Source organism: Dermacentor variabilis, chromosome 8 (genome assembly GCF_050947875.1).
Source record: "Dermacentor variabilis isolate Ectoservices chromosome 8, ASM5094787v1, whole genome shotgun sequence".
NCBI classification, from domain to species: Eukaryota; Metazoa; Arthropoda; class Arachnida; order Ixodida; family Ixodidae; genus Dermacentor; species Dermacentor variabilis.
The window spans coordinates 10,087,115-10,147,351 of record NC_134575.1 but is presented as its reverse complement, the minus strand read 5'-3'; the positions used below and the strand labels follow the sequence as shown (position 1 = coordinate 10,147,351).

The 60,237-nt window shown below is 46.7% G+C and overlaps 1 protein-coding gene across 1 annotated transcript; it reads right to left on the bottom strand.

The window, feature by feature from the left end:
• Positions 1-28,022: 28,022 nt before the first annotated feature.
• On the bottom strand, positions 28,023-59,901 carry LOC142590864 (uncharacterized). The gene is made up of 10 exons (XM_075703262.1): positions 59,818-59,901; positions 58,263-58,449; positions 47,333-47,515; positions 46,776-46,998; positions 44,052-44,211; positions 40,040-40,155; positions 37,595-37,733; positions 34,615-34,788; positions 31,733-31,858; positions 28,023-28,332 (listed from the first exon to the last, which is right to left on the bottom strand). Exons 2-10 carry the CDS (start codon positions 58,432-58,434, stop codon positions 28,129-28,131), a joined length of 1,497 nt encoding a protein of 498 aa, XP_075559377.1. The 5' UTR covers positions 58,435-58,449; positions 59,818-59,901; the 3' UTR covers positions 28,023-28,128.
• Positions 59,902-60,237: the final 336 nt, after the last annotated feature.

Below are 60,237 nucleotides of genomic sequence, written 5' to 3'. Positions count from 1 at the left end.
GGAGGCGGCATTTAGCGGTGAACACGCTTCAATAGCAGATTTGGGTACACTACTTGCCCCTTCTTTAGACTGCGCAGAACTATGGCACCGTCTAGAGTTATAACAGCGAAACAAGGTAAGCACAGTTTTTTCGACTGTAGCAGACGCTTTCGCAGCAGCGGTGAGAGATAGCGCCACCGATTCGTTCCCAAAAGTTCGACACTGTCACTGTAAATAAATCTCAGAAAGCGTTCACTTTCCGAGCAGCCTGTAAGACTATTCAGCAAAACCGAACATCGCAATGTTGTTCACATATACTGGTAGAGGATGTAAATGCGAATACTAGGCCATGTTGTGAGGCTGCGCAGATATTCAGCTTTTTCTCAGTTCTCATGTGCCGTAAATTTTGTGAAGGACTGTACGCTTGGCTTACTCTCGCCAAGAAAGCCAAGTAACGCAACGCAATGTTGTATTAAAATGAACCTGCGGCAAGAATTACCACCTCTGAGGGAAATTTGAGTGCGAACGAGACAGCTCTTTGAGCGGAAGACTTGTCCATGCCTTTCACCATACTACTTACACAACATTCGCTAATTCGTCGTGTTTTTTTTTTCTCAATCACAGACAACACACTTGATTTGGTCGAAACGATCGGTCGATTACCTTTCGGAATAATTGATTATCTTGTTTTTCATCACAATTTGTTGGTACAATTACCAACCAAAATTAAGCGATCGTTCCATCCAGACGCAATCGCCAGCTGCTTCGCTAGCCTAACTGCGATGATGCTTACCAAAGTTGAGCTTTTGGCTAGTTGATGTTGCTCTGTCAAACTTTACAGCGCTCCAGAAAGGGAAAATGAACGCGCGCATGGTTGAAACAACTGAAACTTTGTTTTCCTAAAAATATTTCAAACTTTCCCTAATAACGCATCGTTTCACACAAGTAAGTAAGAATACTAGTCATGGGGTGGCGCTGACTCCTATGCATGGTTGTTAATAGGAGTCTATGGAAGACATCCAGAGTTATTCATTACTTGCAAATCGGGTTATTCACAACGTTAAATCTCAATGGCAAATAAGCTTGTACCAATAAGCTCTGCAGCTGACAACCTATCAAGGATGTGCTGTCACGCGAACACTAGCTTAGGTTCTAGACGAGGATGCCCTACTAACGCATAAAGACTAGTTGCTATGGTGTGCGGAAGGCGTCCTGTACAACGCACAATAATCGCGGAAGACAGACGGGTAATTATGTCAAACTGGCCAGTGCATAAATGAACATCGCAGTGCTTGTAGCTGGACTTGTTGGTGCATATTCATTGAATATATATTAGCGCAACCTGGAATACGAACGGAGAAAGAGGACGGGACTAGCGCTGTACTGTCATCAACTCACTCCCACAAGCCACCCAACTGATCACTCGGAAAGAATCGCCGCGTTTATTTAAAAAGAATGTCCTACAGCTCATGCAGGCCGACAAAGAATGTTGTTTTCTTGTAATACCGTCAGGCCTCTTCATTGAAAAGGTGGCCAAAACCGCGACGAAAACATTTAGGGCCGTCAAAACAAAAAAAAAAACACGCGTCTGAAAACAATGCAGTGCCACTGCGCAAAGAAGTGGAAGTGAACAAATTGGCTAACTCCATTAGCAAATGGGAACCGCATAGCCTGTATCCCTTTCTTGCGGCAAAAAAACACACAAAAGCAAAATACATTTTCATATTATTGTAAGCGATAGAGATGCGTGGCAATGGCAAATCAGTCAGTCCCTACTTCAGCACCTGAAGAAGCTGCACGTCAACGACCCGTTCGCTACTAAGAACTCGGCTGAGGTGATAGACTTCCTGCGTGATAACAGTACTATTGTAGGAGACTTTTCAATGGACGTAGGAGTTCTCTTTTTTTGTACCCTGTGCCCCATCATAAACGTTTTGTAGCCGTGCGTGAGTGGATTGATAGGAATGATTCCATAGCGTTTAAAAGCGCTACCGAGTTGATTGTGCACAACTTTAAGCAATTTTAATCATCAGCCTTATCTACGAGAACGAGGGTATGCTGAGTAGCTCTAATACTTTCTAATATCTTTTTATCACACGTTTACCGCTCGGCCAGGGAAGTTCTTGACTCAGACTGTGTAGTCCGTGTATTCAAATATGTAGACGACTACCTTGTGCTGCCTAAGAAAAGCAATCTAAGTTATCTAAGCGATCTAAGCAGTAGAAGATGGTTTAGGTACGTACGGTCGTAATGGCATTGGTCTCATTTTTACTCGTGAACTGCTCAGCAGTAATAATCAACTACAGTTTTTGGACGTCATCCTAACTTTTCGCCCTTCAAATGTTTGCCGAAGATACTGTCCACGCGGAAAGGGAGATTTGCTGCCGTATAATTCCAACCACTCTAAGAATGCCAAGAAGGCTATCGCGTCTCAGTACATTCAGTCTGCACTAACGAAGACCTGCCACCATGCCATGCAAGCAAGGTTTGCATCACAGGTGGCCGGTCTCCAAAAGGCAGGTTTTCCCACGTCGCTAGCACTCGGCGTGACGCAAACGCTGATGAAGAGGCTGAGGTTAGCGAGCGAACCGACAAGCAGCAGGGAGGAAGAAAACTTGCAAGGCCGGAGGCAATACAAAATGGGCATAATACCTCCCACAGCTCAAAGAAGGTAGCCAATAAGAACGGGGCATGCGTGGTTTTCTCGGTTCCCCGAAAGTTTATGAAATGCCGTGCACTCGCATGCGGCGAAGTTTACGTCGGACAGACGGGAGGATGCCTAAATGAGTGCCTAAGTGAGCATAAGTGCTTCTTAACAAAAAAAGGCACCCATGTTCTGGAGCACTGCCAGCTCTGCTCGAGGGAAGCACGTGCCGCATATGAGCCAAGATTAAATGAGTGCAAAGTGCTAGTGAAGAGTCGCGCTAACAGCTCGAGAGCCGGTAGAAGCATTTTATATCAAGAAAAAATTCACCGACGACTGCGATACTCCCTAATGGGAAAATTTGAACGCAGCTCTGTACTTGTTTTCATTTCGCGATATACTGCGGCAAGGAACTTGAGAGAGACACGCAGAAAAGTCGGCGATCGTCGAAAATCTGATCTGTGGGCCAAGTGTGTCGGCTTTTATACACGGCGATCAGTGGTGCCACGCGGCATCCAGTAAGTACTGCACAATTCGCGTCGCGCATGCAATCAGATTACGAAACAGTCGGAAACCATGACAATCGAACGAGACCAAACTAAGCAAACCAAACAAGCGCGAGCGAGAGCTGACACGGGCAGACAATAGTAGGAAACGAGCGGTCCCGCTGAGACCACATACGAGTACGCGTCGAGTGCGCGGCTGTTTCCGCATGAAACCAGTTTGCCTGGCACACCTCCGCTCTCATTGGTCTCCACCTTTCGCGGCCTGCGTCTTTCATCTCCTGCTCCGCGTTCGCTCTTTCATCTTTCGCTGTGCTGGTTGACTCGGTTACGCCGCCGGCCCGGACGCTCGCAGCAGGAGCGGGCGCATATATAACAGCAGCGTTCTAAAGAGGAGAAACGTGTGTCAGTGACACATCGGTGGTTCCACGTAGGAGTGAAATGTGAATTCTAGGTTCCCGTCTTTATGCACGTGTCCATTTCGGTGGATACCTGTGCGCATGGGTAAAGATGCATTTATATAAGCGGTTGCCACCACATAAATCTTGTCGACAGCACAGCGCTCCTCCCACCCTCCTTCTTTATCCGTGTTCCGGGGTGCGCTCCCATATATTTAAAGAATCTAAATGAACAGCCTAATCTGAAAATATAGGTAAGGTCGAAACCGTTGTTTGTGGTCATCTTGGTGCATGTTGTCGCGATTGTGGTAGCCGGCCGCAGTTCCACCAAGCGCGTGTAATAGTGAAAAGACAAGAGAGGCTCATCAGAGAGACCATCGCTGCACAAAAGATTGGAAACCTAGTTGTGCATCAGTGTGGCGTAGTTGTCCTTCTCTACGCTACTCACTCCTACCTTTTGACAGGAAGCGAACCTCCGACATGTACCAAATGTGGCAACAGGCTTACACTTATTCATGTTCTCATCCAACGCACTGAAATAGAAGCAGAAAGAAAAAAGTACTTTCCCTCCGCTTATCTCCAACACGTACCGTTACACCCAGCATTCTTTCTGAGCTAGAGCCCCTTTTTACTTTTCAATCAGTATTAAACTTTTTAACTGAAACTGACACCTTAAATGTGATTTGGCCAGGCTAATTGTAGCACGGCCTCCACCTGGAGGTCGAAGCTGCAATGAAACCATTTTCTACAGCGCGTGCCTCCCTGCCCTTGCTTTCAAGGCCTTGCTGAGGCACTAGTGCTACAGATACTACATATTTTACTAACCATCTAATGTCATCGCAGAAACGATCAATCACTGTCATATTTAATATGTATATACCTGTATTTTACGCACTTTAGAGCGAATAAATTTTAGGCCCTTTTACAGCCACATTGTACTATATGCATATTTTGCATATTTAGCGAATATTCTTAGGCCACTATGCAGGCGTGTTTCATATACTCCCCGCAATTAACACTCATATATCATTGAGAAGCACGGATCAATGACTTGGCGCTCTTTGGCCACATCTGGCCCTTGCACCAATAAACTCTACAAGTCAATCAATTAGTTGCCCTTCTCAAGCAAGGAGAGCAAATTCTTATCACAGAATAAGTGACACACGTGGCGGGAAGTTCGAAAAATTTGGAGTGCTGGATTGTGTTCCCTCACGAAAAATGTCACTGGCAGGCAGCTGTCGACTCAAACAGCAAGGTTTGTCTCTTCAGCATTTCTTGTCTACATAAATCTCCGGTTTCATCTGTTTCACCTTGCGTACCTAAATGCACAAATCCGATACACGAACAACTAATCATTGATTTGTTTTATTTATACGGGCTAAATGTTTTAATCGCCGCCCTGCCCCACCCTGCCTATACTGAGTCTTTTATTGCGAAGCAATACTACTTTAGGTCGCACTTCAGCCCGTTCCGTGGCGAGGCGGTGGTCGGCACCATTGACCTTTAGCGTTACCTCACTGCGTGACGTCACACCACGTGACCTAGAGCGGCGTCACACCAGCTGTGTAAAAACTGGGCCCCATCTCACGCCGCCGCGAGGCGAGGCGGTAGCCACCAACGGCGGCCTAACTCCCGCTCCTCTCACCAGGGGCGCTACGGTCACTATTGCTTCGCAATCACCAGGCTTAACCAAGCTAAGCCACGGCCGTTTTTTTTTTAAGAACAAGAAAGACACCTACCAGTTGGTAGCAGTAGTTTGCGAAACCGCAGCGGCACGTGCCAATAGGCCAGAGTTCCTGCGCATCGTTTCTGATATAGCGAGCCAGCACCGCGACCCTTCGGCGTCCAGTGCAGCATATCCCAGATCGACGTCAAGGAGATTAGGATTGTCATCGATACCCTTCGACAGTCGGAAAACAGAGGCCATAGAGCCCGCTTCAAATCCTCGTAGTCGAACGTCACTCGTGTTATGTTCCTGCTGCACCTGACCGTGTCAGCCAGACGGTATTTGGATGCGTAGTCCCTGCTGTCAGTAACAATTATGAGTTTTATGCGAAGCATATTACTAACGCTCAACCCAGCTCCTCAGGCGCGGCGGTGTCGCCTTCAATACCACGTCACACCGTGACGTCACGACAGAGGAGAAACGGGGCTCCAACTCGCGCCGTCGCTCGCGGCGTCGCCTTCAAGGCTGACCACGTGACACCGTGACGTCACGACAGAGGAGAAACGGGGCTCCAACTCGCGCCGTCGCTCGCGGCGTCGCGGCGGTATATAAGCAGCTGCGCTTGTTTCTAGGTGGCTTTGGCTCAACTCTTGCAAGATGGGCTGGGTGGGAATCGAACCAGGGTCTCCGGAGTGTGAGACGGAGACGCTACCACTGAGCCACGAGTACGATGCTTCAAAGCGGTACAAAAGCGCCTCTAGTGAATGCGGTGTTGCCTTAGAAACGAGCTGTTTCTAAGGCTCAGGCGTGCGTCGCTTGCTCAGGCGCACATTTCGTTGCCACGCCGAACGCTGCGTTGCTCGACGCTCACCGCGTCCAATGCGGAGCGCGTAGTCTCTGCGCCGTAGCCCATTGTCTTACACCCCTTGGCGGGTCGACGGGAACGCTGTCGCGTTCCACTCTTGAAGGCGAAGCAGAGTAACGCATGAGTTGTTTCTTCGTCTAGCCGAACCAAATATAGCCAAGCAACAGCAGTTCACCAGGCTAAACAGTGGTTCAACAACTAAAATAAAGGCTAGTATGCTTCGTATCCTGGGCTTAACCTTAGCTAAGCCACAGCCATATTTTTTCAATGCTCGTATTGAGGGAGATCGAATCCAAGAGAAGTTTCCAGCACGGGCTCAAGCCGCTTGCCGGGAGACCAAAGGCGTTCACGCACACCTGCAGTTGCCGAAGCACGGACGTTGCCCGGATGTAGTCCGCGAGTGAAGAGAAAAAAACAAAGATTAGACTCTGATGCTTCTAGCCATAGCGAAGTGAAGTGATTCAATGCAAAGCAGAAAGTGAGTTCCTCTCGCCCGCGCAAACTTGGATGCCCTTAAACGCCCTGAATTTCATGAGGTCTACTCTTAAGCCATGGTGATAAGTTCCGAAAGAAACTTCTCCGGATGACTTGCTTTCTTCAAATGCTTCGAGGACTGGCGAGAGGGTTTTATAGGTCGCTTTACACATAGGTGCTGAAACATGTAGCTTCTTTAGACGTTTATTTCTCGGCAGCAAGGTAATGCGTGCAATCCATACCTCCGGGTGCCATAACGTGTTAGGCAGACTCAGTTCTTCCGGTGTTTCGCTCACTGTCATGGCGTCTGTCCAGCGCTGGTAATTGGTCTCCGTCTTGTAGGGATGAGGCTTATACGTGGCGTGGATAGTCAGCTTCCTGAGGACGTGGCTCTCGCTGAGAATTCGTGCCACGAGATCTACGCTTTTTGCGTCGCCGAAAATGCGATCAATGTGCAGCGTCGACAGGCGCCCGACGGCTAGGATGACGTCGTCAACAAACACCCCGTTCTGAACACACTCGTAGTGAACACACAGGCTCGCGAGTGATCCATGATCTCTCACGCACTCAGAGAGATGGCGGTGCACATTCCGATCTATGCAGGCGAAACGCGAATCGAGAAACTTGAGCTTCGAGTTCACGGTGACTGCGTCGACGAATCTCTTCGCTGGCTGACCGACTAAATAATACCCGTACAGCTTGAGCGAAGCCAGGGTCCTCGTGGTCGACAGAAGCGTCACAGCCCTTCCAGCAATTTTTTCGTGTCCATACTGCAGCAACGGCACTCGATCTCTTCCAAACGCGTGAGGCGAGGCAGAACGGTTTTAACAGGTGTTTGCAGCGTGGCTGCAAGAAACTTCAGTATCTTCAGCGAGTGTTGCTGGCGCAGAATCTCAAAGATGGCTTCCCCGTGCCTCTTTCCGCCAGAATCGCCGAGGTCAAGACTGGCGATGCAAGCGTGAGGCCTGAGCAACCACTGGAGGAATGCAGTTCCCCGGTAAGATTCCAAGTCGAAAGGACTCTTCCGCCTGGGCCTGTCTTCGCTAATGCTCAACAAGGATAACAATCCGTTTGTTCCGGGTAGTTCGCGGAGCTGCAGGTAGACTTTGAAGAGAAGCTCGTTGCAGATCCGCAGGCATTTGTTAATCTGGCACGCTCGGTCGTCAGACGCTGTGCATGGTAGTAGGTAAGAATCTTCTCCTTCGTCACCGTAGCCGCTCGCGTTATGGGTCTGTGAGAATTCAATGAGACACACGTCTTCTTTATCCTTGTCAGTAGTTTCCATCGTGTTTAGCCGAAGAAACAGGAGTGACTGCGACACGATTCCTGTAGAAAATGAAGAATATACATACTATTATAATTTGTCTTAGGCGAGTGCTCAGGCTTCCATGTAGTAACTCCAGTTTCACAGTGATGCAGGATGGAAAGTGGGTTGATTGATGCAGGTATGCCAGAGTACAATGCTTCCTTTATCACCCGTACTTCTCGTGAGGTCACCGACGGGGGCTTCTATGAGTCTACCAGGCTACGCCAAGCCACGCGCGAACGTCAAGCCGTGGGCGAATCTATACACGCTGGCCAGTCAGTACACAAATGGGACACGGTTCGCGTGCATCAGGGGAATTTTGTTCTTGATGATGATGACAGTCATATAAAGAAAGAAAAGACGCTTGATTGGTTCGGCGTACCTCGTTCTCCGCCCATTCATTGAGGCTTCATCATCGTCATCGTTCTCCGCCCTGGTGTGCCCAAGTTGGAACTTCTTTGGTGGTTTGGCTGAGTTTTTGGTGGATTTGACCTAGTTATTTGACCTATATTATTTTTGTAGGACTCACCTAGTGATTGAAGCAGCGCTCATGTCTAAAAACTCTCCTTGGCAAGGGCCCAGCCCTTGGTCAGCCTCCCTTCCTCCTGATGATTGGCGTTTGCAATCTTTCTTACGCAGCGGTGTCAGCAGTATCCCTGTTGCGCTGGTGCCCTCGAACAGTGGATTCACCCGGCTGAAAAACCCACAAGCTGTTCAGGCCAAGCTCCAAGCCATGACGCGTCATTTACAGATGATAAGCGATGTCCGACAATTTGGAAGAGGTGGGATAGTTTGTAGGTCATCAGATTCGACCTTGTTGAAGACCTCCTCAAGTGTAAGACTTTCGCATTTGTCCCGGTGAGTGCCTTTATTCCTCCTCATCTAGCCTGCACTAAATCAATTGTCCGGGGCGTAGACTCTCGATTGAGCCCAACTGAGACTCTGGAGAAACTGTCTGATGCTGGCGTTGTATACCGATGTAACCGACTCGTAAAGGGGAGAAAGTTGCCACAGAATCGGTTATTGCTACGTTTGTTGACATGTCCTGCCCGTCTGAACTAAAAGTGTGGCCACTTATTTTTAGAGTGGAACCTCTCGCTTCGCGTCGACCATAGCTTTTTAAAAGTGCTACACTGGAACTGTCATTCTTTGTTTTCTGCTTCAACTAACTTAGATTGCTTAACAACTCATCTTAATCCTGACGTAATATTCTTACAAGAAACCTGGCTTACTTCTGACAAAAATTCTCATTTTAAAGATTTTCGATCGTTTCGATTAGATCGCCTTTCACTAGTAGGTGGCTTAATGATTTTGCTGTCAAGTTCTGCCATAATGCGAAAATAGCTTTCAAGTTATTGTCTCCGGAATGTGAAATTTTGGCACTGCACCTTAGCATTCCAGGCTACCGTTCATTTTCAATTACAAATGCTTATTTCCCTACGGGCGTACACAGTACATATAAATTGGATAGTGCGCTTGCCAGCTGCAAAAATGAAGTCATTCTTACTGTTGACTTCAACTCGCATGACGTGTCATGGGGATACGGAACAGATGCATGCGGGACACGTCTGTGGGACTATTAATATTATATTATATATATATATATATATATATAATATACCTAGCATGATTTGCGATAAAAGTAGCGAGCAAACGCTAAGTAGACGCCTTGCAGACGCTGTGGCGCAGGTGAACATTTATAAGGGAATTCGCGCTTACTGCTTGCTAAAGAGGCTGCAAGGTAACTGGAGGAAAGGCGTAAAGGTGAAGCGAAGCGCCGCTGTCGCATGCATATAAACGCAGTTAAGGTTACGGTGCCAAACATTTTCTGCGTTAATCCACCAACCATCGTGAAGTACGCAAAACCCCAGGATTTAATTTTTACTTTAGCGTTAACTCCAGCATCTTTTGGAGCGGAGCGTAACTGTGACGGGCGCAGGACTATTCTTACAGTCTGATTAGCTGCTTATCCAACGAGTCGACAGCATGCCAGAATAACCATCTATGTCGCATTCTTGCGCTTTCTGGATCACGAATTTCTCTTTTCCTATGACAGAAACATCCCCCATGGCACAACCTTTACGATGCGTTGTTCTTTGACGAAATGAGTGTCACAACGTGTCACTAGCACCGTTTCTACTACCCTCCACATCTCCAGTAGCCCTGTATTCCATGAAGGGCAACACGAAAAAACTGAAAATCTGTAAGGCACAATCACTATAATTTAGAGATGGGAGCTAGTTCAGAGCGACTGAAATGGGTGCATTCGTTAGTTTTTCACCTCAATTTGTAACAGCATTCTAATTCAGGTCCCAGAACGTAAATTACGAAAGTTACCAAGCTGATAAACCGTATACAAGATGCATTCAGGCCTCCCTCTAGTGTACTTACGTACGACAGGTCTTCATATCAGTTCTGGCTTTGTTTGCATTTCAATTATTACTAATTGTGCATCTAATTGATTAGGCGAATACACGCAGGTACACACACAGGTGCACAAGAGGCATTTCGTTCGCAAGTCATTATTATACATCATTAATTTATGTAGTCGGTGTTTTTCGCGCGCCTGAAGGTCTCAGCGCGGAATGCGATCCCCAATCACACGCCGTTCCATGCCTTTGAACCCGGAGTTCGGCGGTCCTTTCATCTTTCCGAAATCCCAAGTGTATTGGCATGTTTCACTCACCAATGGCTAGCAGCATATGTTGCAACACTGTCGCCTCGAAATGCGCGAGAAGCAGATGCTCGCAGAATATCCGTCCCAACGATCCATAGCATCGCCGGTGCTCGATATACTGCTCAACAAGTGTATGCTTAAGAGTGGGGTCCGGTGCACAAAGTGCTTCGCACGATTTCTTAGATGAGCTTCTTGAAGTGACATAGGCTTAGCGCTCCTGACAGATTTTGCAAGACCGATGGGGAAACTGTCTTGAGGGATTTGCGAAAGAACACGGCGACCTGAAATAATGTTTCTCACATAAACTGCCACTGAGACACGTGGCGCTACTATCGGTTAGTCAGTTAAATTGGATTTAGTGGCGCGACAGTGACTAGGACTATGCTGTTATGTGGTGCTATAATATCAAATTTAAAAACAGCAAAATCTGTGTTGCTTTATAGCTTGCGAAAAAACTGACACTCACTTAATATAGCATACACCAAAGAAGGTGAAGGCGAGAGCCTGCGCGCTGAAAAGGCACTCATTAAATTACTTAACATTCACATTCGAATGCGTTGTTACTCCTTATTACTTGTCTTCTCCCACCAAAGGTTGTGGGTTCGAGTGCCTTAAGTTCCTCCTAATTAACACCAAAGACCAGGGGTTCAGCTTCCATATAAGATCGAGGGTTGGAGTGCATGAATTAACTGTATCTTAATTAACTTTGCCTTTTTTGTATAATGAGCAGCATCGGAGGAAGCTGTTGAAGAAGATGACACCCGCCGTGGTTGCTCAGTGGCTATGGTGTTCGGCTGGTGAGCACGAGGTCGCGGATCGAATCCCAGCCACGGCGGCCGCATTTCGATGGGGGAGAAATGCGAAAACACCCGTGTACTTAGATTTGGGTGCATGTTAAAGAACCCCAGGTGGTCGAAATTTCCGGAGTCCTCCACTACGGTGTGCCTCATAATCAGAACTTGGTTTTGGCACGTAAAAGCCCATAATTTAAAAGAAAGAAGATGACGACGAACGCGCGAGCTGTGGCACGAGCGCGTGTCTGCGCGATGCGAGCTCACATGGCTTTCCGTGCCCCATTTCTAGACGACACCACCTTAAAAAAGCAGGTATGGTATTAAGAACTCTATTGGGTCCTGAAGGTCAACCCTAGGTTGACGCGGGCTGCTCCCATGTTTGGGACTGTCAGGCCAAGCCCTTCAGCCACATCGCGGGCCTTCTGGACTGTCCGTTTGGTTCAGAGAGTGATTCACTGTGTAGCATTTGCCGCCACCATTCTTGTTCCTTGTCAGAGTCTGTGAAGACCGCGGGGCACTGCCAAAGCATGTGGTCAAGAGTACTGATGCCATTGCACTTATTACAACTGGTTTGAGTTTCCCTCTCCGGATAGATCCTGTTAATCAAATCTGGACTTGGGTATGTTAATAATCGATCCCTGTGTCCCCGGGTGAAGTGTAAGTTGCTCGGTCTTGAAGAGCACGGCTAGAAAGACCTCGTGCTGCTTAATTTGCCACCTGATTGGGGTTTCTCCGAGTTCCGACCACCACCCCTAGATGTGCAGGAAACCAGCGGATTTCGATCCTCTCACTATTGACCTTCTCTGGTAACCTTGTTGCTATCTGTGTCACACATCTGTTAGTAAAGTTCTAGGCTGTTCTGGAGTCGCTGTAAATACGTGTCCACCGATTAGCCCGGATGGCTAAGGCGATTGCTACTTGTCCTGCTACTGTTGGGTCCTTTGTATAGACGGTGATGTCATCCCGTATGTTACCTTGAGCCGGTGTTGTCTAGAAATTTAAGCACGTCAGGTAATGACAGTTGTGGATCATCTCCTAAAACTAAAGCAGGGTGTAAAGGTATGTGCAATTTATATAAGTTGCGCCAATGTTTTTGTCTGTGTGTTTCAATGCATTTACACGTCAGTAAAATGGGCATCACTTTTAACGGTCCTGGTCGCTTCTCGCCTGTTGGTGGGTCTTCTTTTCTGAGAAAAAAACTGTGTGTTAGGTGTGTGGACCCAATTTGTAGTCTGCATAACACTATCTCAATAAATCGTTCCTGGTGACTAAGTCACTTCCACTCTCCAAGCGCGGGTTTAGTAAGATATAGCTTGCCGTTTGCGCAAGAGTCCGATTCGGGTTGCCATTTTGACGTCAAGACCTTCCGAAGCGCTTGGATACTATCTTTGCGTGGAAGCGTTGTGTTCGTTATGCCTTTGTACGCGGCCATGGATGCGCATCTATCTGCTTTTTCATTACCCGGTATCATGGCTTGGGACCCAGCAGAAGCAAATTGATCTCCCGTAATTGTTAAAAGCCGCCATGTTTAAAATATTTCCTAGCAGGGTTTCACACTCGGATTTCAGATGTACAGCCTTTAGTGTACTTGACGGATCAGTGTACATGACTATATTTTTGTACTTGTCAGTGATAATTTTTTTTTACTGCAGTCCATATAGCACAAACATCAGCAGCGAAAACAGACGAATATTGTGGTAATCGAACATTGGTTTCCAAATTTTTCGTTACGGCCCCTGTACCCATGTGTTGTTGCGCTTTAGAACCATCTTTGTATGTGTAACGTTTACATTAATGCGTAAGCATTCCCTGGTGAGCTTCCCAGCTCTGTCACGCTAAAAGTCTAATGTCTTGTACCTGCACGAAAATACGTAATTTGCATATTTAATACATTTGATCGTTGTGATACTGTCACGGGAATCTCGTATGCTACTTCACTTCACTTTCACTAAACTGGCGGAGAAGCTTATAAGGGCTAGAGTAGCGAGGCGGAAGCTTCAAATACAGGCCCACGTGGCGGCACGGCATCCAAAGAAGGACCAAAGAGCCTGGAGAGAAGTTAACGGCTCGGTGGGGGCTGTCATAGCGGGCCTTTTAGGATATCTGTGAAGCACAGAGACAACCCCGTGCAATCCGGCGAGCTGTTTGAGCCCGAGCATCAGCATCGCGGGCGTAAATGTAGACGATTTGTAGCTTTTAAGTGATAAGGAACGATTTAAAGAAGAAAAATAAAACAAAACGAGAATACCTATAGAGATACATAGGGTTCCTTAGAATAAGCATGGGGAAGCTGCATAGTAGGGTTGGGCCAACTTAAAATTTGGGGATGGGCCAAATGGAATCTGGGGGTGGACCAACTCAATTTTGATGGCGGGCCTACTCGAAATTTGTACTTGGCATGACTGAAATGTGGGGTTGGGTCAAATTAAAATTTGGAAGTTGACCTACTTAAATTTGGGCATGGGCCCACTTGAAATTTCGGGGTGGCCCAACGTCCAATTGAACACTGCTGAGCATCCTTCGAGTTACAAACAACTCGTGGGCAAGGGAGCGCGTTGAGACACTTGGACGTTTTGATTGGGCTTTACCGAGACCACGACAGAGGTGCAGTCAGAACGCTGGCGAGAGCTTGCTTGCGTGGACAAGGAGCACGCGCACAACACAGGTTTGCGAGACCGACAGTGAGGGTGACATGGAATCGCGGTGATGCACTGTCCCTTGATGCAACGCCTCACGCGCTACTGCGGCGGCTGCTGTTTCCTTTCGACCGCTCTGCTTCGTCGAGACGCGCTCGTGGCCTGCGTTCCGGCTCAATTGGTACGATTGCATTGAAGGGGCCTGATGCGGCGAGGAAATCTCACAACTGTCTGCTAAAGCCTACGCATTCTTTTTCACTGGAGAGGCCATGGGTATACATGCTCATGAGCTAGGAAAAGGAAGTAAGCAAAACTAAGCAAAAGAGAAGTCACAGCCGAGCCAAACAATGCATACGCATCAGTAGAGAATTATCAGAATTTCTGTACATTTGTCCTGAAAAGCTCGGAGATCTTGTATTATGTGTTCCTGTGGTGTGTGGCTTTCCTTTTCTGTGGGAACATCGCTATGGTAGATATAAAAAACAGCTGAATTAGATTGATTGATTGATTGATTGATTGATTGATTGATTGATTGATTGATTGATTGATTGATTGATTGATTGATTGATTGTAATATCAATGGGATGATCCTGGTTATTTCCAGATTGTGATAAGCTCCATGACTGAGGGCTCTAAATTTCGCCGAACGTTTTGTCGTGATCCAACAGTATCATACCACGAGCGCTTAACAAAACAGTAGTTCTTATCACCTGTTAGCCCGACAAGTGGTTCACAAATATCTGGATCGTTGTTTCCAGCTTCCTTTAATGTACATTGAGTTCTCAGTATACTCCGGTTCATCCCCTGAACATTGTCGCCACGGCTAGTAGTCGTATCAACGGCCAAACCATCCAGGATTGTCAGTGGGCACTTACTACTAAAACAGCATAAGAATAGTCCGAAGCATATGAATTCCTGTCAAGATATTGCAAGTTTTATGATTCTTCTACAACTTAACCAGATGAATAACTCAACCTACTTAGCCTTGCTTTCGTCATCAGCTGTAAGTTTCGTTGAAGAGTGACAGTGAACTCTGCAGCTACAAGTTGCTTAAGTGGTGCATAAGTTAAAAGAGTAGGTACATTAAGTATCAGCTTACTGGACCAGATACGATGTCATAACAAACTCACAAAGACGAGATTGTGCGAGTTCAACTCATGGCTCCGATAAGCCCTTCTAGGACGAGTTCAACATTGCAAATACGTGGTTTTCCAAGTTTCCTTTATAATAGCCGTCTCAGAGCGCGTTTTCTTGCATCCAGCCTGCTTTTGCTTCAACTACGCAGTCGACTATATACATATATCTGAAACGCCTGTTTCAACCTGTATTTGGGCGCAACCAAAGCTATCAGTCTGTAAAAGAGCACGTAGTATGGACTGGGCGTCTCTTATCCACATCAAAACTGTCTTAGCGTATACATTGTCAAATACTGTGAGAAACTGATCACACCATGCCATCTCGTTTTATAAACTCATATCCGACGACTACGAGAACTAGTGGCACGCATTTTCATCTTCAGTAAAGCCACCATAGCGGCATCCCAGGACATTCCGGGCGGACAAGTGCACGTACATAATTAAGTGACGCAGAAACCAGGAGCACCAAAAAAAATGTGAGGTTTCGAGAAAGCCATTGCCTACGGTCGAAAGCTTCAGACTTAATCAAAAATAAAAGCGGCCATAGAGGATCACTGCTGTTCACTGATCAAGGCCGTGGTTTATTTCGACTTGTTTTATTTTCAGAAAATGTCCACGACGTGCCTGCCTTTACGCGTCCTTCACTGACCTGAGAGCGATGGTTCGGGCGCGTCTAGTAGCACTGAGAAAGCTTGCGATTGAAGGAGTTTCCGGCGTACAAGTTGCGATCTCCCGAGAGAGGCAAGCCAAGTGGGAGCCCTTCAATGAAAAATTCGTCGCTCCACAACAAATTTCAGCCAGCGTCCCATCCCAAGATACAACATAACAGTATGAAACAATATCTTTCAATAGTTTATTCCTATAGCTTGCGCTAAATCTCAGAGCACAATCAAGTTTACTTCACCGATGTCTGATTCAATCGCCGATAAATGCTTGGGGGTCTGCTTCGAGTTCTCGTCTGTATAGCAATAATTCGGGGGTCTGTCACTTCAACACGGCCGTTACGCTAGATTGCTAACGCGCGTAAGCGGAAACATAACCACTTGAACAAAATGTACAGCTGGCACAAATATATTTTGTTAATGGGCGTGTTATCACTCTAAACTAGCGCTTCTAAGCCTCACGGAGGTTCAGCTCGCTCAACGTAAGAGAAAAAAAAATAAGTGTGTTAAGCGTGTTCAGATCAGACAGTTTCCCTGCCGTCTGTTTTTGGCAGCATTTCGGTTTCTTTTTCTTTCGCGTACTTCATTCAGTGTGTTCTGTAACATTTCTAAAAGCGGTTAAGGTTTTTCCACGCTCTTTTTGTTTTGCTCTTTGCACTATACAGAAACAGATACCAGGGTCTTGAGTGCATGAAATGCTGTAAGTAAGCCTTCTGTTTGTGTACCCGCCGTGGTAGTACAGGACCTATGACGTTGTGCTACTGAGCTAGAGGTTGCGGGTTCGATCCTGGCTGCGACGGCAGCAATCCGATGGGAGCGCAATGCAAGAGCCTTCGTGTGCCGTACGCAATTGGGCGCACATAAACGAACTCCAGATGGTCCAAATTATTCCGTAGTCTCCCCACAATTGGGTGCCTCATAGTCAGATCATGGTTTGTCACGTAAAACCCAGGAATTTATTGTAATTCTGTAAATGACTTTTCTTGGCACTTTGTTTGACGTGCAGGAAAAATTTTCGATCGTAGATGAGAGATGCGACACCGGCCATGGCGCTCGAATCAGTTTTATTATTACGGAAGCACATAATATTTACTACGAACCAATGTGTGCGACCAAAATTATTGTGCTTCATGCTATATTAATATGCCAAATTTAAGGCTTCAAATGTTGAGTCTGTGTACAAACCTCAAATCAGTTAAACTCGGTAGAGTATGATTTCAAATCTCTATTTCTTCTTTTATTGTCAAACTTCTTGCTTCCAATTCCTCGCCAGAACCACGGTTCTGACAACGTCACTCTGATATCATATATTTTCGTGCCTTTTCTGGTATTGTGCGATTTTGTCCAAGAAGGAAGCTCAAAATCTAAAGTGTTTAATGAAAACAGCACAGGCGCCACAGGAGCACAGAAACAGACGACATATCTGTTACCTTCAAGCTTGCCTGGCTGAGTCCTTGTTTTCTTAAAATCTCACTGTAACTAAGAGTTATAAACTTGGTGAATCACTTGCCATTTCTTATTTCTGCTCAATTTAGGATAATTTTGTCAACTTTGAGGGCCTATATCGGAACTCTACTTTCGACAACCGCAAGAATTTAGCTTTTTCTCCTTAGCTTTGCTATATTTTACTGAAATCGGTTCAGCTACTGCTATAATGAACTTATGATCATACACCGCGATTTCAGGAAATAAATGCGTCAGCAGGTGCAGTACCACCAATCCTTTTGTTATCAAAGCACGGTGCACTGAATCTGCATCGTGCTATTTATGCAATACACATACATTCTTTCACAGACCAATTGGAGTGCCAGCGGGAGCATACAGAGTAAACAACTCGATATTCTCGATTCGTCCACGCCGGGCGCAGGTGTTGCTACTTCCGGCTTTCACAGAGACGGTCCAAGAACACCAACGGTGCCATCGATCCGGCACCTCGTTAAGCAACTCGCCTTTTTATTGCGCGCTCGCTGCGCCTGCATCGCCACGTATCTAGAGCAGCCATTGTACCTGCTTTCTCTCTTTTTTTTTAGCTGTGAGCAGGTCCTTCGCCGCTGCACACCAGCATTGATAATTATGTGTGGATCAGACCTCCCGCCTAGTCTCTCCGGCCACGAGGTTTTTCTTAGCGCCTTCCATGCCGCAAGATTATTCCGAATACTGGGCCAAAATGGCCAAATGACATTGAGAGACTCTAGTTGCCAACATGTTCTTTTTTTTTCTTTTTGTTCCTCCGCCTGAAGGAACTCGTTTCTGGTTGCGCTGCCTCGTGGATACATCAGAAGTTTGATGTAATAGTACTGTGCAAATCCGCACGGTAAAGAGAATAATTAATAAAGGGGGAAATGAGACATCCACCCAATCGTAGCAATTGCTACGAAGGAAATACATACGGGTTCCTCTAAAGAAAAGCCTCGTAGTTGAAGAGAAATCCGAGGTTTTTCTTTCGAGGAACCCATATGGGTCGCTTTTGTAGCAATTCCTACGAGTGGGTGGATGTCTCATTTTCCCTTTATTAATTACTTCACGAACTCTTGCCTTTGCTTTGAGTTGTTGATAAGTTCGACTTCACCCTGTCATCTGCTAGCCGCGTGGCTACCTGAGGCGGTAGAGCGGCTGCCCAGGAACGGCGGTAGTCCCGGCTTCGTGTCCCGGACCAGGACGAATTTTTCTTCAGCTGCGAGGCTTTTCTTTCGAGGGACCCGTATGGGTCTGCTTTGTAGCAATTGCTACGATTGGGTGGATGTCTCATTTTCCCGTTATTAATCCATCAGAAGCACAACAGACCACGAAGACGAAGCCAGCTCATCCATGGCATCGGAGGAAAACAAAAAGTACCGTGGAGGAGTAAGCTCATCCTTGGTTATTTTTGCCATAAAGATTTCGACAGACCCTTCTAGTCCTTGGCAAGGATGGTCAGAAGGATACATGTGGGCACTACGTAGACGCCAGTTGCAGCCTGTCTATATGGTCTCCTGGCCGTCGGCCCAGCCTTTGGTGTGACTTCTCTTGTGTCCTCGCTCAGCTGTCCTCGCATATCTACCGCACCTCTTGTGGAATTTCCCCGCACAGCGCTCAACAAGACGACATTGCCTGTCAAAAGTGGGGCGAAGCCCAAGCCACCCACTTGACCATCTTCTCTCAATATATGATCCGCAGCATAGTTCACTGTCGGATTTCATCGAACCCAACCAATTATACATGTGCATATAACTCTCCTGCATTACACGTCTTATGCCGCAGGGTAAACTATGCAGAATAACAAGAAAGCTATGTCCAAGAAAACAAGGCCCGTAACTATTAAAAAATAGTATTACGCGAGAAATGTTTGTACAAGCAAATTCTAGCAGCAAAATACGGGCTTTTAGGGACGCTGTGTGTAGTTGGGAGCTCCGGATAAATTTTGACCTCACTTGTTTTTTTTTTTTTATATATACATGAAAGGCATGGTACACGAACACTCTCGCGTTCAGACCCCGTCTTAATGCGAAAGCCATGACTGGGTATCGAACTTGCGACCTCGTGCTCGGCAGCGGGACGTGACAGCAAGTCAATTATCGCGGCAGGTGATTTGGAGCCAACTCGGATTTCCTCATTTCAAAGCGTGTGAAATGCAGGAATGCTGTCATTCGAGAACCGCTCGGCCGACTCGAATGATATTAGTCGCATTTAGCGCACTGCACGTAAATATATATATATATATATATATATATATATATATATATATATATATATATATATATATATATATATATATATATATATATATATATATATATATATGACGTCTCGTAACAAATTGAAGCCCTCTCGGCAGGTAACAGCGCCCCAGAAGCTTACGTAAACCTGCAGCTCTGTTTATATTGCATCGATTCACGCCTTAGTTCGTAGGACGAAACTCGATTTTTCTTCGATTCTGTTCTGTCTCGTTCTGTTATGCATGGGTTGCTTTGGAGAGCTTAGGTAAAGAGTACCTGGACTACACTATGTCACTGTCGTATGAACCAAAGAGAGAGAGAGAGAGAGTGCGTGCGTACGTGCGTGCGTGCGTGTGTGTGTGTGTGTGTGTGTGTGTGTGTGTGTGTGTGTGTGTGTGTGTGTGTGTGTGTGTGTGTGTGTGTGTGTGTGTGTGTGTGTGTGTGTGTGTGTGTGTGTGTGTGTGTGTGTGTGTGTGTGTGTGTGTGTGTGTTTGTGTGTGTGTTTGCGTGTGTGTGTGTGTTTGTGTGTGTGTTTGCGTGTGTGTGTGTGTGTGTGTGTGTGTGTGTGTGTGTGTGTGTGTGTGTGTGTGTGTGTGTGTGTGTGTGTGTGTGTGTGTGTGTGTGTGTGTGTGTGTGTGTGTGTGTGTGTGTGTGTGTGTGTGTGTGTGTGTGTGTGTGTGTGTGTGTGTGTGTGTGTGTGTGTGTGTGTGTGTGTGTGTGTGTTTGTGCGTGTGTGTGTGTGTGGGATGGGGATAAAAAATAGCAAATTATAATGCTAATATAGATCAATTATTAAATATTAACTAACACTAATAAGTACAACATCTCAACGGAGAGTTATCCACTCCATCTGTTCTGCAGATTTCCTGGCACATCTTTTTCTTTAATGTACACTCAGCAGTACTCAAAAACAGTAGATGAAGGGGAATGTGTCTTTGGTTGGTATCACTGAGTTATTCGCACTGGGCCCTGTCCACCTTTAGGTGGAACTTCTTTTATAAGAAATATGGTGATGATGATCATCATGCCGATGATGGGGATCTGCTGCTCCGCTTTCTATTATGGGTGGCATGCAGGAAGGAAAGAACTAGCTGGGAGCACGTCACGATTAAAGCCACCCAACGCGTGATCATCACGTCAGAGCGCGCGGCAGGTTTTAATGCACTCACTCTGCAGACAGAGCCACGGCAACGCCAGTGCAACCAATGAAATCCAGCCCCACAACCTCGCATTAATTACAAACTACCAGAAGCCAAACAATACGCTCTGTTACAGAGGTCACGTGTTGAGCTGACACTGCAAAGGGGAAAAAGGGGGAATGACGTCACGAGGAGTTCACTCTCCAAGGCACCCTGCGTGAGGTGATGCTTCCACGTGATTTAGTTGCTTCTTTCATGACGGGCGGTCGTGCGAACAACGCCCCTGTAGTTCAACACGCTGCGCACTCGAATGTGGCTCACCAGTGCAGCTCGCAAGTCTCTAGCGCCGCCTATCGTGTGGTCCCCAACATGTCCGTTTGAATGTATTGCCTCCGAAATATCGCGGCACGAGTGGTGCTCAATCATGGAGGCATCCGAAAAGCCCGTTCTGCACTGTAGAAGGCGCTACTGGCGATCACTTGATCACTGTAGGCACGGGCTCGGCAGTATGCTGTCTCTCAGGCGTCAATATAACTGTTCTCTGGCACGTCTGAAAACATTTTGTATTTGACTCGGTACAGCAAATACAACGCCAACGAGCTGCTTAGGCAGTTTCTCACGTGAAAGTTTGTTGAAGTAGTCCTAGGAAGAAAAAAAGTAATAATAAAAAGAACGCCTGTACAAAAATTAGAACGACTTGCAAATGCAGCCACCAGCTAATTGCACACTGAAACGTGTCGCCATGCTGGGAGAACCATAAATCCTTGCAATCCTCTTGTCGAGTTAAATTGTCTGGCTACATCATAAAACAGCCCTTTCACGTCGCGAGTAAAAATACGGTAGCTAACGGCTTGTGTAATTTAACAAATGTTCGCAGACGCTGGCAACATCGAGTACTTTACTGAAAAGGCTTATGGCACATGACAAAAAAAAAATTGCCCTGCAAATACTTACACAAACTCAAGTTCCATGGTGACGAAACGGCATGAGTTAGCGCAAACTACCGAATTGACAGCTTGTGCGGTAATTCAAAGAACACGAAAGTTCGTGTTAAACTAAGCTAAGCTGATAAATTGTTATTCGAGAACTCCGTAATGTGGATAGCATTCTTGGCATTGTCAGACCAGTTTTTGTTTTCGAATATCTATCTAAGCAACAATATGGGCCGATCCCGAAGAGAATGCATGGCTCAAAACACCTTGGATAACTGAGCATATGTGCCGCTGGGTGTGTGCCGATCTTGATAATTATAGCCATAGATTATAAAATATATCATCAACAATTACTCACCCATGAAAGAATAGATTGCCAATGATCTATACAAAGTGTGTAAAATGCACATAGAATAATAAACGTTCATTCAGCGCATACAATTAATCGTTTTCAAAGTAAAAGAATGCTATTATACAATCAGATAGTCTTCTTAGACTAAGTTATGCCCGAAAATTTTCAATGATATTGCGTTAAGAGGTTGGTTACTCGAAGAGAAAGTGAAAACCGAACTTTAATACATTTCAATCCACGTCCAACCTTGAGCACCACTACGTGACTGTGACGTCATGGGCTTCAAAGTAATACTTTTGGCCGGCTGTTGTGACTTAGTATGAGTTCTCAAAACGCAAAATTGAGTTGAATTAGATTCTGGGGCTTCATGTGTCAGAACCCTGGTCTGATTATGAAGTTCGTGAATGAAGTCTCAAAAGATGTAATCAGAATTGATGACGTCACGGCGAGATGGTGCGACAGCTTGAAGGCAGCGTTGACAGTCATATTTCGTTTATGCGCCTTTTCATATCAATCCTTACCGCCAGTGTAGGGTAGCGAACCGGACGCTCGTCTGGTTCAGCTCACTGCCTTTTTTGTGCTTACTTTTTCTCTCTCACACGGAAAAGACGTTCTTTTTTTAATAGATATCTGCAAGGGTAGTTAACTAATACAACTCAACTTCATTTTTTAGTATCATTTCGAGTACCACCTTATTCCCGACTGGTAGATCTTTCCTAGATTCGGCGCATAACTCGTTCCGGCAATCACTTCCGGCACGATTGTCCCCATGCGGGAAGTGTACACGTCGCGTCTGTAGTTGATAAGTTCACAGGCACCTTTTCTCCAACTAATAAGGGGCATAGAATTGCTCATTCGCTACAGAAGGGATTTCTGCAGCTCGGGGCCAACGCTGATCGGGTGCACATTCCGCCAGCTCAACAAAGGCTTCTACAGTGCCTGTTGCAGCACCATGCGAGACTGGGCTGTTAGGCGTATGCCTGCGCGTGCGTGGCCAGTGTTTCTCGGGTGAGCGCGGAAACCCTCTCTGCTATATTTCGTTACTCTTTTCTTTCTCCCATTCCTTTTTTTCTTTTTTATTGTTTTGGAAATTCTCAGCTGCCTAATTAGTTTTCTAGCTATACGACGGTACCGAGCGCTGAGGGGTAATCTTTGTCCGGCATTAAGACTGTTCATTAAGAAATCTTTCTGTTTATGTTTGAGCTCTCCTCAGGGTGCTTTTTTGCTTCAAATACCAAGCTTGTTTGGTCAGCTAGTCGCCTGGTCGTGTGCGGTTCAGAACCACGCTGTTAGAAATATTTATAAATCTCCTTAGCATTTCTTTTTCCTCTGTGTTCCCGCGCCCCTCGACGATGCCAGAGACAGGATAATGGCGCTCTCTCCCGAGCCAAATAAATAATTCCATCCTACCTCTCTATCGCGGACCATTATAGTTAGTTTTTGGGCATGTTAGTTAGTTTTGGGCTGGACTTCTACACCTTAAGTGGCCTCGCCGCCTGTAGGGTCTACCGACTGAGCTATCTCAGATGCTCGGTTGCTATAGCCAGAAGTTCAATTCCACGGGTTTTTTCTTTTCCTTTAGAACATCGGGCTTCTAATCTGAAGGTCGTAAGTTCGAACCCTGCTCTGGTACGCTACATTTCCAGGCTTGGAATGCTACCTGACGCCGGCAAAATATGCCGAGAGTGAGTGGGGCTATACTAGTCCAGGTACAACCGAATTAGGAAGACTCACAAAGCATCAACAAAACACACTCCCTCACCAGAACAGGAATTGGCCTCATTGGTGCGGTATTGGGACACTACCTCCCTCATGACTTCTTCAATCAACCCATGGCCTTCAGTGCCCAGCAGCTGCGGTGCACCTGACAAAGGCGGCGGTCTGGCCTGTAACGCAGCAGAGGGTGCTAGCAATATCTGGACCCGGACAGGCCGCATAGAAAATGAACTTGGCAACGTTCAACACCCAAACACTCTCGAGTGAAGCTAGCTTAGCAGGAGTCTTTCAGGCACTATCAGACATTGTGCGGGACATTAATGACTTTAGTGAGCTTAGAGCAACTGGTGAGGCTTATACAGTGCTGACTAACGCCCACGTCCTCTGCTATAGGGGACTCCCAATTAAGCAGCATACGGAGTATGATTCCTAATCCTTAAGGACATAGCGGGCAACATTTACAAATACTACAGCATTACTGATAGGGTAGCAGTAGTCGTAATAAAGCTAAATAGGAGGTATAGAACAAAGGCAGTACAAATCTACGCTCCAGCCTCCAGGCACGATGATGAAGAAATAGACCAGTTTTATGAAGATGTTAAATTAGCGATGAGAAAAGCGCAAACTCAATAGACTGTAGTCATGGGTGACTTGAATGCAAAAAAAAAGGGGGGGGGGGGGAAGTAGGCTGGTGAACAAACAATTGGCAACTACAGCATCAATTCTAGCGACACTAGAGGAGAGATGCTGGTAGAATTGGGGGAACGGAATAAGCTCCGAATAATGAGCACCTTTTTCAGGAAGCGTAGCAACAGAAGGTGGACCTGGAAAAGCGCTAATGGTGAAACAAGAAATTAATTTCATACTTTCTGCCGATCCCAGCACAGTGCAGGATGTAGAAGTGTTAGATAGGGAAAAGCACAGTGATCATAGGATAATGAGGTCTAGGATATACCTGTATATGAAGAGAGAAAGAGTAAAATTAGTCAAGAAACAGGCCAACCTAGACGCAGTAAAGGTATAAGAAGACCGATTCAGGCTGGTGCTTGCAAACAAATATGCAACCGTAGAATAGAGAGATGAAAATGACATAGAAGTGATGAATTAAACTGTAACCAGGCTGGCTTCAGAAGCAGCAATTGAAGTGGGACGTGAGGCATCAAGGCGACCAGTAGGCAAGCAGCAAAGGGCCTAATAAAGTAACGGCAAAGATTGAAGTGTCTAACTCAAGAGATCAGATAGAATTCGTGGAACTCTCAAAACTGATCAACAAGGAGAAAGTAAGGCATATTCAAAATTATAACGTGAGGAAGACTGAGGAAGCCGTAAAGAATGGACGCAGCCTGAAACCAGTGAGAAGGAAACTTGGCATAGGACAAACCAAGATGTATGCACTGAAAGATAAGCAGGCCAATATTATCAGCAATCTCGAAGGTATAGTAAAATCAGCGGAAGAATTCCAAACTGACCATTGCTGTACCCAGAGCGGTCACGCTACCTTCATTCGAAGCAGTAATGAACAGGATATGGAGGCTTCTTCTATAACTGACGATGAAGTTACAAGGGCCTTGCAAGGCATGAACGGGGGAAAAGCGACAGGAGGATATGTAAGAACAGTCGATTTAATCAAAAATGAAGGAGATATCATGCTTGAAAGGCTTGCGGCCCTTTACACTAAATGTCTCACGACTTCAATGGTTTCTTGGTTCAATGGTTTCTGAGGAAGCTGAGGAAGCCGTCACCAAAGCCGTTATCGGTCGCAGCATAAGATTCGTCACATGCGCAGCGCACTTCATGGTCAATAACGGGCACACAGTCCGCTGCGCGGAAGCCGTTTTGTGCGTCTCGACTCGCCCGGCACTGACCAACAAAGTCCAGGAATTGGCACCTGTGGACGAAGCCGAGACGGCGAGCTTCGTTCGCCCTGGTTCTTGGCTCTGAGAGTGCAGGCGGGAGTCATTCGAGGAAATTCCCGGGGCAGTGTTCTATTTTAGTATATTTTCTGAGTTATAAAGCAAAAAGGCCCACTTATGTTCTCTGCTAATAAACACATCACTGAAGATTTTGTTGTGCGTTTAGGTTTGCGCGCCCAGTGTTCTACCAACGCGATCTCTAGCAGCCAGCTGTTTTCAATGCGAAAGAATTGTAGGCGTGCTTGCGCGCCGTCATACTGCTCTACTACAATGGTCCTATAGTTTAGGAAACAATGGCGTTAATCCCGTGCGCATGTGTTATGTGCTACCTTTCTCACGTTTGTCGATAATGCGGATTGGTTGTTTTTCGCGTGCAACACCAGTCATCTTAGCTTTGACAATGCCGCAGATTTTAAGGCGATTAGCATTCTTTGGAAACTTTAGCCAATGTCTGGTATGTATGTTTGTCTGTATGCAACGTCTTTCGCGCCATCTTTGGTCACTGGGCAGTCCATCGTGCTGCATCGGGACCCTAGTTCAAAACCTACCATCGGACCAACTTGGGCACGGGGTACACGGCACTGGTCATATGTCGCTCTTCAATGAACCTTTTTCACTCCAACTTCCGTCACTGGTTATGTGCCACTTTTCAATTAACCTTTTCGACAGTAACTTGGGACATGCGCTGACTCAGCGGCCGAGCCGCCAACTGGCGCAACATGTGCAGACAGAAGCGGGGGAAAGGAGCGCGGCTGCACTTGAGCCTCATACACGATGTGTTTCGAAGGTGGAAATATGGTGAGTCGCCACAGTGCTTTAACTCTAATCGCATTAATGTTGGTAGCCGTCTTGAAATTGTTTCTGCCAAAATTTTTTTTTCTTTGCTATAAACGCATTCAACGCTCCCAAGAATTTGTCGGATACTTCGTTTTTGAAGGTTGGGCTCTGGTAGCGTTTTTATGTGGCGAATGAAACTCCTTGAAGGCCTGCATATTGCTCTTCTACATGTCAGCCTCATTACAATGCGCTGCAAGGTTGTCCAATGAGTCACCAGAGTGTAGTCACTACACGCGTCCTGAGCCTTTCACTTTCTGTGGTCTCTGCTACCGGTAAACTCGCCGACACAGCAGATGCGAAACTGAGTTGTTGCTTTACTTTTGTTTTCCTGGCAAATTAAAGTCAGCTCTAGTAAGAGCTAAATCTCTCTGCTAGAGCTTTAGCCTTCTTAACTGCAGTGCTTTAGCCATGAACGTATTGCAGTTTAAGGAATAGTTGGTTACCAGATACGTTTCGTTGAAAAGCCGCGTTGGTGGCGCAATCTTGTGGTGGAGAATGTAAGCATAAAGTGTAAGAGCTATTACAGCAGAACCTTGGTAAACGAAAATCGCTTAAACTGAATAACTCTCTCAAGTGCAAGGTGCTTGAACCTCTTGTTATACACGAGTCTGGCGATACATTCGCCTGTGAATCTTTGCTGGAGAGAGAGAGATGATGGGGTCCAGGGGTGGAGGTCCAGGGGCGGCGGGGGTTGGAAGACTAACCCCCCAGTCCCCGCCTTCTTCAGACGGCAGTCAGTCCTTGCTTTCTGGCGGCCTCTTCGGCCATACGGACGACCCAGAGCCACTCTTCTCCAGGTCCAAGCCGAGCATCGAAGTCTCCCACTGCTCAGCCGTAGTTATGAAGCGTATAGTGTTAGTGCGGTGGGTGTTGCTGGGCGAGGTCTTGGGGCCTTCCCAGATAATGTTATCGAGGTCAGCGAAGTCCTCGCACGCTATGCAGATTGGGGACTACGCATCGGGGTAAATGCAATTGTATAGCACTGGGTTTAGGAAAGTTCGCGTGTGAAGTAGTCGCCAAGAGGTGGATTCAGATTTATTCAGTGTTTTATATGCTGGGGGGTAGCGACCTTATATCTTCATTGTGAATTGTAAATGTCATGTTCTCGTGCTGTTGGTGATGAATGCCAATAAATAGGTAACCAATAAATAGGTAACCTTTCACCACGAATAAGCACTATGGTTGCTAGGCAACGCTCGTGCACGGCGTGTCCTCTTGTCCAGCACAAAAGTGTCGTTTCATTGCATACGTACGCACCAACGAGCCCACTCATTTTACTTTGCTCTGTGGAAAGTAACTGCAGTAGTGCCGATTTATTCTACTGCAGTTGGTTGGAGCAGTTTCGCTCCTGCTTATAAAGGGGTACTTAACTGAAAGCCTGTTTCAGAAATGAGAAATGCACGGATGCCGAACTTTGAATTGTAGGTACGCCTACGCACGCAACAGTGTTCACTCCAGTCTGCCCAATGCATCCGACAAGGAGAGAGGTATGCAATAACCATTTTAGGGCATTGCGACCGAACAAGCAGTCAAAACACGTTACCAGAGATGCTACTGCGCTTCATGGATCCGGCAACGCGTTAATTCGTATATGAGAATACCTTTTGGAGACGCTTAAACGCTCTGTATAAATCATAACTTGCGAAAAAGGCAAGCAAAGAACGATGCAGGCACGCAGACAGCGCCGCAAGCGTTTGCCATTTTTTTTTTCGATCGCTCCACCGAGAATTGACGAAGTTGGAGGGCGTCGGAAGTGCGCAGCTCTCGTGACTCCCACGCACACGTCCGTCGAAGCGCGCACCTGTCACGTGGCCAGGTTCACGCAGTCTGCCGTGTCCGCTGTGGTCGTGTACCTGGTCCTGAAGAAGTTCAGGATGTTGCGGACCAGGTGCAGCCTCGAGAACGGCCCGCCCTTCGAGCCGCACGTGTTGGAGAAGTCGGCGTAGTCGAGGTCGAAAACCGCGATCCCGAATTTCAGGGAAGTACCTTGCGCCTTGACTGTGCACAGCTGTCGAAGAGCGCGAAGAACAAGAGAAGGGTTAGTTTGGCACTACGATAAAACGGCCCAAACTTCGACAAAAGAATTTGCGGTGTATCTGACGTGCTATCGCGTCTATAGTGAAACCGTTATCGGAATGACAGCACTGGCTGACTACATAAATGTAGTCGCTCCTACTTCGCCAGTTTCAGTTTATTTGAGATTTTATTTACGCCGAACCTGCGTTCTAACTGCAACGGTAGTGACATCGCGTGTATTTACTACACAAATGTTTAATTTACAGCAATTCTTTCTTTTAATTTATGATAGACACATGGCGTTTAAACAACCATTTTACATGTGACCGCAGTAATACTTACTAAATAAATAAAAGCGACTGTCCTTACTACGGCTTAAAATATTGTGCTATCCTTGGAGTCAAAAGAAAATGAAAGGTCTATTTCGCCAGTTTCAGTTTATTTGAGATTTTATTTACGCCGAACCTGCGTTCTAACTGCAACGGTAGTGACATCGCGTGTATAGGAAAAAAAATACGGGGTGTCTTTTTATGGTAAACAATTTTTTTAATCACCCATGGCCGTATTGCACAATTATATTTCTTGAAATAGATTACTGTCAGAGGCGGACATTATTCACATGATAAATCAAACTTAATATGTTACTAATTAAAAAGTTTTGCGGACTATCTTTAAACAAATTACGGTGCATATTGTTATTAATAAATTTTAGCGGTGACGCCAAAAGACATATGCACTTGAAATAAATTATGAGGATGATGTCAGTTTCCAGATATGTGGTGCCAAAATTTGCGACGAAATGCACCGCTGGTGTTCCACTAACTTTGACTTACAAGTTACTATACGGCGCTTTGAAAAAAAGGTAGTGGAACAGAACTTCATTTTTACTGCAAGATTGACAGCACTTATCTCAATATTCATTCAGTGTTTGGGAAAATATTGCTGGAGCGTAATTCGGGCGTTAGTCCAGACTACCCTGTAAGTACGGCCTCCGAGATAAGGCACCAGATCCCACCAAGACCCACGCGCATGTCATTGGGAGCTGCATGTGCCAACCTCAAAGCTAGAGCGCAAGTTTGGAGCTTGTTAGTAAGTGGTGTCCTAAACAGGTTGATCATAACGTGTTTCCTGGCTCTGCAATCGCTTTTGGTGCGTGCAGCTTCCAAAACCATAGCCTGCGAGATCGGTTCTTTACTCAAAGAAAGCGGTCGTGGATGCCAGATTTGGACACCCAGATGGGTGTCCAAATCCAAATCTACATTTGGGTCATGTTTTGGTCAACCAGAAACGTCAGATACATGCAGGCGCGTCCCTCGCTGTGCGATTACAGTTGTTAAGCGGCGAAACGTGGTCGCCCGATAAAGATAAGTACACGTGTCAATATCTAAAGCGAGCAAACTGATGCTGTGGACACTGCTCTGAAATACATCAACCAATTGTGAGTGGGACTTCGGTAAAGCCTATAGTAACAATTTAATATAATATGTAAATTCATATGTCCAATTTGTCTGTTTGGTATACTTCAACGATGCGGTTTCCTGAACCGAGCAGTTATTGCAGATATCGATATCGCACAAACAAATAGCACGATGTATGTTTTTGGTGTAGAGGGACTGATTCTTGAACCTCGCGCTTCAACTTTTCTTAAATTTATCAACGTTCTGGAACTTTTTGTTAAAAATTTCAGACTAAACCGTAATTCTGCTTCTTGCAATTACCATAATTCAGGTTTATCTGTGGAATGCAACAAATTTTTCATATCGGTCAAGGAGTTGTCTCATAACAGCCTTGTTGCGTTTACAGCATTTCTGACTTATGGTATTTCCCTCTGGGTCCGACTTCTGTGTACTTGTTACCATACACAGTGCTATATTTGAAATGAATAAACAAGCGTGCATTTGAATAGGTAAATCAAAATTGGCGTTGACGTAAACCTTCCTTCTAAGCCTGCGAGATTTCTAAAAACCACATCAAAAAAGTAAGAAAACTCGGAGCACAATCTTTACAAATCCATAACCCAGCACCAAAAACTTCAATCTCAATGAAACATTCACTGATAAATCGTCTCCACTAGCATGGCGCTATTTGGCCATGTCTATCACTTGCGCCACTAAAATGCATGTCATTATCAAAACTGATAAAACTTTAAATTGCATCTGTTAGAGCATCTCAAGTGGACAAATTTTCTATATAATTTTATAAGGTTACTTGAGATAATTGCTCTGTTTAGAGAGGTATTACAAAAGCATAACATGCAAAATTGTGGCATATTTCAGAGCTTCGCATAATAAATCAATTTTTGTCACTTCATGTATCTCAACAAGGGCAGTTTATAGAATTACAATATTGTTATTAATCGCCGAGTTATTTGAATGCTTAAGTATAGCTTTAATCATGCAATATTGAAACTCCTTTCCTTAAAAATTGATCGCGAACATCAAAAAGCTACTTACAGTCCATATATTTTGACTTTTCTTCTAAGTGCAGCAAACAATCAAATTTATTACAGTGGGAAATTATGAATTATTTCTCCATTTCCACGTATTAAGATAGGTATTGGCAGGGTAAAGCTATCGCTTAAGAGGAAGCTTTAGCTCGGGTGCTCCTATTTAAATACATGTAAAAGGAGAATTCATTTTTCTCAGCAACCACTGCACCACATTCGATGAGGTTTATTGCGTTTAAAAGAAAAACTTAAAATCTAGTGACTATTGGTTTGAAATTTTCGATTTATATCTTTACTTTTTCATAAACAATGGCAAAAATTGAAAATTTTCAAAAAGCGAAACAATAATGTTTATAACTCTAACTCAGCAACAATAATGATAATACAATTCTGTTAGTTGCATCTGATAGTACCTCTAAAGCAGACAAAATTTATTTGTTACACATGAATCTCAAAAATTGTAGTAATATGGAAATACAGCTTCTGCATAACCCTTGTAAACAACGTAACAATTCACGTAAGATATAAAATGACGTATCGAATTTGCCCGCTTCAAATGATCTAATGGATGCTGTTTACAGAACCGCGATATCTGCTCTTGATGCAGAGCTATGAATTTGAAAACATCGTGCTTCTAATTTTTTCAAACTTACGAATTTTTGAAAATCTTTTTAACAACATTCAGGACCTAAATCGAAATTCCGCTTCCAACAGTCACTAGAATTTAACTTTCTCTCAAATGCAACAAATTTCATTGAAATCAGTCCAGGGGTTATCTCAGAAAAACGTTTTTGCGTTTTACATGCATTTGAATAGGCCGCGTCGGAGTTGGGCCCGAGCTAAAGCTTCCTCTTAATGCCACACGCTCACAGAGCGTTCAGCTCTTCTTGATATCTCTATATCTGTATTTCGCCAGTGAATTTAGCCGTTGTGCGGTGGATCGCACCTTCTTGCAGAGTCCCACTCGGTCGTCGTAAGAGAAGACTTCAGGCTCGACGGCGTGGAGAATTCGAGTCGCGTCCACCTGAGAATCGTAGATTGGCGTCGTTTTGTATCCTGGATTCTTGCACACCTGTCACGTGATGAGCGCAAAAAAAAAAGAACACCGCTTAAACGCAATGGCTTAAGTCACGAACATTTGCGTAGGAGCACCTTAGAGACCACGATACTTGAAAATGATTTCACTCCAATACTTATGGATCTGTTCGGACAGCTTTATAGCCAGCGGTTTAGTCAAAAGCCAAGTGTCAATCGTCAAAAGAGATCTCCGACGATGTTCTGAAATACGGCAGCAGCATTTCTTTCACAAGGCTGTTGTCTTTTCGTGACGACGGACGGAATTTTCGGCGCCCACGGCTGAAGCATACAGGTTGTAGTGGCTGAGTCACCCACAGCGGGCAGCCCGGTAGCTTTCGCGTTGCACTGCAAAAGCTCCTGGTTGCGGGTTCGATCCCGACAACGGCGGCGGCATTCAGATGGGGGAATAATGCAAAAAAGTTAGCATACTTGTGTTTAGCTTCATGCTAAAAAATCTCGCGTGCTCGGAGCTTTTTCGGAGTCCCCCGCTTCCCTCGTAATGAAATCGCGTTTTTAGCACGAAAAAAAAATTGGTTTTTTTTTCCTCGACTGAGCTTGCGCTGTTTCGATTATGCGTCGCATGCTCGCCACACCTTTCCTGAATTTCTCTTATCTGTTTCGGTCACAAAGTATAATGGACTGTCAATAAATGCATTGGTTAGACAGTATTATTCCAAGGCACTGTGGACTAAAATGTAAAAACCAATGTGCTCACTTGATCCTCTGTGCATTTTCTATAGCGAGACCTCGTAATTACATTAATGAACTTTACACTTAGTTGCGTTTCTTCATAGGATCGAATCACCGTCCAAACTACGCCTGGAATTTTAAGGAACGCTAAAGAGGAACGCTGCATCAGTTTATATCGACAAATAATTATTGGAAACGCTGATTTCGTTGATTTTCAGGTAATGAGTTGGTTGTTAGAAGAGAAAATTAAGGTCAGAGTTTTATTGTTGTTTGTTATCATTTTAATTTCGCACCGAAACACCAGGGCTGGTAGTTTGGTGCGACGTCACGGATTGCTATATATTTTTTTGCATTTCCGCTGTTACGGTTCAGTTAAATGCACTTGGAAGTTTGCTACGTTCAGTTTATGGCTGTTTTAGAATGCGCTATAATATATTTTTGCCAATGAAAGTTTAACAAGGCCCGAGCAGACGGCGTCAAAATATGACGTCACGGCAGTCTAGTGCTAAAACTTCCAAGGCTGCGTCGCCAACCGTCTTTGGTTTTTAATTGTTTTCGAGCTTACCGAGCGTCTTCTCGCAGCAAGAGGGGCTTTGTTGGCATTGTGGAAGGATCACTTACAAACACAGCTCAAACTGCTTCTCTCTTTAATGTCATTTTAATTATAGGCTGCAGGCCTATACGAGGAGCGATGAACTACTTATTCGTCATTGCTGACAGAACGCAGCACATCGGACAGATCGTCAGACCGGGCATAGAGTGCGCACGGTGAAGTGGTCGCGTGTGGCCGTGCTACACGTGACCATGGACATTGTGTGTTCCGCATTGAGTATTGTGTGTTCGCAGTACACATTGCTCTTTTCATTCCTTGCCGCTACTGAACAGGGCTAGCGTACTCCCAAAGTGTACACTAGAACAGGGTAGTGCATACACTAGTCAAGTTGCACACATATGGGCACTCTTTGAAGGGAAGGCGTACTTAAGAATGGTGTGGGATTGAGCTTGTTGGTAAAACAAGCTTTAAAGTTTGAATAACAGCGCGAGGACAGCAGAAGGGACAGAAGAGAGAACAGAGCTATCTGTTCCCTCTTCTGTCTCCTCTGCTGTCCTTGCGCTTTTATTCAAGCATTAAAGCAGGCGTACTTGTTCCTCATTTTGATAAACGTTAGTTGCTATTTGGGGAAATAATTTGGCGACTTCACGTGCGCCATTTTGTCCTCTTATCCACAGCTTCCACATTTTTGCTAGAGATAAGCGGATCGAGATAAAGCGCAGCTTTTCACCGTGCCGGCTGCGCAACGATGTATGGCGTTCTATACGACGCGAGTGCATATCCCTTTCTGTTACGTGTCTGTGCACACTTCCTTTAGCCTGCATGTGCCGTAATTGCTCGAACATAATAAGCGAATTTATTTTCAGGAAAAATTTGCTCAAGAGGGCATGCACGTTAGATTAGTGACCATTAGCGACGTTAAGTGTTAGTGAGCAGTTCTCGTCATTGGCATTTAAAAAATTCTGTATTGAAGCACAACCAACACGTTGCAGCACTCCTACAAGCCTCGATCGCCTCGTGCCCATGCCGCGGATTCGTCATGCTAGGTACATATAGTGCCTATATTCTATAGGCGCCATATATAGGCTATATTAGTCTGCAACACATTTAACAAGTGTAGTAGATCAAATGTTGCAGGTGACACAAAAGATGAGATGATATGTACGGTTGATACTGACAGGAATAAGAAGTGTTCCGACAGGGACAGCGAGTGGTGCCCATTTTCTGTAGCTCGGCTACAATGATTCTTTAAGTATACCTAAAGGGTATTACTCTCGCTTACAGTTAAACACAGCCGAGTGAATGATCGAGGATATAGCATTTATAATTTCTTCACGTACGAACACCGCGTCATGTTTTGCGATCGAGGACAACGCGCTTTCTTTTTCATTTCTTGACGTGAAAATAGGGTTCACGTTCTAATCCCGTAATTGCGGCAATTCTGTTCTGTAGTGCAGCGAGTCGTAACGAGGCTAGTGGCGGTGACGATTATGCTCGATCTGGCTCACCTGGGCGTAGCTGGAGAACGAATCGATGGTGTGGTTGGTCAGGCATGGCGTGAAGAAATCGTACTTATTTGGCACCGTGGACACCGCCAAACGACCCTTCATGGTCACTGATAACGCGAACTTCAGCGCCAAACTTGGCACCGACAGCCTGCGGAAGCTCTCGAACCCCGTTGTCTGCACCGAACAAGGCAGGCCGTGAACCCGAGGAAAGGACAATCGTTAGAAATGCTTAGAAAGCTATTTCACCAAAGTTTTAGTAGAACTGTTGCAGCATAGCTGCGTTCTTCTCAAGCACCCCTACCTGCACTGGTCGCTCATGATATTTGCGTTCATAAGACCTCAAGAGTCCCCCCCCCTTTTTTTTTTTGTTAGAATGTTCTCGCAGTATTATTAGCATTTTTCTCTATATAAGCTTTCGCAATTGACACGCATCGCTCATCCAGTGAACTTCCTGAGCGATTCTTGCTTGTTTGCCCGCAGCTTACAATGAATAATTTCCAACTTGTAGACGCTTATCCACTTCAACGTCAGTCCCCGCACACACTTCTTGTTTAGCTCATCATAACACGTGATTCTACTCATAACACGTGATTCTACTACGACTTCCTCAAGTCATTAAAGGAGTAATGACGTGGTATTTCCATGACGTCAGGCTTTTGCTCACAAATCAGGGGATTGTTCATTACCGGGAGTGCGATTGTCAGCCTGTTTGAAAGGACTGCAAGGTGGTCGCCAGGCTCCCCCAACGAGGTGACAAGATAAATTATTGAGGTGGTAGAAATTAAACACCTGGGAATGGAATGCGTGAGTTCTCATTCAATAGGGCTAACAAAACAAAAGGAGCTAGATTATGTATCGAAAGGTCCGCGGCAATAAATTACCATTTCTTCGCCTGTGTGTGTCACGTACCGTTCGTACAATCAACTTTTTTTTAAAGGTTCTTTCTTGTGTTCTGTTAGTTTGGGACCAACCGAAGTACTTGTACGTCGTCTGTGAATAAATTTCACTGTGATCGCCAATCAAATTTTAGCAGAAAGCTTGCGCTTGTGTCGGTCGTGTCTCTTTTAGACATGCCCTAGTTTTTGCCCTAGTTTTCATGGAATGCTACAAACTCGTCCACGTACACCAGAACCTTTCTCACGTGGTATTTGGAACTCTTCTTACTTTCAGCCTTAAAGGAAGTTTCGGCAACTCGAAACCTTAGAAAAAAAATACTTGCAAACCTCAGGCTGGTCTTACTAATTTAATACAATTGCTTTTCTACTGCAAGCTTTGGTTTCGTTTCCTAGGAGGTGACTGTCATAACGTCATGACACAGAGCGTGGTCAGGTGCGTGCAGGGCATCGCGATGTTTTGGGCTCTGGCTCACTCTGTCGTCTATTATGTCGCTACTTGTTGTGAAGCCATATGTACCAACAAAACAAAGTGATCGTTTCCGCTGACCAAGGTTCCTAACAGCGGTGCATAAATCAGAAGCTTCGTCGTAATCACCGTTGTTAACTAGCGAGACGGCACTGATTATCATTTGAATAACTTGAGGGGGCACGCTGCAATTGCAGAATTCATGTCAATCAGTAGTCAAAGCATGACGTCTTGCTGGAGGCCCTCTGCCATGCACAATTTGCGACGAAACAGTACTCAAAATCTATACTGAATTTCATTGCTGTTTCAGTTTAGATGTTTCCGCACTGCGCAACAAAACGCAGCAAAGAAGAGTTAACTGAAACGGTCATCATTTTCACGGCACATTTGGAGTCCGTATTTCTCCAAACTGCTGCTAAGAATCAACGTTAGAGCACAAGGTTATGCATTAACTACTGGTTTAGTGCGCGCCGCTAAACAAAAGGTTAGGAGAAACGCCCCGTTTCAGACCCCACACATGGAAGCCTTGTTGACAATGTAATCTCAGGTTTCTCTCTCTATCTCTCTCTTTATTTCCTTAGCTTTGGTACCCGCCTTCATCTTGTTATATTTCTTTCCGACCAGACGATATTCATCAGACTCAGTTTCAAGAATATTCTTTTACTTTGAGATTTCTGCGTAATGCATTTCGTTAAACTCCATTTTATGGCTTCGAGTTGCCAATTATTCGCTGTTGTCCTGCAATGTACCAGTCTGCCAGCTTAGCCCAGATTGCATCTGAAAGTCAGCGGGTGCCCGGGTTTGATCGCGTGGATAGGAGGCATTCTGAAGTGACGCATTCTTTCTCTCATCCCCCTCTCTGCCGTAAAGGGCTGCTGTCTGGCCGAGTAAAATGAGCCTATCGGAGACGGTGCAATCAAAGGAGGCAACTTGGTGGGCTGGTTATGATACCAGCACTGAAACCCTTTGCAATGGTTTCAATGCTGTTAGTAACACCACCAGATCAGTGTTGCACTTTTTAAATATGACTGGGCTCGGCGACCGCCTTTAATTACGTGGTGACCGCTGTTATGAGCGCGCGCGCATCACTTGCTATTCCTTTCTCTCTTCTTTCTATTCCCGCTAACCCCTCTGTACCGTAGAAAACCGGTTGCAACCTGGCTATTCTCCCTTCCTTTACCTTTTCTCTCCCGTAACGTGGATCGATACTGGTGGCAGTTTGGGGTCACAGCACCCTGCACGCGCCATGTCACTTAGCATTAGAGTTTAGGAACTTCGGGTTAATCTGATATACCCCACAAGTGGAACTTAGTCTTAGAAGTCCTCCAACTTACGTTGGTCGATCAGTGCTGCGACTCCAACCGATTCAAAAGCTATTGGTTCCATAGGAAAGTAGTTGAACTGTTGAAGGTTAGATGTGATAAGGTCTTGCAAATGTAAATGACTGAACGAAAGCCATGTGTTCGCAGCAGCATGTCATATCGCGACTATCTGGAAGCCATCACTTGACAGAACCATCCTCCGAGGGCTTCTGACCATTTCTTTTGTCCATGTACAATGCTATGTTTCTTAAATGATCTTCAACGATTTCCTCTGATGTAAGATGCTTGACACTCACCATGTCGTGCTGGTAGCTGTCTTCGGCGCCCTGAGGTCTCTGCAGCAGCGTCGGTGGCACGATGCGACAGCTGGGTAACGAGTTGTCTCCTCGCGTGTAGTGCCCAAAAGCGATGAACAGGTCAGGCTTAAACAAGGTCCTGCGGACGGGGGGCAGAGACCAACTTTACTTAAGCCTTTCCAGCCTATGGTGGCGATTTCACCACATACGAGCTCTGTGTCGGCTCCCTTAATTCGAACGGGACGCTTAGGTGAAAGCCAGTCTCATTTAGGTCATCACGCGTAGTCATTCGACGGAAACCGTATCTGCGTATCGCCATCTCTGTCTCTGAAAACAGCGCTCCACACGCGCGGTTTCCAAAAAAAAATCAACGCTGCAAACTTTACATCTTGAGTATTTGGTGAGTGCTTCGCATTTCTCGACGACATCGACAACGCGCGCATCGCATAAAAGAAAATAGTTTGTTAGGTTTCGTTAGGTTGAGTTACGAAACTATGGATGTGTTCAATGTAGCCCAACCAGTACATGGGCGACGGAGACGAAAAGTAACAACACGAACAAACAGATCAGGTGCAAATAAAAATGTATTCAAGTGCAAAAAAAAATGAGATCGTCACCTTTATGCGTACATGTAAACTGCATCGCCGGTTCCACGAAATATTGAAGGGTGGAGTAAATATATTGCTTGGAAGGTGCCGCAGATCTGAACGTATTCACCATTGAAGAAGCGGAGTTTTTGTGAACAACGGCCACGGAACAACGCTTGCGCTGGCGACTAAGATATATCGCATTCGTGCGCCACAAGGATGCAAAAATTGGATTTAGCGAACCCCTATGGCCACAAGCTGTAGTTACGACAAATGAAGTAGTTTCAGTACAAAGCATCGCAAATCAAACACGAACTGCACATTACAAAATCACACTACTTGAATAGCATTCCTAGACTTGCCTGCTAAGGAATGGAACGCCATATAATATAGTAGCCTTGGGGAACTGAAATGGCTTATGAGATCTACCGTATACCTTGAAAACCGTAGACGAAAATGGAGGCGCGTGCATTCACCTTGGGTAAGATGTGGACGACGCATATTGGCTATTTTGCCAGGCTATTTACGTCACTACAAAAAAAGCTTACTAAATAGTCGCTACGAGTACAAAAAGGCAAAATTGATGGGACCCAAATACCTCCTAAATTTCCCTACTTCTTTCGTTAAGTTACCTAACACCCACCGCGCTTGTCAAGCAGCGGTGCCGCCAAATGATAGCGTGAGGCGACAGACAGAACGGTTGTGACGGCACGTAATACCCATGCACGAGACCCACGCACGTGCGCAATGCGGGGGTCTGGCCGTACTGCGCAACCGAATTAAGAGGAAGCTCTAGCTCGGGCCCAACTCCGACGCGGCCTATTCAAATACATGTAAAACGCAAAAACACTTTCTTGATATGGACTGATTTTGATGAAATTTGTTGCATTTGAGAGAGAAAGTTAAATTCTAGTGATTGTTGGAAGCGGAATTTCGATGTAAAGCCTGAATTTTGTGGAAAATATTTTCAGAAATTTGATATTTCGAAATATATAGAAGGACGAAGTTTATAAATTAATAGCTCTTCATCAAGAAGAGATATCCCAGTTCTGTAAACGGAATCCATTATATCATTCAAAGCGAACAAATTTGACATGTCAATTTATATATTACGTGAATTTGTTACGCTGTGTACAAGGGTTCTGCAAAAGAAGTAGTTCCATATTACTGGCTTTTTTTGGATTCATGTGTAACATATCAATTTTGTCCGCTTTATATGTACTATTAGATGCAACTCACATAATGGTGATATCATATTTCATTGCGAAGTTACGAAGTTGTAAACCTGATAGTTTCGTTTTCTGAAAATGTCCGATGTTTGCCAATCTTTAACAAATATTTACCACCTAAATCAGAAATTAGAAATTAGCAGTCACTAGATTTAAGTTTTTCTTTTAAATGCAACAGACCTCGTCAAATTTGGTGCAGTGGTTGCTGAAAAACCCGAATTAACCTTTTACATGTATTTACATCGGAGCAGCCGTGCTAAAGCCTCTTCTTAAATGCTTGAGGATTACACAACGTGAAATGACGGAGAAGTTATAAAACGTCAAACCGCATGAACACTTTGCAAATTCTTTTGTTCTTTCTCGTTACGCTGCTGTTAACACCGTGTCTTTTTTTTTTTTTTTTGCAGACCCAGATTGAATTTTCAGTGAAGTTACTAAGTCAGGATAGGGGCCGACAGGTGAAAACAGACTGTTAGATAAGAGTTCCATAAACAGGGGTAACGTACCTCAGACAGGCTGGGCGACGTATCGATACTTAGGAAGATAGACCCACCTACCTAAACGTCAGCCAGCCTGTCCGAGGTACATTGTCCCTGTTTATAGGATTTTTTATCCTACAGTTAACTTACGTGAAATTTCTGATGTAAAAGTTAGCCCAGACGTCGTCCGGAACACTTGCTGCGAAAACTGTGAAGACCTTGATGCCTTGCAAAATAATTTCCTCAGAAAAACGGTCACGCAGGAGCTGCAATAAAATCGAATTGTTCTCACACCATTCTACTTAGCATCAGAAGGTCAACAACCTCAAAAGCTCTTTACAGTGAGCAGCCCGTGTACCCACACGCACACAGGCTAGGTGTATTTATATACACGTGGACCGCGGGTTTCACGTGCTATATTGCACTTCATTCTCTTCCTACAGCGTATATACATTCACTTGGCTTCGGTAATAATAGATTTTTTTTTTCCTCTGAATGATTCGAATTTGAAAGAACCATTAACACTGAACAATGACTTAATGTGACGTCATTGGTGCTATTTAACTATTTCAAGCACAGAACTATGTTTCTTCAGAGAAATATGCAAACTGGAGAGCCAGGTGCTCACGACGGTTTCCACAGGATTTAGTAAAGCAATTTAGGGCGCAGGCTTCTCTCCCAAGCGTATGACCCCTGAAGGAAGCCGAACGCCAGACCGGCGAACACTTGTGCCCATTTGAACCAATGGGTGCCCGGTGGCGGTGGGAGTCGAACCCACGACCTCCCGCAGCCTAAGCGGGCCCTCTACAACTACGCCATGTCTGAATCGCCCAGTTAATCAGCTGGCTGATCTTCGCTCAAATTTCGCACACATGGGTTCTGCCTTTGGTTAACAACACTTCTGTGGGCATTTCAAGTCTGGTTTATTCAGAACAAAGCCGATGTGTGCGTCGTCAACTGTGAGGCCGATGAAAACAGAGCCTTCACCAACGGTATGGTGGTTCCATCTGTCATATCCATGTTTAGACTAACCTTTCACAGTATGGACACCGAAATCAGATGGATCGTGTTGTCTACCCCAATTTTGGAGGCCATATTCTCAATTATAACGGCGCCATCGTACCGTTTGAGCGAAATCGAATTTTTAAAGCGAAGCTTCTTTTGCCTCTTCCTTCGACTTTTCCACTGCTGCTGCTCCCGTTGCTGTCAGGCACACCGCGTCTGGGGGTGGTTGTCAGCGTTTATATGCACTGCAGGAGCGCGTCAGAGACTCGTCTGAGATCTGTTATAGACCGTTTTATAGCGTCGCCACAATGCCCTCTGGAGCTGCCGGTAAGCGCCAAAATACCTTCCAGGCTGGTGTAATCATGCAATAGCACTCCTCAAAAGCACTGGGGAATCAGCAGCGCTTACCTTGGTACTCATTCGCAACAGTCCAGAAGCGATGTAGACTGAATGATAAAGAGGTGTGGGGCGGACGTAGAGAATGGACAGAAATGACATAGCCACGAAACGGGGCAATAGCAGCAATGCCATTCTTCGCTCGTGTCAGCTCGCATACATGGGGGGTACGCGAGACAGGGGAAAGGGGAAGTCAGAAAACGTGCCTCATTTGAGGTACGTTTATTAAGGAAAACGCTACCTCTAGACATGGCAAAGTTGCGGATAAACTGGATAAATGTAAAATTAAGTTACGGTGCGATGAAATACTGCACCTTCCTGCTATTTCTGAAAAATGAATACAGCGCAGCTTTGTTTGGCGGACAACTAAGGCTGGGCGTGGGGAGACAAAGGCGCACCGTCGCATCAAGACAACACTACGCGAGCGGCCGCTCCCCAAATGAACACTTCTGTGCCTGCTGCTGTAGCTGGATGGATATGGCATTGCTCAAAATGCCTCTCCTTACGGCTTGCTTCGTTGTCCAATTGTAGTTTTGACACGTAAAGTCCCACAACTCAATTAAAATTTAACTTTTCTGCTGTAATGCGATATGCCGTGAGATCAATGACAATACTAACTTCCTCGGAAGCTGTGAACTATGGCGCACAGCAACGCCTCGAGCAAACACTTCCCGCTGCGTGTTCTGTGTTCTACGCAAACAAACAGCAGCAGTGCGCGAAACGTAACATTTGACGTCAACTTGATCACCACTCTTGAATTGCTGTAAACGCTGAAGGACCTAAACATTGGCCGTCAACATCACCGCCTATTATCATCAGTCACTGCAAACTGTAAAGGAAGCTTCCCTTACATCGATATCCGCAAGGCGTTGAATCCGCATCATTTTTTTTATTTAGTGGCCTCGCTGCATACGACGTTCGCATGGTCTCTATTTTGAACGAAACATGCAAGGAATTGCTAATAAAAGTGATAGACTGAACCCACGGCCAAATACGACCTCTGCATAAAAAATAAGCCGAGACCAACCAGCGGTATACCTGGAGCTCCTATTTCTGCGTCACTCAGTATAATGAAGCCAAAAATATTGAAAAGTATAAGGAATCGCGAAGAAAAAGAAAGACGTCGAATACAAAGAATAATACTTTTTCCGTAGGAAATACGGAAATCCTGCAGGTGAACTCGTCTTATGTCTACTCGTGCAATGTGGTACCTATACACACAAAAAAAAACTTCACAAACAGCTCTTCTGTTCTCTTACACAAAGAACAGCAGTTCTACGCAAAGTTCTACGCACTCCTGCTGCTTTTGTTGGGAACTCGCGTCTTCACAACATTTCACGCCATCTTCACTTTCAGATGCAAGAGAAATTCCGTAGTTCTCGTCTAGCTAGCAAAAAAAAAAAAAGAATGAAAAAGAAAAGTACACAGGCGTTAGGGAAGAGGCACATAGCTACTGCTATCCGTAAATGGGAGCAACAAGCTTTGACAATAGTGAATGATTCTAAAAAGTCATAAAAACAAGCTTAGAGGCAGGAAAAAACAGTCAAAGTGGTTTTATCAGTGCTAATTGCCACGCATTAAACATTTAAATCGTACGGGCATTACATTTCCTACTTTTTTTTTTGTCTGTGTTTGTTGGTTCTTGCAAATTCTGGTTTAGACCTTTGTGTTATGAATATTAATTCGAAAATGTCAGCGCGCGCCCCATAATTTATTGTGCGTTTAAGCGAGCGTGCACGTTTCCGTTTTGGTGCCTAGGAGGGGGCCGGCTCATGACGTCACGATTCACCAACTCGCTTCGTTACTGGGATTGTTGTAGGAAAGTCTAGTCAGCGCAGCTACCCCCCCCCCCCAAAAAAAAAAGAAAAAAAAACGTGCGCGGCATTACTCTTTATTCCCTTTTTTATTAGCAATACTACCATACTTGGTTTATTGCCACATGGAGCCAGCAAATTCTGCTGCGTGTCATGACGTCACTGGAGTGTTCGTGATACCAGGTTCGATATTTCGAGAGTACCAAAAGTAAATAAGTACGGTCCTTCTGAGTCTCGAGAAGCGTGGTATGTGGTTCCGACAACACTGAAAATGCGTGAATGTCGACCTCGAAACTATATACAAATGCCCGCTAGCCTCGGAACAACCTTAACAATTTACTATAACAGCTGTTCTAACGGCGAGCTTCTGTTCCGTTTTCCACGAGGTGCACCTGTCGCGATGTCACGACGCAGGTAGTGGTCACGTGGGAGCCAGACATGGCGTCGTCTCGACGCTCGCTCAGACGTGCAATGGCGCCCCTCGTTACGCGGCCCAATGTAGCACCATGTAAGCAGGAGCGAGTACCAAGATGGTACACAGGCTATATCCTGCTCCCATGCCGCGGCCTTCTGTGTCATGACGTCACGACAAACACAGCTGCCGGGAAACGAATCCGGGTCTGGTTTCCTGAAAGCTATTACCGTAAATTACTCGGGACTCTCCGAGACTTGCCGCTGGCCTCTTTTCTTGGGTTTCGAGTTGTGAATCCTTCTATTAAAGCAAAAATAAAAATACGAAGATATCGAGAGTTCGCATACCTTAAGTTCCTCTCTCTCTTCCTTTACTTATTTCACTCTTTCTGACTTTCTTTCTCTTTGTCCTACTTTTTCGTTGACTCTTGTTCTGAAACAGTGAACGCACTGCATTGCGCACTTTGCTGCACACTGATGATCGACAGAGGAAAAGGCCTGGTCCACATTCCTATGAGCACATACTGTAGGCATACCTTGAGGCATCCCAGGGCAGATATTACTTCAATTTCCGCCGTGTTTACGGTGGCTGTGTCCAGGATAGCGAGGTGGTAGATTGAGTTAGCCCAGAAGGGCTCCATCGGCTTGAAACTCGCGGCGCTCTTGTTCAGCAACAACTCCAGGTGGTAGACAGCGCTACGTCATGAGAAACGGCACTCGTCAGTCCGCGCCTCACGTGCCTATTGCGTGCGCCATAGCGCGGGTCGCATTATTAAAACAATGTTTTGCGCCTGCTCCTTTCCAGCGAGCTAATGGTGACGGCATGCGTAGAACAATGGTTGTAAATTAGTAAGAAATGTCTAAAAGAAAATTAAGGCGGAATATTAGAAGGAAAGACAACTCGAAAAACATAGTCTTTAAAAATAGAAAAGTCTGCCAAAGCACTAGGGACCCTTGAGATTCTTGAAACTTTAATGAAGGTGACGAAGTTAAAGTTAGCGTTAGCGTAAGTCCCAAACTATTCAAGCAACATGATTATAACAGCTGATATTGCGGTTAATGTAACGAAAAATGTGCGCTTCTGGGGGCAGTCGCTGTCCGCGATATCAGTGTTCGCGTTTGCTGCAAACGTTTGCGATTTCTCGGTGCTTGTTTGCCTTTATAAGCAGCCTTACATTGCGGATAAGGGCACGTCCCTCTAAGGCAATTTATTTCAGTGTTCGCTTTTGTAGACCGGCCCAATGAGGTTTATACAATCAAGTAAAAAAAAAAAAGAAAGAATTGTACATTCCTCAGGAATACAAAGGAACCGTCCTACGAAAGCGTCCCTTAGTGGAACAAGCTGGACGAAGGCAGCAATAATCGGGAAGCACCAAAAGGGAAACTATACAGAAAAACAATTTCAGCCATCTTTTAAAGTCACCCATCCAAAATACAAGAAATACACGTTTACCACGTGAAACAGGATAATCCAGAAAATACTCCAGAATAAGAGGCAGGGGGCGATGACACTTGAAAGTTCCCGCACCAGCCCGTTTTTATGTAATCATGGATCTTGACAGCGTCAGCTCAGGCCTAGGTAATTTTTTTTTATTCATAAAAGGGGACTACAAGGTATTCTGTAAAGGAGGTAAAGAACGAGATTATCACGTTTCAAAACGATGCGTTAAGCTAAAACGGCTCAATACAAAAAATATTTTTAAATTAGTGACGTCGCACTAACGTTAAGATACAAAAGCTTTGGCGCGAAATTAAAAAAATTGCCTTCATTTTCGCTGCTAATAATCAACCTGTCATTGCCATATTACGGAAAATGCAGCTTTGGAAGAGTGATTTATCAGTCTAAGCTAATTTACTGCTTTTTCTTACAGTTCATTTAATGGTACGTTCACCCACCGTGGTTGCTTAGTGGATATATGGCGTTGGGCTGCTAAGCACGAGGTCGCGGGATCGAATGCCGGCCACGGCGGCCGCATTTCGCTGGGGGCGACATGCGAAAAATACCCGTGTAGATTTAGGTGCACATTAAAGAACCCCCGGTGGTCCGAATTTCCAGAGTCCCCCACTATGGCGTGCCTCATGATTGGATCGTAGATTTGGCACCTAAAACCTCATAATTACTCTTAAAGGTACATTCAGCTCGCACGTCGTATTTGAGTGTTCCAGAGCGCTCAGGTGCGGCGCCGGGAACACATTCGGCTGATTATATAAATTCGGCTGATTAACTCAGAGCGCTCGGAGGTGCTCTCACCTTCGACCTGGGAGTGCGATCGAGATCCGGTGGAATTCCAGTCACGTGGTTTTCGCAGCTTCCGTTGCCGGCGTAGCGTTCTCCGGGGGTGGGGGGGGGAGGAGGGTTCTGTACGAGTCCACCTAGTGGACTGTCCATTTCGGCCGCTGTTGATTGGATGCAGCTGTGCGAGTGAGGAGGAAACGAGCGGTCCTAGCCAATCAGCAGCGGGCGAAATGGACAGTCCACTAGGTGGACTCTTACAGAATGCCCCCCCCCCCCGTTCTAGGCGTATGCGCGCCTTGTTTTGTTTGTAACAGAAGAAATGCTGACGTGTTTCCTGCATTCTATACTCTTTCTGCACCCCCATTCTTTTGATGAACGCATATACATTATATATATATATATATATATATATATATATATATATATATATATATATATATATATATATATATATATATATATACTCTACTAAGTGCAGGAGTCGCTGCGAACAAGCTACTTATTGCAACCGTTGAGCTTGTCTATAGGTGGCCAAATCGAAACATGCCAAGCGTCTCAGGGCCTTGCCGATAAATTCATAAGGGCGTTCTATGTAGTTTGTCGATGCATGCGTCCGTGGCCTGATGGCTTCAATATCGGGTGTCTGCTCTAGATGTCCCGTGTTCGAATCCTGTCGTTGGACAATTTTAATAATGTTCACTTATTTATTACGCAGTAAATTGTTGAAACTGACGAGTTTACAAAGCCACGAAGCCGTTTGAAGTGAGGAGGATGAGGTTTAGGGCAAATCCACGCACTTCCCACAATTCCCATGCCGGATCAACCGCTCCCGATGCAACCCCCGTAGACACGCAGTTCCCGCTAGTTGTTATTGTATTAAACTCTATGCCCGCGAACGGCTGCGCATTCGTCTCGGCCACGCCTTCTCTGGCTGCGGTCACGAGCGGGTGCCGCGTCGCTGCAACCCTGAGTCAGAGCCCGGTCAGAGCCGACTGCACCGCAAGTGCACGTGTGGCTCACTCACTCGAAGGTGATGCCGATGCCGAACGCCGTGATCTTGTGCAGGGGTGCGACGTCGATGAAGGTCAGCAAGTCGGGGTCGAAGAGATTGGGCGAAGCTATCGAGTTGCGGCCCTGCTTGTAGAGCGAGTCGAAGAACATGTACTCGCACAGGCCGTCCGGGGGGAACATCTGTGTCGAGTTGAGCCTCCTGCCCATCGTGCACACCAGGGGCTGGTCGTCCATCACTGCTCGCGGGGCGGACAGCGCGACAAAGGCTGTGGGGTAACACTCGGCGCGTGCTGACCTCAGTGATGCGCGTACACTGCATGGTGTTCTAGTTTGTGCATTGGCCAGTGAAGTCTAGTAGTACCTCTGCTATCACAGACAATTTAGGCCGTCTGCAGCGGGACCATCAGATTATGGCACATGACTCACTATTCTGTGAATAGTACTGTACAATATTTAATTGTTTGCTATTCCTCTACTGTGATGACAGACAGACAGACAGGCAGGCAGGCAGGCAGGCAGGCAGGCAGGCAGCTACAGGCATATAGACAGGATTGCAGGCGATGGACCTACTTTGCGAGGGAGCGGCCGTTGACGCAACAGGCGTCTCAGTTTGCTGCGAGGTGGTCAGGATGGTTGTTTCCTCCGTGGTTGCCACGGGCGTCGGCTGGGTTACCACCACCACCTTGACGTCGCCGCCTCGAAAAATGACACTGGGAAACGCGGTCTCGGTCGTCTCAGTCACGTAAGAAGAACCTGCGAGTGTGAATTGTGGGGTAGTCGTGCGCAGTCGCTATCGCGCGGCACAAAGAAAGTCGACAGCACTTGCCGCGTCACTTTCGTCCCCTTGTCGTACGAGTTCTCCCGCGCGCGAGAAGAGCATCCTCATACGTGTGGAACACGTTCCACTGTTCTCAGCAACATTGTTCTCATGCAAGAATTCTAGACAAGAACACCTGGTGCACAATTCAAACGACTTCCGACCCACTTCTGAGATAAGTCGGGAGACCGTAAGCCCTCTAAAGCGGTCATTAAGGCATATATTCGCGACAAATATGGCTCTGGCAGCCATCGTCGCGTTCCTCCGTCGCCCTTTGTGTATGGCGCGCTGCGGCGCTTGTCTTTCGTACCTCGTGCCGGGAGCTTCGAGTGTAGAGAAAAGCAAAGAATAAAAAAATATTCTGCTCCTGCCACCGACGCGAACGACTATCAGCCTTTTCGCTCATTGACTCGCATACTGTTGTGGGGGACCTAACCTCGGTCCCTGTACCACCGTTTAGGCCGATTATATAGGCTCGACTAAAAAAGAACCTTCCACTGCAGAATCTAGGTCTCAGCTAGTTTGTAGCCGGCTCATATTCAAAGATATTTTACGGCGCAGACTAGACGGGTATTTGAACTTCCAACTGTTTTCAATGCGAACGATAAATCTCTCTTTAAGCACAGTGAAGTTATTGCGCCATTTTATGCATAGACCAACAAAAGTAACTGCAACGCTAATGCATTTCTCCGCAAAGTTCGGGAATTAATACATCGAAACTGGTATCACCCTGATAATTCGTTCCATTTGGATCCGCCTTGAGAACTCCACGACTAGAATTCCCAAATTGCAATATGGGACAAAAGTAGTTAGAAACTTAATTAGGGAACCATTGTTAATTAGTCGATTGTGCGTGTCACTTTTTCTGCAAGTAGTGTCCGCCGCTTCAAGTTGACCAGCTCATGAACTAGAACTACGATCTGCCACAGGCAACGTTTAAAAAATTTTGAAAGTGTTTGCTGAAACACCCGGCATATATAGGGTGTCCCAACTACAAAGTAATTTACAACTTCTCGCTGGGCGTGTTGGTGCATGGCTACGTTACGAGTAGGTGCGTGTATGAAAGGACGAACACAGGAAAAAAAATAACGAAGTAGACGCAAGAAGCGCTACTCCCCTCTACATCGTTTTTTCTTTCTGTGTTTGTCCTTTTATAGGCGCAACCCTTCCTAACATATACCAACTACCGTGCACCAAGATTTAAAAATGTGCAGATGCCACGTAGTTGGACAGAACCAAGGTAATGTTGTTTGCCGTCGCTGGGAGATACTCAGATTATTCATTGCATTCCACCTAATTACATAATTAGTCTTCAATAATTAATCAACTTCCCAACTATTAGATGAAAAGTATCAGTGAGAAAATTATATATCGACAAGAAAAATCCCGGTGCAGCTTTCTGTGGCTCAATTCGTACTAAATACAGCTTGAAAGAAGCCGACGAATGCACGCAAAATTGCCGCGCGACAGGCCGCTCGAGGCAGTCGTGCGTGTATTCGCGGGCTTCTCTCACACTTGAAAAAAAAACTTTTACGGGCGCACAACGGTCCTGTGTACAGGAGGAGGCAAAACGCTGTTCTCGCTCCACTGCCGAGCTGATTGTGCGGAGGAGAGAGAAGTGGTTCTTGAAGGGGTAAGGAAAGGTTGACGCTATTTTCTGCAGCCCTTGCGAGAGCACGGCTCAGCGTCAACAGGGGGGGGGGGGGGGGGGAGGGATAGTGGGAGCAAAGGAGATAGGAGAGTAGGGGGTTAAAGTGTCGCCATGGCAGCGGCTGAGCAGTCCGGCAGGAAGGGCCCAGTGGGTCCGGTAGGAATGGTAATCTGGAGAAAAGCCAGGGGTTGGTGATCCAGCAGGAGCCAGATGGTTGGATCAGCTCGAGTAGCCTAGAGTGGTTTGACGGCTATTCATCTTTGCAGAAAATCCTACGAATCTCGCCGAGAGCCCCGACGAGTCGAGGTACTCGACGACACTTAGGATGGCTGGTAGCTCTTTGCGACCAGGGAAGAGGACGTCTTCCTGTCCCCAGCGGAAGCCCCAGCGTCGGAACTCCTGCAGGAGGCGGTCACGCTGCTGCAAGTAAGCAGGGCAGGCCAGCAGGAGGTGCTCCAGGGTCTCGGGCTCCCCACAGGAGGCGCAGGCTGAAGAAGCGATGATGCCGTGCCGGTGGCTGCGAGCACCCGTCCAACAGCAGCCAATCCTCAGTCGCAGAAGGAGGGAGGTCTCCCTGCGTGCGAGGCTGCGCTGTGGAAGTGGTCGCGGAGGGCGGCCCGAGGACATCCGCTTGTCCGGATGGCAGGCCAGCAGATGGCATCGAAGCCTGTGGCTTGTGAAATCATTGGCTGTCAGTGCCAGGCTGGGTGGAACCACGCAATGTGGGCACGCTTTGCCAGTGCATCAGCTTCCTCGTTGCCCGGTATCTCTACGTGGGCTGGAAGCCAGTGCAGAGACACTGAGCAGCCCGCCTCCTGGAGCGCCATCAGCCTTGTCGGGAGCAGGGCGACACCAAGGCTGGCCCTTTCTGGCCTCTGCAGGCTGAGAAGTGCCGCCTTGGAGTCGCAGTAGATGGTCACTGGGGTCGCTGGCAGCTCCTCTGCGAGTAATTCCACAGCCAGGTGGAGGCCTGCTACCTCTGCCACTGTTGAAGTCGCATGGTCGGGGAAGTGACACTGCCTGCTCTTCCGCAAGGCTGGCACCACGCAGGCCGCAGTCGACGAACCTGTGTCCGGCATCACCGAGCCGTCAACGTAGATCTGCAGGTTTCTTCCGTGGTCCTCATGCAGGCGGAAGGCAGCCATCTGAAGGGCACAAGTCGGGGAGTGCCGTTTGGAAACGCCGGGCAGATCTGTGGTGATGGGTATGGGTGGTCTCTGGGGAGGAGGCAGCTATGCGTTGTTCGCTGGAGGCCTCCCAATCATCTCTTCGTACAGCCCACACAGTCTGCCCACCTATGAATGGGGCCGCGAGCGCAGTCGGAAGAGCAGGGCACTGCCGTCTGGTCCATGGTGGAGGCGGTCAACATGGCGTAGCCCAGGCTGTAGGAGGAGGAGTGACAGGGGCCATGCTCCCGCCTCGGCCAAGGTTGCAGCAACTTGGGAGCTGCAGGGAGTGCCCAGGCAGAGCCTAATTGCTGCCCGATACTGCAGCTCCAGCTTCTTGAGACGGGCAGGTGGTAGTACCACGAGTGGGAGGGCGTACCGCAGGCGTGAAGTGGCTGCTGCATCGTACAGCCGCAGTGCCCACCCAGTGGTACAGCCCTGTCCTCGGGCAAGAAGCTGGGAGACTGCCTTGCGGATCCCGAGGACCTGCACATGCAGGGTCTTGACAGCATGCAGCCAGGACAGCCGGTGATTAATGCGCAGCCCCAGGGACGTCACTGCCGTTCTCCAGGGTAACTGGGCGCCTTCCAGGTGCAGCCGGGTAGCTGTGTGGCGGGCGGCTGCTCTTGGGTGGAGCAGCATGGCCTCCGTCTTCCTTGCCGAGATGGCAAGTCCAATGCAAGCACACGGGGTTCCGGTGGCGCCGGAACCCCGTCTGCTCGTCGGCCAGGAAGCCATGGGCACGGGCCACCCAGTCCAGTCGAACCAAAGTAATGGCCTCCATCACCTTGCAAGCGGCGGAAGTGAGGGAGACTGGCCGGAAGGAGCTCACGTTTCCAGCCGGCTTTCCGGCCTTCAGGATGGGGACCACGATGGCTGTGCGCCCTGACTCCGGCACTTGCCCTGACCGCCAGATGTCGTCGTAGCAGTCGAGCAGTCGCTGCTGCTCGCTGGCGGCCAGCTTGCGGAGCATTTGGGTCGTCACTCCGTCGGCTCCTGGTGCGCTGTGGCGCTTCCCCCTCTTCAGGGCCACTTGGAGCTCGTGCAGCCTCAGCGGGTCCTGGCAGATAGCAGTAACCTGGCTCGATGTCCATCCCGGGTGGTGGTTGTGCAGGCAGCTAGGCAGGTTGAAGGAAGGCTGCCCTACAGGCACGTCGGCTGCAGTGCGTGGTACAGCCGGCGCGAACTGGTCGGCGAGGAGCTCCGCAACGGCCTCTTCGCTCGCGCCCACCGTGATGGCAGCGGAGAGGACAGGTTGTAGGTTTGTTGTACTGCCGGTGAGAGATTTGAGCAGTCTCCAAGCCAGGGGTCCCCTGGACTAGTCCTCAATGGCAGAGAAGGGGCTCCTCCAGCTCTGGCTCCTCGTGCGCCAGGCCTGGTGTCTGCAGCGGGCATCCGCGCGTCTGTACTCGGTCCAGTGCTCTGCCTTCCCTGTCCGGATTGCTCTGCGCTCCATACGACACCTGAAGGCGCGGAGGTTCAGCAGGTGGAGGTCCGGAGCGGGGTTATCTGGTTGGGCACAGCACTGAACGGTGGCAGCCTGAGCACAATCCGCGATGGCGCTGAGGAAGTCACGGCCATCGTCCAACTTACTGCAGTGCTTACGGAACAGGGAGCAGTCTGTGACGTGGTAAGTTCTTGAACTAGGCCTTCCCCCAAACCCGGGGTTGATCACGATAGGGAAGTGGTCAGACCCCCATGTGTCCGGATTTGCGGCCCAGAAGTAGGAGCACTGCTCGTTGGTGAGGAAGAGGTCGATGGCCGTGCAAGCTCCGCGGCGGACATAGGTAGGCCTCCCGGTGTTCAAGATCAGCAGGCCAGCTCGGCTGATGGCGTCTGTGAGGCCCTTGTCTCGGCGGGTGCAGCTGCGGCTTCCCCAATCCGTGTGGTGTGCGTTGAAGTCACCGCACAGGATTGCATGCCCACCGAGGCGAACGGCCAGCTGGACGTGGCTGGAGGGATCCCAAGGCTTTCCTGGACGAATGTAGGTGCTCACTACAGCTGTGTCCTGGCTGTGACCGCATTGCTGGCACTGCAGTGGAGTGGTCTTCCAGGCCTCACCCGAAACTGGAGCTTGTATATAGGGACCGGACTTGTATAGTATATAGCTTGTATAGGGACCGGGCTGCTAAAGCGGGCATCGCCTTGCTGCCGGAGCGGGTGGCAGACAGGATAAGGACACTGGACTCGATCGTCCCAGCCAGCTCTGCAACGGTAGACTCGCCGTCAATGCCGTGTATAAAGCCCGTGCTGTTTCCACGGACAGCTGGTGGACGAGCAGCAACGGGAATGCCTCGGAGCTCGGTGGTGGCGAGCAGCTCCTCCAAGCAGGGCTGCGAGGTCGCGTCCACGGTCACGATGTTTCTTTTTGTGTTAACACGGACCGCGGACACACCTGGTAGCGCTGAGAGCACAGCGGCAATAGCAAGGCGGGGTCCTCACTGGGAGTGACAGGGGTGTTGCAGGGTGGCGCGGCAGCGGCGCGCTTGGTGAGCCATTCGTCCGCGATTTCTGCGGGCCTCGCCTCTGCGGCTTCGCGTTGCCGAAGACCAAGGCAGTACGTGGACCAGGTTAGCGGGACGTCGATGCTTGTAGCACTCGACGTTCGTCGGTGACAAGCGCGAGGAGCGCGCTTGTTTGGTTCGGCAAAGTCCGCCATAGTACGTTATAATTCGTGTGCGCACGCACACGCAAATAAAAGAAAGCACGTGGCAACAACACACGCGAATCACAGGGTTCACTCGCACCAGTGCGGCACGCGTAATAACGCAGTACACACAAATGTCATGCACGTGGTGAGCGTCACTGTCACACACGCAAATACTACACACACGGAGGTTGTAATTCGAACACGCGCACAAGCGCGACACCGGCGAATGTCGACACAACCCACCGTACACGAGAGGTAGCGTACACGTGGTGAGTCACTCCCACAACTCTGGCGCACGTCATGATCGTGAACGACCAGCCACACACGCACAAAGCCGCGCACGTGGGAATAGGAGATTCCTCTCTCGCCAAAGTCCGGCGTGTAGCGCAAGAAATAACCAAAGAGTACATATGCAAAAGCGTGGGAGAAGCGGCCAGGAATACGAGCCATGCGCAGCAGCCGAGGCGTCAACCCTTGGCAAGCGCTTCGTGTGCCGCTGATTGTGAGGACCGTGTACCAAGCGCATCTCTCGGATGCGCTCGGTTAGAAAAGGGGGAACGATCTGCGTGCATCTCTCTGCATCTGAGAGCGCGAAGCCGTGTGTGAAGTGCAACGGCGACGCCGAACACTAAAACACAGTTTGATCATGACTACGTACGAATCTGAAACGAATCCCGCAAAGTTGCACTTAACCGAGACACAAATTCTTACCGAACCCGCCGTGGTTGCTCAGTGGCTATGGTGTTGGGCTGCTGAGCACGAGGTCGCGGGATCGAATCCCGGCCACGGCGGCCGCATTTCGATGGGGGCGAAATGCGAAAACACCCGTGTGCTTAGATTTAGGTGCACGTTAAAGAACCCCAGGTGGTCAAAATTTCCGGAGTCCTCCACTACGGCGTGCCTCATAATCAGAAAGTGGTTTTGGCACGTAAAACCCCAAATATTAAAATTCTTACCGAAGCCTATGGCGAAGAACGCGATCAGTACGCTCATTAGGATGAAGAAGATGATGCTTGCACACACCACGGTTGCCGACGCGGCGATACTCCGTCTGCGTAGATAAATAACGCAGGCACCTCGATATTTAATGTACTAGCTTACCTGATGCATCCGCTGTGTGATAACTTGAGTTCGCAAGAAAAAAGAAAGCAATCTACTGCTTCTCCTAATCGCATGCATAATGACCATCGTGGGCCGGAATAACGTTAAACTATTCCAAGTCAAGATGGATCGGGCCATTCGACCTATCACGAATGGTTAATGGCGGACTTGTATTGAAAACAGATAGGAATAGTTTTAGGTTATCCTGGTGCTGCCAGGTGTATAATCTTGTTAGTGAAGCGTAAGGCGTACGGAAAAGGAATACTGACGATATTTCTGACTATTCATTTCTTAGCGTTAAATGAACGTCCTAGAGCTCTAAACCACACAAAAAGATATGGTTACAAGCGTCTGAGCACCGTAAATAATCTAATATAGCTTTTCTGCTGTCATTTTCGGTTTCGTGTCCCATGAAGATGCTGTGTCGCGACGCCATGATACGGTACGTGGTCACCTAAGAGCAGAACATTGGGATGTTTTGCCCCTCGCTACGATTAGCTCGATCGCCTCGAATGCTGCTATTCGTCGTGAGGGGCCGATGTAGCACGTGACCACGGGGCCACATGCTGCGTCATGACCACACGGCACAGTAGAAGCGAAACCTAAACTGGCTTAATAAAAACTATTATGCTCATTTTTTTATGGTGCTGCTAGCCTTGGGTCACTGTTTTTTCTTGGGTTTAGAGGGATCGTTTCACTTAAAGAAACAGTATACTCGAAAATAATATGTCGCTATCTCTTGAACAGTCTGGACACACTAACAATCGCGGTTCTCTAGTAAGCACTAACTGTGCGGATCTCGAACGCGGCCTTCTCGGCTTTATTCGAGTAAACCGCGCGTGGCACATTATACACGATAGAAGACGATTCTGCCCAGTTCAGACAGCCAGAAGCCCATAACATATATCACACATGAAAACTTTGGTCTGCGATTAACATTCGGCTTGTTTAGCCCCATTGCTTATTTCTAGTATACCTACATAAAGATGGTAAACACTGATAATCATGCATTTGAATCGTGATAGTTAAGCTTTTGCAAGGTGATCTGCACAAGCGTTTGTTTCAGATACGTGGCACAGTGCTTCAATAACGCTAGAAGCGTACGGTGAGGGGCTAGTTGGTATGACATTATGAGAACAAAGAAAAACTGCGCAAAAAAGAACAAGACAGAGAAAGAACCACACGACACAGGCGCAGACTAACAACTGGTTTAATGCTCCAACGCCACCTTCCTACAAACTCATTTATCCCAAAATCAAGTGCACGACTTAATCTTACTGCAGGCCTATCTGGTGCTTCCTTTAAGATTAACTCGACCTGTACAGATGAGGGGAAGTGTTGAGAATGGCTGCACGTGCAAGAATACCGCTACCTCGTTTACCGCGAGCTCCGTCCAGCGACAAATTACACTTACTTGTCCTCCTCCTCTTCTGAAATAAAAAAGAATAAACAAAGAAGAGAACTTTCAGTGAGTTGCACATGTGTTTCTAGAAGGATGCATAGTAACAGAAGCTTGTTGCTTACTTTGACTCAGAAGGATGGTTTACCTCATGCTTTGTTTTAAATATGCGAGCCCAGAAAAATCGTATTGATCAGCATAGAATGCACTGTATTTGATGATGTTAGTTCAATAAAAATATAATTCACCGAGTGCAAAAAGTAAATTTTTTTATTTAGAACGTCAAATCTTTTTTGATAAATGTTGCCAATCGCAAAAATAAAATTTGAAGTATGATGCCTTGAATTTCGGAACTCAGAAATGAAAATGAAAAAGGGTGTCACAATTCTGTAACTGCACCTACTAAGATTTCCAAAGCTGTCAATATTGATCTACTGTTAGGATCGGCTTGCAGGGGTACTGCTCTGCAAAACTATCTCAGCCCGCTGCAGCTGCTTCGATCGACCCGCGGTGGTGGCGCCCTTCAGAGGACGATAGCGCTAACCGACCATGAACTTCCTTCGGAGAACTGCAGACTACGGCTGGGTTAATCCACCATGCGCCTCGTTCGGAGAATCGGCGACGGCAGCAGGGCCGGCCACGTTTGGCGCCCCGTGTATTGTTGGTTGATTTGCCGGGTCTTCATGGTCACTCTGCAGCAAGATGAGCTTCCCTAACAAAAGGGTGCTTTGCGGTACGTGGGCCCCAGGATTCGTCACAGTCTGCTGACACTCGTGGCGACTACAGGAGAAAGCCAGCTATGGAATTTAGAGGCGCTGGCTGGGGTAAGGCGTGACCACCTGGCTATGAGGATGCGCTCAACTCTGGTTCTGGGAATCCAAAGTACGTACGTGTGTGTGTGAGCCCTCCTCCTCCAAATCGGGTCGACTACGCCCCAACGACTATGGACAGTCCGATGGGACAGCCGTTTCCTTCACCTAGGAATTTAGGGAGAACGGAGTGCTTATAAGCGGCTGTTGTGCGCTGCTAGGGTGTGCTCGTGGTCGAGAGTGCGCTCGTCATCGTGCTCGTGAGCTGCGTGCTCGTCAGTGTGCGCTGTGATCGTGCTCATGAGCTGTATGCTCGTATGTTGTATGCTTCGTCTTGCGTGCTCCATTTGGGAGTCACGCTAGACTGTTGAATGTATCTCTTGTTTAAAATGTAAATACTGTAAATAAACCCTGTACGCCTAGTTCCTCCCAAGTTCCTCTCTACGACCTTCAACCTTTACAAATGGTGGCAGTGGCGAGAACGTCCGACAACTCCTACAGCTGGATGACAGCGGTGGGATCGTCCTCAACCCCAACACTACTCTACTCTGGAGTGGGATCGCGCTAGCATCTTGCTTTCCAACTGTTCTCTTAGCCTCCTACGTCACTGAATAGGCGGTGTTAAATTTGCGATCTCACAGTGACGTCAGCTGGCGAAAGCACGGCGCCGACAAAACACGAGACCGGAAGCGAACATTCGGAAATCGAGATGCTTGCGCGGTCTCCCCCCGGCTCTGAAGCATACCACGAATGTGAGCACGACTTTTGCAACACTTTCATAAGCGTTGAAACAATCGCATGTAAGCTGTACAGTCCTCGCACTATTTTTTCTTCAGAAGTTCTAGCAGATGCAGTTTACAAAACTGTGATATCTGTTTTTTGTTATGATGTTCGGAATTTGTCCTTTTTTTTAATGTTAACTGTACTTATCAAATTTTGGAGATTATTGTTTTCGAAATTCCGCTTTCTTCAGTTGATAGACTGGTTGAGTTTTGCCTGCTCTCTTTCATACAACAAATTTTATTCAAATCGGTTGGGTTGTTGTCCGAGAAGAGCATTCCTGTGCTTCGCATGTATTTGATTATATCAGTTTGTGTTCACTTGGAGTTAATGCTTCCCCTTACCTCTTTGTTGTTAAGCTCAGAAATGGTCCTCATGGGCAACGCCCTCAAGAGAAAATGTGCAAATTCAACTTCCTACGCATGTAAACTTACTGTTGATTAAGGGTGATTCACGGCCGAAACATCGAAATAAGTGGGTTTTCTTTTTGTTCTGTACGTGCGCCTGCAGTTCTACATATAATTTACTTTAGCTAACTATAGCTAACATTGTATAACCAGGAATTTCTTTTTTGTGACACAGCAGTTAACATTGTATAGAAAGAAACCTCCTGTATTCTAGCATTGTGTTTTGTTCCTATAATAATCGCTGCGTTTGGTTTACTTCCTATGTACCACTATCCTCTCTAATGTCTCTGGCCCTGAGGGCACGATAAATAAATAAATAAATAAATAAATAAATAAATAAATAAATAAATAAATAAATAAATAAATACAGGTCACTACACTGTACCCGCTGGCCCAAGTGTTACAGCGGACGTACGGGTTCGCTCAGAGCCTGTGATGTTCGCGCCGAGCGGCGACAAGTAGCATGAATGAACAAGCCTTACCATCAGAGTCAGCACAGGCAGAATAGCATTTCGACAAGCTTTAAAGATACTTTTAAAAGTTAGTCGGCGAAAATCAATGTTCAGAGCGCCCAATTGCAAACAAACAAGCAATTAAGTATGGCGTTCTTGCATTCTTTTTGCCAACATTATACGTCTTTAAGTTGTCTTTTTTCTTTTCTTTTTTTGCAAACACACCACTTGTTCACAATAGGTCCACGGTGATTGCCGTTTCATGTACCTTTTTGAGTAGTTGACTCTCCGTCCGTGATGGACGTCACCTCGTACACCGTCTGTCCGTGCCCCGTCTGGTCGTATACGGTGTGGACGTATGTCGTCTGCCCGTATGCCGTGGGACCGTGCGCCGCGTGGCCGTGGGCTGTTGGGTAAGCCGCTGGCTCGTGGTGAGGCATGCTCACTGATTGAACCTGAAAATCAAAACGCCTATTATATTCACTCAAGACGTGGCCGATGGTGCCATTGATGGGGGAACAGCAGGTTAATAATTTGCGGACACTTAAGGAAGTCTATTGAAAAGGGGGGAAAAAATTCAAACTGTAATTTGACTAACACAGATAGGCAAGATGTACGGAACTCACTCGAACTCACTCACCAATATATTTTTGTGCTGAGAGCTCGCTCTCGACTCAGACTAACCAATTTTACTCAGCCAGGCTCGCTCGGACTCAAGGGTCACCAAAATTCTACGGGGCTAGGCTCAGGCTAACGCCCCTAGGACCGATTCGAGCTCCGTTTGAGTCTGCATAGGTCTGAGCGAGTCTACTGATAAGGAAGTGTTCTGACCTATGAATATAAAAGCGCATTTATTACAGATATTAGCTGATACTCTTTGTTCCTTAATAAATAATAACGTCCGTCAGTATTGTTTAACGATTACATTGGCTTGACTCCAGCCGCGCAGCCCACAGGTTGGTGGCAGCTTAAACTCGAAAAATAAGTCAAATCACCCCCAAAATCAACCAAAAACCAGCTAGTCTAGGCCGCAGCTCAGCGAAATATAAAAAAGTCAAGAAAATGGCCGAACGACGAAACTGAAGTTTGCCAGAGGAAGACGTACCCGCTCCATTCTGCTCAACCAGCATACTTGGCTTTTTTACCAAAGACGGAGCGCACGTGAAAGAAGCGCACGTGAAAGCGTTGAGCGCACGTGAAAGAAGCGCAGTCATTCAAAATTGTTCCGAAGAGCGCCAGCGATCACTGTTCCGATGTCCCTGAACTCACGGCCGCCTGACAACACCGTAGTCAGTCAGTTGTGGCAGTAGGCCGCTTTACAAGGTTTTCAACTCATTTCTATAGCCTGTGTTAAAGGAACGGACCTATTCTGCCGGTATGACTCGTCCCTAATGTTCAATTTCTTCGAAGAGGCTTTCGGTCGCCTTTATCAATGTGTAAAGACTTATTGAATTAATCAACCAATTCCACACCCACCGCGGTAGCTCTAGCGTTGCTGCTGACCACGAAGGCGCGGGTGCGATACCCGGCAACGAGAATTACATTTCGATGGAATTTGATTTTTAAAAAAATATCCATGTGCCGTGTTCTGGGTGTACGTTATAGAACTATAGGTGGTCAACATTATTTCGGGGCCCTCATAGAGAGCCTTACAGCAGCCCACGTTGAATTGAACAAAGAAATTCCTAATCGCAAAGAGCAGTCTGTCCCGCCTCCTTCCAGTTATGGCGTCTCTCATGAGTAGATTGAAAAAAAAAATACCGGTCACAAGCAAAGCCATGACTTCAACAAAGGCGGTAGCGTAAATGTACATGCGCACTCACCGAGACAAATTGAGAGAAGGCGAACAGTTGGAACAGCCACACCTTGCACTTGCTCTGAGGAGCTTCCCGACCGATGTCCGTCCCGTTCGAACAAGAGCACGTTCTGGTAGGCTCAAGGAGCGTGCTGCATTTAATGATGATGATGGCACTGGAAAGTAGCATAGATCGACGGTGGGGGACAGGCCAGCAATCGGCTCTTAGCAGGCTGTAGATAGAATACGTGTGTGTTACGAAAAAAAAAATTTTTTTAAGAAAAACAACGTGTCCAATTGTAGTTTGCCCTGAAACAGGAAAAAAAGAAAACATACTCATAGCGGGGAGGGTGGGTAGGGGACGAGTCCGAGAAATCGGGTGTCCCAGGTTTTGTATTTGTATTTACATAGCAGAAGTACATTTTTTTTAATACGATATGAGAAAGAA

Excerpts from the sequence above, each read along its gene's own strand:
- LOC142590864 (XM_075703262.1), bottom strand. The coding sequence starts at position 58,434 with ATGCCTCACCACGAGCCAGCGGCTTACCCAACAGCCCACGGCCACGCG. Across the intron at positions 47,516-58,262 it reads AGAGTCAACTACTCAAAAAG|GTTCTTCTTACGTGACTGAG; the intron begins GTACATGAAACG and ends TCACACTCGCAG. Across the intron at positions 34,789-37,594 it reads ACAGCTACCAGCACGACATG|ACAACGGGGTTCGAGAGCTT; the intron begins GTGAGTGTCAAG and ends TGTTCGGTGCAG.